Source organism: Orcinus orca, chromosome 2 (assembly GCF_937001465.1).
Source record: "Orcinus orca chromosome 2, mOrcOrc1.1, whole genome shotgun sequence".
In the NCBI taxonomy this organism is placed as follows: domain Eukaryota; kingdom Metazoa; phylum Chordata; class Mammalia; order Artiodactyla; family Delphinidae; genus Orcinus; species Orcinus orca.
In genome coordinates, this window is record NC_064560.1 from 71,906,858 (window position 1) to 71,978,946 (window position 72,089).

A 72,089-nucleotide genomic window follows, 5' to 3' on the forward strand; every position below is an offset into this window, starting at 1 on the left:
TTAAAGCTGTAATTTTTACAGATGCTCTTGATGTTCCTATGTTTGCATCAGTGTCTAAGACAGCCTAAAGGGAAGAAATAGCTGTTTGCCTATAGAAATACATGTTAATACATTAGTTACTTGAAGCAAGCAACTTTTGCAATATGTATGTCTGGGTGCCTATAGTTGTCTTTATTTGGGCCTGTCCAGCATTTTGTTGTGTTCTACTCTTGCCCGGCAGCTGGACCCTGACCTTCAAGTTCTTTTTTTTTTAAGAAAAAGAAAAAAAAGAATTCTTTTCAGATTCCAAGTTCCCCCCTTCTTACCCTCCCACTGACACCATCCTATTCAGAACTGGAGATAACTTTATTCATCTACACATCATTGTATCAAATTCAATAGGCAAACTGCTTCAACATGCCTCAGAGCTGGACAGGACAGTTATGTCTTCATTCCCCACCCCCCTACCCCCAGCCCCCAATGCAATGAGATTTTTACCACCGCCTTTTCAGGCATGAAATGAACACAGTTCCAAAAAATAATTTCAAACTAGTGTTTTACTACTCTGTTGGGTCACCATAGATAAATTTCCCTGCAAATTCCTCAGTTGGATGGAATACATTACCTCCAGACTGTGTTACTTAGAATCATCTCTAGATAATACATGCTGGAAAGGAAGAAGGGGATCCATTTATTCATTAAATCCCATAAACTGGTGATATAGATTTTGATGAATAATGTGCTTGCATCCCAAGTGTTTGCTTTAGTCTAAAATTAAGAGCATCAAATCAGATAAAGTGACACCATTGCACAGATGACACAAAGAACTGAAAGGGAGAATTCTGCTATCCCAGCAACCAAAAGCAAATATACTGTTCTCAGAAAACAAAATATTATGTCTGCCTTCTGATTGATCTCGGAAGAGAGAGGAATTAAAGCTTTATCCCCCCTAGGCTCTACAACACTTCGATTTCACTTTCGGGAGTTTGGAACTGTTAAAGAGAAAAATAGAACTTGCTTAGTGTCAGGAACATCAAATAACGGTTTGATGTTGGACACTCTTGCTACAAAATCAGTCTACTGTCTTTAGTCAGGAAGACTGGGTATCAGTTTAGTGTGTGGGGTGGGAACTGACTCTCATATGTGGATTCTCAATGAGGCAGCAGCGGGCTGTTATAGACAAAATAGTTTCTTCCAAAGTTGGGTTTCTTTCTGAAAACTTCCTAAAAAGTCCTTCTAAAACAACACCTTCTTGGATTCTGATATTTAAAAAGCAACAACAAAAATCTTGGTCAAAACAGTTCTGAGCTCAACCGTGCTTCCTTATTCATTCCTGGGACACCCATTCCCCCCCACCCCCCATAACAGAATGCAGAGCCTGAAAGAAAGTTGAATGGTTAAAATGAAATAGAGCATCTAAAGTCCTTAGCTGGCCATTATAAAGCATTCTAGACCCTACAGATAGAAAAGGAGAAAGATCTTTTTTAAAAAGCAGACTTGTACCCTTGACTAGGTGTTTTCTACTCTAGCTCCTATATGTTTATGTAAAGGGTGTTACAGACATTTGGAAGGATTTGGGAGTTTCAAAAGAGAGAAGTTTATACATTAGTGCTGCAAGTTGCAAAACACTGTTGATATTCAAATGTTTATTGTGCAAAATCTGGGATAAGCTTCAGCATGAGGGCCCCTTTAAGTGCCTACAACTCTTGCTAATTCCCCTCAGCATTGAGGCTTGCACAAAGGCCTTAATCCAATTCCACTTTTTTCAGAAAGCCTATGCTATTTTCTCTCGCATAAACTAACAACACTGCCCCATCACATTGCAGAGTGGGTCAAAGAAAAAGCACTCTCTGTTTATACTTTACCAACACTTTGTGCTTCTTGGGCAAGCATGGCAAGGAACTTTAAGTGGCTCCCTAGGCCCTACGACATCTTTAGGGGAAAAAAAATAACCTTCAGACTTGGAGGGGGTGTTCTTTAAGGATGAAAAGTGTACTGGGGTGTTAGGTATTCTCCACCTCTGTTTTCTGTGAAAAGAAATTGATCACCAGAGCCTCATTCTTGCAGTTCTGATTTAGATGAGAGAAGTCAGGCTGGCTTTGATTAGGTGGTATATACATTTTGATGAGGTGGTATTATTTTTCTCTAAGACTGTTGGTTCTGCCTCTCTTCCTCCTTCTCTCTCTCTGTACCTACCTTTCTATCCACCCCCAGCACAACTGACTTTCACTATTTCCTGGAGATTTCCCAAGGTCATATAGACAATTCTCATTATTTATGTTCTCTTGGTTACCAGTTCCCTTCAGCCAAATGAGACATTGATTCAGCCCCAATTTCCAGCATCTTATTTTTTACACCTGTAATTCTGGTGGTCATTTATAGTTTCAGGTAGAAATTCTGCTAACAAATAATTACACCTGCTGTTGGCAGTGGAAATCCGGCATTTGTGTCTGATTGTGAGTACACAAGTGACCAATTACTCTAGTAATTAAGCAACTGTGGGTATAATTAGAAATGACCATGATTTTGCCCCAGAAGTGAATTAGAGAGGTGGAATAGGAAGCCAAAATGAGAATGGATATCTGCCGATTTCAGAGCTGTACTTTAGCAATTGGTGTCACCAAAAATTAAACTACACAGAACTCTGTGTCTCAATTAGAGAAAACGATGCCTTATTTCTATTGATTTTTATTCATGATGTCAAACTGAGGACATTCACATTGGCTACCTTTGAATGTTTCTATATTTCCATAAACCCTATGAGAAGCAATTTTGGTGGATGGATTTGAAGTTCGTGTGTTTGGGACTGAGGCAGCAGATCTTAATGTATTTGTTTGGAAAGATGATTCTGTTCAGTAAGCTTCTACAATAGAAAACAAGATACATTTGATGCAGGACTTCATGCATCTTAAAGAAACTAATCTTTGCAAGAAGGGAACATTGCCACACAGTGCAAGATTACCTTATGGCAGTATTTGGTAATTTGTCTAATGAATCATGCCAAACATTTGAGATGGTGTCTCTCTTTAACTAGATCACAAGAGCTGGCATGAGCTGTCTACAAGGCACTCCAAACTAAACCCCAAGCTGTTGGAAGAAGACATTTTCTACGATGAGTTTGTGTAAGAACATAAGTCAATGGACTCCCACAGCCTAAATCAATCACATGTGAAAGCCAGTACAATAAATCCTCTGACTTCTGAGATTGTATATTTATCTAAGTATAAGAACCACGGTCTACTTTCTACTTTTAAGATTCTCTGATGATTCTTATCTTTGCAATTATTTTCAAATGCTTCCAGCTAGTAAAAAGAAAACAAAACCAAAAATGTCTGCCGTGAAACAGTGAAATGGTGAACAATTTGGAGAGCAAATCCTGTTTGAATCTGGTCTGTGATCTAATGGTCAGCTATTACACTATCAAAATTAAATCACTTATGTAATTAACATGGTTTTCATCCTTGCAGGCCTTCTCAGCAGACAGGCCAAAGACCTGAATGAACAGAGAAATGGATTTCCCCTTTTGCGTTATGAGGACAGTACTGGAGGCACAGCTGTGTTGCAGCAAGTGAGGCCAAATTGCCTCTGCTGCGAAGGGGTGACAGGGTCACGACTTCTCCTAAAAATGGTGGTGATGTAACTCAGAAACAGAGACTGTGAAATGATACTCTTTTAGCATAACAGAGAAGATTTTTGGTTTGTGACAAACTGTAATATGTAGCCTAATGGTGAATAGCTCAGACATGAGTGAATAATACAAATCCCATTTGAATCTGGCCTGCAGTGGTTAGTCACTTGGGTAGTTAGCAAGAGTATAGTTTTTTGAGATTTTTAATTAGTTGGGCCAAAGATCTGAATGAAGCATTCCTTTCTTCAGGGAAGAAAAGAAAGGAAGGGAGGAAGGAAGGAAAGAAGGAAGGAAAGAAAAACACATTTGAAGATAAAATTAAAGTCAAGCATTTACTCACCAAAATCTACTAGAGAGAATAAATGAAAGACAAATAGTGGTTTTGATCTACTTTGTTTCAAAAGACCATTTTTCTTTCAAGTAAACATCACCAGGTCCATGTACAATACCTAATGAGATGGAGTGGAGATGGAGTTAATTACAGGGAGTCGGGATATCCCATAGCATTGTCATGTTAGCCTCTACATCATAATCTGAAATTCAAATGCCTTCATGACAGGCATGTTACAAAAGAATGTGGAGCTTCTAGTTGGGCCCAGAAACTAGAGAATTCGTGTCTTACCTAAAGTATAACTGTATTATTTTATTATTTATATATTTTATTATTTTATTTATTTATTTTAATTCAATTATTTTATTTTTCTAGTCAAATAAAATAAAGCCACTGCTCAGTTGGGCCAGAGGGCAGCAGTTGTAGGCAGAGAGGACACCTAAAATGCCTAGTACTGAGGTTTTCATGTATAAAGCAGTCTTCAACACACACACTTAACACAGTGACATAATAACATTCTCCCACTGAAATGTAGCTCTTATTTTCTTTAATTTAGCATAAAATGTATCATATTAAAAAGACAGTGATGGAGTGAGCTACAATTTATTGTTGACAAACTGCATAAAATAATCCTCATATCTTTTATTTTCTTTTTGCTAATTTAGTCCAAGCCCAGCAGCCATCCTGTTGGGCTGGTGGTCAGGCAATCTCAGCCATTATGTTTTTTTTCACCACCTTCCACATGCCAGGGTCACCCGAGGTCTGGGTTGTGACATCCAGGCATTGGGACTGCCCTTTCAGCCACCTGTCACTGGTCATCGGGTCACACTTGAATGCCGACATACCCACTGGCCTCCTCATGGTCACTTCAGTCTAATGGCTCGGTGGCTTTTCTATCAGGTTTGGGACATGGGTGAATCATGGATGAGGCAGGAGGCCCTTGGTCAGGTCCCCTCTGAGTTTCTGCTGCCATCAGGCCAGGCAGTCTCCCCCATCAGACACAGTGCCCCCAACATTTGGTCTTTTTCAGCCTGAGGAAAATCTCTTCCTCATCTTTCCCTTAAAGCCCACTCCCCTATTCCTGTTCTCTCCAAGGATACACAGGATAATGTTTTCATGAGCTTCCAAGGATGCGACTCAAATTCCTTCAGGAGCAAGCAGGTAAAAAAAAAAGAAAGTGAAAAAAAAATTTAAAAAAAAATCGTATTGAGGACCCATAAAACCTTTTGTTTATTTAGGTTTTGTTTATCGTTATCTCCCATATTAATATTAAAACATAAATTTAAAATTAAAATAAATAAATAAATGAGAGGAGTTAGTGTGAAACAAAGGAGGGATGGGGATTTTAGTGAATTAGAGAGTAATTGAATGTCTAAAGCCTCTCAAATTCAATTTAAAACACACACACACACACACACACCCGTGTGAGAATCTCAGTTTGAAATCCTTTGTTTAATCTTTTACAAAATATAGTATGAGCTCTTGAACATCTACTTTCAATTCTGCAAAACTCCTTGAGGCAGAGAAATGCAAGAATAACTGAAGGGTTGGGATACTTACTCTGCCTGAGGTCACAGTGTTGGAAAAATTCAATGGGAAATGCACAAAATATTATTTCAGTAAATTATTAGGCAACAAAAACAGTAATGGCTACTTTCTGGCGTTATTTTTTTTCTTACCAACTATGGTGTGTTAACATAATTAGAAATTTTATTCAATACACCTTTGGGTGCCTACTATTTACCTTGGTCTGGTGAGCAGTGAGGACTATACAAGTATATATGATTCCCAGGGAGCCCTTATTAGGTACTGGGAACAGTCACAGCTAATAAGAAATCTTTGCAAAACAAGTAATTTGCATGCAACACTTAATTTTCAAAACAACTGAGGAAGGCATGATTATCATGCCCATTTTATAGATGAGAAAACTGAGGCACAAATAAGCTTATTAAGTAATTTGCTCAAGGTCACAGAGCTGGCAAGGGGCGGAGATGGGAGTAGATTGTTGGTTGGTCTGAGCTCATTTCCTGGGAATCTTCACTATCACTCTGACTCTAATATAATTATCTAGATCGAATTTTTTTATTTTTTTATTTTTATTTTTTTTCTGTACGCGGGCCTCTCACTGTTGTGGCCTCTCCCGTTGCGGAGCACAGGCTCTGGACGCGCAGGCTCAGCGGCCATGGCTCACGGGCCCAGCCGCTCCGGGGCATGTGGGATCTTCCCGAACCGGGGCACGAACCTGTGTCCCCCGCATCGGCAGGCAGACTCTCAACCACTGCACCACCAGGGAAGCCCCAAGATCGAAATATTTTTACAGGGATAAATTCTGTTTTTCAAAAATCAGAGTGACACTAGCATCAGAGTCTGGAAAAGAGTCACTTGCTCAAAGCTATGTTGGTGTGAAGGCGGGAATCCATCTGCCTGGACTCTGAGATGGCCTCAATCCGGAACCTTAGGTGGCTGCCAAGTCAGCCCCCCAGAGATGCTCCCCGGAGTGCTCTCAGTTCCCCCAGCCACTCCTCCTTTCTAATTGCAACACACCAGTTCTATTCACAGGTAGATCGACCAGCAAAGGCTCATTTAAACCCTCTCCACCACTTTCTCCCACCTTCTAAACTCGAAAGGGGGCAGAAAGGGACTCACAAAAGCCTCTTCTTCCCAAAGCCCTTGTAATAGGCTCATTAAGCACCCGCCTGAGCTTGTTATAAAATACTTTGGAAGCAGACCATAAGTAGCTGACTGTTTGTAACAGATAATATCAAATTGGAGAAACATGTAAAAGCACATACAAAAACAGTAAAATGAGATGTACTCTAATGATACCAGCCAAACAAGCAGGGAAGTAATTAGTCACTCCATGTACATAATTTAGGATGTGTAGCAGAGCTAATTTTATGTAAGGCCATGTCAGCCTCTAACTTTGGTGTTTTGTGTATGGGGTAAATAAAAGATGTTTTATGGAGAATTCTGTAGCATAGGAAACTAAACAAAGTAAACTGCTATCTCATTATGGTAGTCACACATAGTATTTATTAAACATGGTTCTTAAGCCTCGCTTAAGGGATGCTGTAGAGTGTTTTGGTTATTTATGTTTCTTCTTTCATCAGATATGAATTTATGTTATGTAAACTGGTCTAGTTCTAAATAAAAATTATTTATTTATAATACATAGAGTGATACTATTTCAATTTTGTGAGAATGCTAAAAATAGTTTTTTGATTCTAGAATTAATAGTCAAAGTATGTTATCTTTTGTGGAGGACAGTGAGATGAGTGATATACAAACAATTGATAACTGTCGATTACCTTTTGGAAGACTACATTCTGAAGAGAGTTATATTTTGAGGAAGAATTTTTAAATTTGGGGAGATAATTTTGTTTTTGATTGTTATCTGTAAAATAATCCTCAGCTTATTTTGAAGTGTTACTATATTCATTTCAATGACTTTTGCTAAGAAAAAGAAAATTTTATTCCTCAGAAAACTACAGGTATAACCTCTGTGGAAATGAAACATTTTCTATGTCTAAAAATATAGAAGAGACAAAAAAGTTTTTTTATATACCTCATCAGAGAAGAACCATTAGTGTTTATATTATTGATGTAACTTTTGATATCTTAAAAGCTTGTTGTTAAGCATAATTTATATAGGATTGTATTTATTTCATCAATTTGTCAGATAAATACAAAAACTGCACTTTCCCATTTTGCTACCCGTCCCCCCCATTACAAGCTGTTTAAAATTACTCTTATATGAGTTTAAACTTTGCTCCTTGGCCCCTGATTTGGGCCTCAGCGGGTAACAAGATTGGGGAAGAGGCAGTCTTCTCCTGACCCTGAATGAGGACCCTGGATAAGAGACACCTGACCCTGAATGAGGACCCTGGATAATTCTAGGCCTTCCTCTGCCACATATATCCATGAACATATCACCGTGCCTCCTTTGCATCCTTGTAGGTCAAATGAGAGGGTTGGAAAAATAATTCCTATGTTAACTTTCAGCCCCCTAATTCTATTTTTATATGTGGTCAGGACAAAGTGTACACACACATGACCTATCATAGTTATCCAGGCTGAGCAAATGTATTTAATTAATTAGTTCTATAACTTTGGAGGAGAGGGTGACTCAGTAAAAATAATTTTGAACAATTAAAAAATTATAGGACATTTTGCATCAGGTGATGCTGGATGGTGAACAGATTCCTCCCTTTGAAAATTGTGATATAACAGCATACCTTTATACCTTTTGTATGTGATATACTTTTTACTGGACAAGGTATATTCACATGTGAAGATCTTCTTTCGGACAATTGGACAAAGAATGGACATACCCTTTTACCCAAAAAATCCACTTGTAGTCATTTTTCCTACAGATATAAACATACATTTGTGCAAAGATGTCTAAGTGTAGACATTGAACCATTGTTTGTGACAGCAAAAGATTAGAAACAATCCTACATGAAATAGATAAACAACAAGTACCTACTATATAGCACAGGGAACTATATTCAATATCTTGTAATAACCTATGATGCAAAAGAATATGAAAAAGAATGTATATATTTATATAAACTATATATATAATTGAATCACTTTGCTGTACACCTGAAACTAACACAACACTGTAAATCAACTATATTTCAATTAAAAAAGATTGGAAACAATCCACACATGCATCAATAGAGATCTGCTTAATAAATCATGATACTTAAATTTAATGAAATATCTTGTATTGATACTGAAATAAGCAGGGCATCTCTATAAGGACAGATAAGGAACTATCTTCAGGATGGATTATTAGGTGAAAAAAGCAAAATGCAAAAAATGGTATGCAGAATACACTACCATTATTTTTTTTTAAAGTATAGACACACATATCACATATGTTACATGTTTATAATGTCTCTAAGAGCTTACCCAAAAATATGGTAACCGTGGTTGCCTTGGGAAGAGAACTGGGGGTCCAGAGATAGTGACAGAGGCCAACTTACTTCTTACTGTGTGCTGATTTATACCTTTTAAAATTTGCACCATGTACATCCAATATTTATATTTTAAAAGCAATAATAAAATCAAATATTAAATGTTTAGTATGTACCAGATATTGTGCTAATGCCTACATGTATTAATTCAGTGAATCTTTACAATAAAGATTCTTTTGAGATCTTATGAGAACTGTTACTATGATCCCATTTAGCAGATAAGAAAACTGAGACAGGAGCAAGGTTATCCAAGCTCACACAGAAAATGAGTGGCTTATAAGCCACTGGGCCCCCTTCCTAAAGCTCTTCTCTCTAAAGTTTTAGAAATACCTCCACAAATGCTCTCTCTCTCTCTCTCTCTTTATATATATATATCTCCTCAACAAGCCTGTATCTTATATATACAGGCTTATTGAAGTCTCCTGACTTTGATAGGACCATCCTTTCTCACCATAAATGTTGCCCAGTCAAATAAAATTATATGTGGTTTTGCCCAGCATCAAGGATTAGTGGTGGTCCTTTGGCCCATCCAAGAATAACCGAATCCTCATGGAGATGCCTCTGTCCCTGGTCCAATTCTTCTGTGCTTTGATTCTCAGTGTCCCCTCATTTACTCAAAAGTTCAACTTTTACTGCCTGTTCATTAGTATAATGCACATGTTTTTTTAAATGTTGCAAGTTCCTGTCTCACAAATTTGCACATCTTTTTAAAAAGTTGAACACATCTTTTTCTAAAATATTATCCCAAATGTATGTTAGTCTGAGCACGCAGGTAATTCTGTAGACTACCTGCTTTCTCTGAAACAAATACACTTTCAATTTAGTCATAAATACAATTATAATTAAAAGCCAGCCCCCTCCCACACCTAAATCAGTGACCATCATTAAAGAGAACATCTCGTTATTTACAGATACACTACTCACAGCCTTAATAGAAATTTAAAAAAATCAGTTCTGTTAACTGATGGATACAGAACTCTGTGCATTTAATAGTGATGAGCAAACTAGTCAAAGTGGAGGAAGGAACAGATAAATTGTTTAACAATTAGGTAGGTCATTTATCTTTTGTCCCTCACAATCTCTTATTTAGGAACTGACTTAACAATGTGAGACGGCTTCTAGGTTATTTAATTACTCGCCAGCCATTGCTTCAGCTTTGAGTTTTCTCTGCCGGTCAGCTTCTAAGTTCAGACATTTACTTCATGCTGCTTCCCTCCTCAACATGCAAGAACACTTTCACTCTTAGATTTCTCACCTTTGGTGACCTGTAGCTCAGTTTGTCATTAAGAACAAAACCAGGGCTTCCCTGGTGGTGCAGTGGTTGAGAGTCCGCCTGCCGATGCAGGGGACACGGGTTCGTGCCCCGGTTCGGGAAGATCCTACATGCCCCGGAGCGGCTAGGCCCGTGAGCCATGGCCGCTGAGCCTGCGCGTCCGGAGCCTGTGCTCTGCGGTGGAAGGGGCCACAGCAGTGAGAGGCCCGCGTACCGCAAAAAAAAAAAAAAAAAAAAAAAAAAGGAACAAAACCAAAAAAATACAACAAAACAGTCCAGAAAGTCAACATCCTTCAGGTATGAGTTTGGGACCTCTCAGGGGGTGGCAATGAGAGTTCAGCTGTGTCTTGAGGCTGAGAGAATGTAAAGGAGAAAGTTCATAGTCCTGAAGTTTGCCTCTCTTTCCAGAACTTAACTTTGAGTCTTTTGACACATCCCATTCAGTTGTTGGAACAAATCTGTCTGAGAATGTTTTGGAGGGTAGACCAGAGTTTATTTGTTTTAATAAGTCTTAATATATTTTTTTTGGAGAAAACTGGAAACTTCAGTTTCTTTCTGTTACCTCAGCTCCATTTAAAGTATTTCTTGAAATGTAGAGCTCTTGAAGGGATTTATTCTTTTACCAGGCTTGGTGTTTGGAAGTTCCTGCTATGAGCAGTGAGGTTTTGAATCTCATATCAAAGGGTTTAAAGTTAATGATTTTAAGTATGGTTGGATTTTATTGCTCCTCTGGTGGGCTAAAAACTTCAGCCACGCTTTGACCTCTGATCAGTCAATTCAATTCCATCTAATGCTCTGTGACTAATATGGTGGATATTTAATCTACTTTGCTGCTGAAATTACTTTTAGAGTCACTTTTTTTTTCCCTTGGAAAACTTCCTCCTGAGAGAAATTGCTTATCATAAGTTCTAAATATGTTGCATATTACAGAATACATTTTTAAAAGCTTTTCTTCCAGAGACAATTAAACCTTATCACTTATTTTGCTATCACATTACAAATGAGACAGGAAAAGTGATATTATTCTAGAAATAAAAGTAGAATCAAAAGGAAGAATGACCTGAAACCGCCCTGATCCTGGTATTAATATAGATGCCATAAGCAGTCATGTCTTAGCCAAATATTTCCTGCAATGTAATTAAATTGGAAGAGAAAAATTGATGAATCACAGAGTTATGCATCCAAGTGGGTTCCTTTCATATATTTCCTCGTTCAAAACACATGTGGTTGCTTTTCAAGGCTCATTTGGAGGTGAATGTGGCCTATGTGTTCAAAAGGCAAGACGGTGACTGCCTCAGGCACTTGGGAAGTTGTGGTTCATGTAAGGGCTGAATGGATAGAGACCTGATATTGCCCCCAGGGTGCAAAAAACACCATCTAATCTTTCCCTGGTCCCTAATTACTGGTGTGACCCCCTGGGCCAGCCTTTTAAACCTCTGTCCCTCTAGAGGGTCTACAAGGTCTTCTAGGGATCCCCATCTACAGTCAACTTAGACCAGTTCTGTGGTCACGTCTGTATCTCAGCTCTGATGAAGGCTCTTGGGTAGTCATTCAGGGGAACCAGGTTCGGCGTGAAGTAAGCAGAGCCCTTTCTTTCCTGTGGCCAATTTTCGTTCCATATGCACTTAAAATTCTTACCACCATCAAACATATTAAGCATAAAAGTCTCTTCCCAGGAAAATTTACATTTAAACAGGGATCAAACTAAACTAAGGAGTAGTGGCAAAGGTGGAAAATACCCTGGGGCTCCAGAAATAAGTTTCCAGTCCCAGTTTCACCCTTCACTCACTTGATACCATCACTCCTCTGAGCTTCCGTTGCTTACTGAATGAGGAGAGGGAGTTGTAATGATCTCTAATCTTCCTTCTAACTCTATAAATGTAGCCATTTAGAAATAAAGACCTTCCTCATGTATCAGAAGTCAAGGCCAGTTGTTTCCTCAAGGCCAGTCCTAGCCTTAAGCTTCCTCCCCAGTTATATAGGCTATAAATGGCCAAGCATCATCCAGTAGTGGGAGGGTGTGGTGAGAAGAGATTCAGGGAAGCCACAGGCAAAGCTTCCTGCCTCAGTTTCTTGAAATATAAACTGAGGATAGTAGTACATATCTCATTAAGGAGATATGATGACACAATGAATATGGGCAGTATTTGGCATAGAAGACACTTGATCAATGTTAATTTCCCTCTGACCATCACTCAGAGGATAGTGGTATCCTCCACCACTATGTTATTACTTCTACTAGCCTCTTCCCAAAAAGTCAGATGAGTAGCTATAGAAAGTTGGATTCTTGGCCCCTATTTTTACATCTACCCATCCATATTCCACTCACTAAAGCCATGTAATTTTCAGTTTCTCCAACAAAAAGCAGAGTATGCACTTTTGCCAAACAGGCTAAATGCTGTAACAAGCAACCCCAAAGTCTCAGTGTCTTAAAACAAAATAAAGTTACTTCTTGCTCACCTTACAATCTGATGCAGTTAGCAGGGTAGCTCTATTCTGTTCAGTCAGTCCCAGTCCTTTTTTGTCTGGAGCTTCCTCCCCACTCTGCATACTTGGGGTCTTTCACATCCAGCCAATGAGTGACAGAGAGCATGGATGATTCTACAGGAGGTTTTTCTGGGTCAAGGCTACTCGGAGTGAACATCACTCCTGACCTCAGTCTATTGTCCACGATTTAGTCACGTGTCGCTCCCTCCAAAACTGCAAAGGGACCTGGGAATATGTAGCTTAGTTTTGTGTCCAGGAAGGAAAGGAAAATGGTTTAGTGAACACGTAGCAGCATCTGCCATGGCAAGTATAGACTGGGGTCACCAGCATGCATGTCTGTGAGAGATGCAGGTCAGGGCAATGCAAAAGGGTGTAATGATGACTGGGAGAACCAGAGCGGGTACACTCATTCTACAAGGGCATTCCCATGTAGACTGGTTTACCAGATCCTTCCAGTTTCTATAAGCAAATGGGAATCTGGATTTTTATGTGGAAACCGCAGATTTTAGGATGTGAAGTTCCTTCTTTAAAAAAAGTGTGCCAACCAAAAGCATATACCTGTAGGTCCTGTTTGGTGTGTAGAAGCCAACTAGTGTTCTCTGGTCTGGATACATTGAAGGAATGAATATCTGAGAGGTAGAGGCGTGGATGCTTGGTCCTTTCAGAGGTAAGTGGTGGGCAGGGAGTAGCCTATGATGGTATTTGGGTTCCCGAAAGACAAAGAGAAAATTTGTGGGTTCTGAGAGCAGTAGAGACTGTAGTACGCAGAGGTGGAAGGACATTTAATAGGCATGGAACTTGATGTGGAGCTAGGCATTAAATACCTGCCTTGGTCTGAAGCTGACTCCTTTTCTACTCAGCCACAGCAGTGGACAGATGGCTGGCCAGGACCAGGTCATCATATTCCCCATTCATTTCAGCCTCTGTTACAGTGTCTGACACATTGGTTAAGTACTTGACAAGTGTTTTTTGCATTAATGAATGATTGACTTGAACTAAGTGAATAAATGAATGCAGCCCCCAATGCAAAAAGGGGTGTCAAAGCAGTGACACACAAACATATGTGTGGCTATTTGGGACTTTACATAACCTCCCTAGGGCACCTGTAAGATCCCGGAAGAAGAAAGGTAGGACTTCTTGTTAATATTGGATGTGTGGGTATGAACCATATTGCACTTGATTTAAAGAATAAAGAAATGCAGACTTTTTTTCATTCTGACCTTTGGAATACAATTCAGAGCTGTTTGTTATTAACATAGGCTTTTTGGATATGGCAGAATATCCCACACATTTAAAAATTTTGTGTTTCAAAAGACACCATCAAGAAAGTAAAAAGATAAGCCGCAGAGCAGGAGAAAATATTTGCAAATCATATATCTGACAAGAGTCTTGTATCCATAACATACAGAGAACTCGAAACAATAAAGACAGTAAAAAGACAACTCAATAATAAAAAGACAATAAAAGAGACAATAGCTCAGTTAAAAATGGGTAAAGGGTTTGAATAAGCATTCCTCCAGAGAAGATATACAAATGCCCAGTAAGCACATGAAAATATGCTCAATACCATTAATCATTAAGGAAATGCAGACCAAAACCTCAACAGAATACTATACTTTCACTCACTAAGATGGCTATAATAATAATAAGCAGCGCTGGTGGGAATGTAAAATGGTGCAGACACTTCGGAAAAGAGACCAACTGTCCCTCAAAACTGTCACTAAGGAGAATTGAAAACTTAAGTCACACAAAACTTGTACATGAATGGTCACAGCAGCATTATTCACAATAGCCTAAAAGTGGAACCAATCCAGACATCCATGAACTGATGAATGGATAAACAAAAGGTGGTATATCCATACAATGGAATATTATTCACCCGTAAAAAGGAATAAAGAACTGAAATTTGCTTCAACATGGATAAATCTTGAAAACATTATACTAAGTGAAAATGCCCAACAGTTGTCATATATTGTATGGTTCCATTTATATGAAATATCTAGAATAGGTAAACCCTTAGATATAGAAAGTAGATTAATGGTTGCCAGGGGCCAGAAGATGGGGAAATAGGGACTGACTGCTAGTGGGTATGGGGACTGTTTTGGGGCTGCTGAAAATATTGTGGAATTAGATAGTGGTTATGATTGCACAACTTTGTGAATATACTAAAACAATTAAATGTTATACTTTAAAGGATTGAGTGTATGGTACATAAATTATATCTTATTTTTTAAAAGTTAGTGGTTACCATTGTAATTGGCAGTTTGAAAGTCCAGCTTTGAAGCAGGGAAGAAAATAAGGAGACTGTCAGAAGTCCAGGGACTGTTAATGAACAAAATGATGAGTTAAATATTTGTTTCCTGCCCCACCTAAGTCCCCCTATATAGTTTGTAAATCTTATTAAGATACTTCAAATGGCTTGGAAACAAATAAAGCTTGACATCTGGTTTTCTGGTGACTGTGTTGTTTCAAAAGGCCAGAAGACAATCATATTTTGCCTCCAGAAATGCTATTTCATGTTTCAGTCATGAAAGTACAATTGTTTCATCAATCAAAGATGTCTACTGATGTCCTGTCCAGACAAGGGTCCTATAATGGGGAACACATGAGTTCTGAAGTGGGAAAATCTGAATTCAAGTTCTGCTTTTATTATTTGTGTAATATTGGTAGAAAAATTTTTCTAAGCCTCAGTTTCTTCTTTTAAAAATAATACATGGATTATTTACTCCTACTGTCCAATGAGACAGTGTAGTAGTCTGGACTCTTGATTGCAAGTGCTAGAAATCCTGATCAAACTGGACTGAGTACAAAAGGGAATTTCTTGCCTGACCTAAAAATTCCAGGGATAGGTAGGTAAGTTATTGGTATGACTGGGTGAGGGAGTTTAATGATATCACCTGGACTCATACTTGCTTTGTCCATCCCTCCTGGTACTTTGCATTGGCCCTACCCACAGGCAGGGCCTTCTTCTTGGTGGTGTGGTGGTGCCAAGAGCCGCCACTCTTTTCACCATTCTAACCTCTCAGCAGCCGCTGGGAAGGGGGAGGGTATGCGCAGGAAGAGACTTCATTTTCCTTGTCTCACAACTTGTGGAAAGAAGAGCATCACTTTCCCTAGCAAAGCCTGAGTTGATTGGAAATTACTGAGACTCTTCCTTCTTGAACCAATTCTGTGGCTAAAAGGATGTAACATGCTACTTGGCCAGGTCTAAGCAGGGGCCCACCTCTCTCTATGAAGTGTGAATGAGGGAGGATGGTTCCCACTGAAAGTTAGGGTGCCATTAACTGAAAATATATAATACATAACAAATAGGGGAAAATAGTAGATGTTCTCTATAGCACTGTTTTTTAGACTTTTTGATTATCACCTAAATTAAAAATCACGTTTTACAAGAAGACCTGGTATACACATACATATTTATATATATAAATGAAACTATACTTTCACAATGGAAAACCAACCTCCCTACATACAATGGACTCAGATGTTTTCTAGTCCATTCCATTCTAATCTGTTTTGTTCAATCTTCTCCTGTTTCATAAAATATAGTTTACTCCAGTAATTTGGTTTTATAACTCACAAATAAATTTTAACTCCAGAATAAAAATGCTTTTTTATAGGAACACATATAGAAGTGAACCATAAATTATAAAGCACTATTCAAATGTTAACATAATACCATATATTGGTATTAATATAGGGTCAATGCCACATTTTTTTAACATCTTTATTGGAGTATAATTGCTTTACAATGTTGTGTTAGTTTCTGCTGTATAACAAAGTGAATCAGCTATACGTATACATATATCCCCATATCCCCTCCCTCTTATACCACCTTCCCACCCTCTCTATCCCATCCCTCTAGGTGGTCACAAAGCGCCGAGCTGATCTCCCTGTGCTACGCAGCTGCCTCCCGCTAGCTATCTATTTCACATTTGGTAGTGTATATATGTTAATACTTCTCTCTTACTTCGTCCCAGCTCACCCTTCCCCCTCTCTGTGTCCTCACGTCCATGCGTCTTTATTCCTGTCCTGCCCCTAGGTTCATCAGAACGATTTTTTTTTTTTTAGATTCCATGTTATATGTGTTAGCACATGGTATTTGTTTTTCTCTTTCTCACTCTGTATGATGACAGACTCTAGGTCCATCCACCTCACTACAAAGAACTCAATTTTGTTTCTTTTTATGGCTGAGTAATATTCCATTGTATATATGTGCCACATCTTTTTTATCCATTCATCTGTCAATGGACACTTAGGCTGCTTCCATGCCCTGAATGCCACCTTAATTTTGTAAACAGACTATAAGAAGAAGCAAGTGCTACTGATTTGAAACTGAATATTGTTGTTGCATCAGTGAGTGTCCAAGGGCGGGCTCTGTGGGTTGACCAAAGTACTGTTGGCATACTGAGTGAGGGGCAGTTCAACCACAAGCAAGAGCTAATTGGACCAGCTATGGATCTTCCCAGATAGTCAGACGACTGCTATGATTTTGAAAAATCCAGACCAAGTAGTTAAGTGGCTTATTGAAATGACTTGCAACATAAAGACAAAAGTGAGTGGTTTAGAAAACTCAGGGTCAAGCAAAGACCAATGACAACAGTACAGTCTTACTTGGTATGTCTAGCACTTTGACAATGGCTCTAACTCTTAGGCTTAAGTTTCACCAGTAAGTAAAATAAGTTCAAAATAACAGTGGCTTAAATAAAACAGAAGTTAAATTTTTCTCCCACACATAAATGTATGGAGGCAAGCAGTCCAAAGCTAGTATGCAGTTCTTCCCCATGAAGTCTTCAGGGACCTGGGTTTCTTCGCATTTATGATGCTACATGCCCTGTTCTTGTGGTTCAGGATGATGGCTAGAGCTTCAGTCATCACAGCTGCAGTTCAGGTGGCAGATAAAGGAGGTGAGGGAGGAGAGAAGGTAAAGCAGATGGTCATACCAACTAACTTTTAAGAAAATGTTCCAGAACCTGCCATGCTTCTTTATATTTCCTTGGCCAGAATGTGATCAGAAGGCCATATCTAGCTGCAAGGGAGTCTGAAAAAAGTGTCTAGCTAAAAACAAGAGTAACTAATATTCTATGCATTAGTTAGCGTTTACTGCCTAACAAATCATCTCCAAACTTTCCAGCCTAAGTAACAACCATTTTATTTAGCACACAATTCTCTGGGTCAACTGAGCTGTTCTTTTGTTCTGGCCCAGTGTGAATGACTTCAGTTTGCAGGACAGTGTCATACACGTATGTGGTGGTTGGCAGGGTATGGGCTTTGATCACCTTCACATGGGTTCTTGCCCTCCAGCAGGCTACCTAGGACTCATCACATGGTGGTATCAGGGTTGCACATACAGCAAAAGGGGGCAAAACCTAATGCAAGCCTTTTCAAACCCCTGCTGGAGTCATAGTTACTAATGCTCCATTGTCCAAAGTGGCTAAGCCTGATTCAGAGGATGGACAAATACACTCTACCTCTTGATGAGAAGAGAAGAATTTGTGGCTATTTATTGTGATCTACCACACAATAGAACAGGAGGAGAATGGATAACGTGGGACATTTTACCATCAAAAATACTATACTACCCCCACCAAGGTCTGTTGTTACAGGCTGATTATCACTAACTTCCTGCATTCCATCTTCACCTGGGTGTGTCCTGAGACATCTAAAATGTAAAACATTCAAAACATAACTTAAAATCCATCTCCCACATGTAACAAAACTAAACAAAGCTTGTCCTCCTACATCATATGATACCATAACCCTTCTAGTTAGTTACTCAATCTAAATAGCTGGAAGCCATCCTTGACAACTCCTTCTCTCTCGCTTTCTCATATTCAAGCTATAACCAAGTTTTGTTGATTTCATCTCTTATATATCTCTGGAATCCACCCACATGTCTTCATCTCCATTGCCACTGCCTTAGTCCAAGAGACCAGGCATTCTTGCCTCCTCCAGTCTAATTTTCATATGACAGCTAAAGTGATGAACAAGTAAATTTCATCATGTCACTCTCTGGTTTAAAAGCTTTCTCTGGTGTCCTCTTACTCTTGGTATGGAAATAAGCACTTGACATATGGCCTGCAAGATTCTGGATGATCTGGCCCCTACTTCTCTCTCTCTCTCTCTCTCCCTTCACTGAAACACATGGATTCAGAGTAAGGCACAAAAATGTAGTTTTAAAACAATAATTTCAATAATTCATGACCCAAGAGGACCACCTGCTCCTTAGGCCACCAACACCATCACTCTCAAAGGTTTCAGTCCACGTGCCACAAGATCACCGTTGGCCCTCTCTTATGGGCAACTGGAATGACGTTTCTTAGTCTTTTAGATGTTCTTCTTCATCCTCTGGGCAGGGAAGTAAGGGAGACTTCCTTTGGGGGGTTATGGTAATGTTAGAAGGTATTTCCGGGGTCCCTATGTGTGATTGTAAGTAATAGCTAATAAAAAGGCTGATATTTATTTTATTTTTTGTTTTGTTTTATTATTTTTTTTTTTTAGTATTTTTTTAACATCTTTATTGGGGTACAGTTGCTTTACAATGGTGTGTTAGTTTCTGCTTTATAACAAAGTGAATCAGTTATACATATACATATGTTCCCATATCTCTTCCCTCTTGGGTCTCCCTCCCTCCCACCCTCCCTAAGGCTGATATTTATTGAACATATATTTTATATTCACAGTTTAATTGAAGCCACAGAACAATGCCATGAGGTTGGAATCTCACCATTCCCATTTTACAGATAACAAATTGAGAGGTAGAGATATTAGTAATCTGTCCAAGGACAAAGGTAACTATTCTCAGATTCAGATTTCAAATCGGAGAGATTTCAAATCAGAGTCTAACTCCAAGCCAGAATTTTTAGCAGCATGCTCTACTGCCTCCCTTGACTTTTATTATAGTGCCAGGGAGCTGGTTCAGTGTCAAGGGGGCCAGCTACATGGGTCTGAGCTTAAATGGAGGCATTGAAAGGTAGAGGGTGTTCCACCTGGGAGGTTCAGCATGGGATCACCTAGGCAGGCTCGTCTGAGCTGAAGCTGAAGTGAGGGAAACCACAATTTGTCCCAAAGATAGGGCAGGGATGGAAGATAAGGGAAAGAACCAAAGCTGGGCCAAAACAGAGGAGAATGGGGATGATCCAGGTGGGTAACTTGGTGAAAGGACAGATTGTTTAGCGAGTAAGGGACTTTTCTTGTGCTACCAGACTACTTTGGGGGTTTCCTTCCTTGATGGCTTGGTTGTCAGATATTTTGGAAACTAATATTAAATGCGGTCAGGTATTTTTTCCCAGTTCTCGTCTACTCCACCTTGCCTGGGACAGTCTATAAGGCCTAACAGTGGGTCTAACCAGCAACTCTGTTTCCTCAGGTATTAGCTGGCACAGCCACCACAGGCATGTCCCTTACTTGCTCTAAGGGGGAGCGGCACTCCTGACCTTCTCTCTGCAGTGACTCCCTTATTTGAGCAGGATACCAGGACAATGGGATGGACTCGTAAATGAAATTCCTACTGTTCTAATGCTTCTCTACCCAAAGGTGCTAGGACCTGAACAAGAGACCCAATCCCATTTAATAGCAAATTTGACAATATCTTGGATGAAATTAGTGGAAAATCATAAAACTACAGTAACAGTAGATGGTAAAATAAGGAGGAACTAAAGGCAGCTGAGTTTGTACCAAGGACTGAAATTCTGAGGCTGAAATTTGGCAAGGATGGTACCTTGCTGAAATCAAATACACAGGAACACAGGACTTCCCTGGTGGCGCAGTGGTTAAGAATCCGGCTGCCAGTGCAGGGGACATGGGTTTGATCCCTGGTCCGTGAAGATCCGACATGCCGCGAAGCAACTAAGCCTGTGCGCCGCTACTACTGAGCCTGCTCTCTAGAGCCCACAAGCACAACGACTGAGCCTTCGTGCCACAACTACTGAGGCCCGCGTGCCTAGAGCCCGTGCTCTGCAACAGGAGAAACCACCACAATGAGAAGCAGGCACACTGCCATGAAGAGTAACCCCTGTTCACCACAACTAGAGAAAGCCCAGGTGCAGCAATGAAGACCCAATGCAGCCAAAAATAAATACATAAAATAAATACATTTATTAAAAACAAAAGTGTGAGCTGTGCAGCCTCTCATTTTACAGAAATCTCACCATCGGGCAGCATTGCAATGCTCTCCCCAAAAGAACAGAGTATGTTACCAGGCATGCATCCTCCAAATTGAGGAACATAGGACGCTTTTTCCATCTTAAAGGAGTCTGAAAATGGAAAACCTGTGGGCTTTATTTTTTTAAGGAGATTGATCTAGCGTTCCTGATTGCAGGGGAATGGAGGAGATAAAATTGTGCTGTTCATTCATATGTCTACTTTGAGGAGCAAAGGGGCTCTGCAAGTAGGACAATTAAAACTGTATGATTCACCAAAGGGGAGAGAGAGGGGAAGAGGCAAAAATTAGGAGTATTGGTTTAACAAAGTACTATACCTAAAATAGGTAAGCAACAAGGACTCATGGTATAGCACAGGGGACTACACTCAATATCTACAATGGAATATAATCTGAAAAAAAGAGAATCACTTTGCTGTACACCTGAAATTAACACAATATTGCAAACCAACTATACTTTAATTAAAAGAAAACCTATATGATTCAAGGGATCTAGGCCTATCCTTTATGTGCCATTTTCCTTTACCCACTGGACTTGTGAAGGGCAAAAGACCATTATTTTCTTCAGTTCCCAACTTGTGGATTTTTACCTCCTTTATTGTAGAGTCTCTGTCCTGTCAGTGATAGTCACAGGACATTTGACCATGTCATGCCTGCACTATTGTTCTGTTATCGTTACTCTCCCTGTAACTTTGCTCCCTTTTCTCATATGCCCCCAGCAGTGTAACGGCCAGACAATGCAAGAGCTCAGACAACAAATGATGCATCATGTGGAGGTCTAGGTTGCAAAGGAAATAAACCACCTCTGAGTAACTTCAGCAGGAAGGGAATGCATTGGATGGTATCAGGCAGTTCACAAACTAATGTGAAGCTTGGAGAGCCAGGCCTGGGAGACCGAGGCAGGAGCAATGTGCTCTTTGTGTCTCCTGCCTGGACCTTTGACACTGATGGCACTGAGGGTCAACTCCAACTACATTCCTGTTGCTCCTGTGTGAATACAGTCCCCTAAGCTTCTGAATCCCAGGTGAGAGCATCGGCTTGGTCAAGTCTTGTTGGGTTCTTACTCTCCAGTTGCCAGCAGATAGGGAGAGGGCATATCAGTCCTGTTTGCCTTTAGAGAGGGTGGCTGAATATGCTTTCTGCCAACCAGACATACACAGCGCGGACTGATTCTGAATAGGGAGGGAGCACAGGCTTCTGACAGACAGATCTGCCTTTTCTTTGCATTGATTTTCTTTCTTTGTGTCTCACCTCAGGTCTTGTTGACAATTGGGATTTGTCTTTAGATGGCTTAGGAATCAAAGTTACCCCAGAGTCTGAGATAGGATTAGACTATAGGTAAGTGTTAAGTGGGTCTAACTACAAAGGATAGTAAGATTCTAGGGTATATCACTCCAGGCCCTTCTGAGAAAATTGTTTTGCTTTGTCCAACAAAATCTCTTTGTATTCCTTTGCCATTCTCTATTACTGGGGCTACAAAAATTGGACTTCAGCTCACTTTCTCTCTTACTGGTGGGATGGAGTGCTGGAAACCCATAATGTCATGCTCTCACAAAGTCTAGATACCATAAACTGTATTTGTAAGTCATCTTATAGTTAAGGTCTCATTGACAGTTGTATATCCCTAAGGAAGCTTTCTCCGGATTTATTATTGTTGCTATCATGCCTAATTTATTATATATACTTATTGTAGACTACCTCAATCCTCTGTAAAAATGTGGAATGATAAATAAATGAGTATAGTAACAACCAACTAGTGGCTTATTAGCAGTCTAGCTTGCCAAATAATCATATAAATAAATGAATGAAAAGACCAAAATATATCTAAAAATGTAAGTTCCAGCTTATCACAAAGCAAGTCTGACCATATCCAGCTAAGATCTTGTCCTTTTTCTAACAATAATTGGCCAGTTGTAAATGACCAGTCATTCTTGCCTTCTCTTTCTCTGAGATTCAGGTAGATGGTCTGACTACCATCACCCTGTCCCACCCTCAAGTCTTGCCATGCCTAGGTGTGACTTCCCAGTTTAGAGGAAAACAGTGCTCTATTATCTATACAGCCAGGCTCTGTGGTAGGCAGAATGACCCCCCCGCCAAGATTCCATGGTTTAGTCCCTGGAGCCTATGAATATGTTCTACTACATGGCAAATGATACTTTGCAGATGTAATTAAGGTTACAGACTTTATTATTTTATTTATTTTTTTTTATTGAAGTACAGTTGACTTACAATATTGTATTAGCTTCAGGTGTACAACATAGTTATTCAATATTTTTTATAGATTATACTCCACTTAAAGTTATTATAAAATAATGACTGTACTTTTCTGTGCTTTTACAGACTTTAAAGTAGGGAGACTACCCTGGATTATCTGGATGGACCCAATCTCTTCACATGAGCCCTTAAAAGCAGAGAACTTTCTCCAATTGCAGACAGAGAGATGCTGCAGAAAGAAAAGTCAGAAAGAGTCCAAGTGTGAGGTCATTGCTGACTCTGAGAAAGAGGGGCTGAGGGGCATGGACTAGACAGAGAGCTCAGCCCCCAGCTGACAGCCAGCAAGGAAATGGAGACCTCAGTCCTACAACTGCAGGGAGCTGGGTGCTTCCAACAACTTGAATGAGCTTAGAAGCTGATTTTCAGAGCCTCCTGATAAGAGCTCAGCCAGTGACACCTTGATTTTGTCCTGTGAAACCCAGAGCAGAGAAACCAGCCAAATTCATGTGGACTATGAGATAATAAATTTGCATTCTTTTAAGTCTCTGAATTTGTGGTAATTTGTTATGGTACCAATAAAAAATGAATACAGACCCTTTCCTTGGACCTTCTTTTCGACACGGTTTAGAAAACCCACCAGGCCTTCAGGGATAGAAGTTTCTAAGCACACCCTTCCCTGCTAAAAAATGAGTTGAAATGACTTCTCAGAGTCTCCTTGGGTAGAGTCTGTCAGGAAGCAGACAAAGGGAGTCTGAGGTGACCCTAAGCCAGCTGGAACATCTTCGTTTTATTTGTCACCATCAGCTGGACCGTGTCAAGCTTTCAGTAGTTCACCAGGAGGATAGCAGATATATGTTAGCTGTTGGACAATGTGCAAAGGTGTCGCTCAGGTAGGGAGTAAATGCCAGTCCTTGGAAAAGAGTGGAAGGAAATCTTCTTCATGAATAAAAATCTGTGCAGACAGCATTCCCAAGGTAATGAAGAGTTTTCTCCAAAATTAAGAGAGACAAGTTTAGAGGTGGGACACATTATAAAAAGATAAAGGTGTGAATAGTAATAATGACCATGCTGGTTGCTAAGAAGGTTAAGACATTTTTTCACCTGAGTCTCAGCAGCAGTTACATTACCTGGCATTAAGGCAGCTCCCACATTCAAGTATGAACTTCCTGCCTTAAAAGCAGTAACCTAGACTATCACCTTTATGAAGCACCTGGATTAAAATTACTTGGAAGTCGCAAAGTTACTCTTTACAAAGCATCAAATGGATTTCCCTTAATTTTTAATAAGGATAATCTGTGGACTGCATAGTAGCCATTTCCATTAAATAGTCAGCTTAAGAAAAAAATTTAAAAAGAAAGAAAAGCTTTGAAAACTTTATTTGCAATATCTTTTCATTCTTTCTTTGATGTATTTGGAGTAGGGGAATACATTAGTGCCTTTTAGTTTAGCAGCCAACTCTCTCAAATATAAGTAAATGGAAAAGAACTGACTAGATTGTTTACTTCATTTTCAGAATTCTAATGTCAAGGATGTTTCCTCAAAAGGCAAAAAAATAAAAACGGTGTTGAAACTTTAAACAATGCCTTTACTTCTCATCAATAGTCAACTTCAATTAATTGGATGCTGTCATGCAGGAGATTGTCTTAGGAAGTTGTCAGTCCTTGGACCGTATGACCTATGGACAAGGTGATAGCTACACTGGTACCTGGCAGCCCTGGGGAAGATGGACCTCAGAGAAAAATGACCAAAAAGAGTTTTTACTCTACAGCAAAGACCACATAGACATTCAGAGCCTGTCCCTCAACCTGTCAGACTAGTATGTACCCACCTCTGGCCACTCTCCTCTTCTCCACCAGAGATAGAGTTTTTGCTGGCACATGACCTCCCACTTGAGCACTTGAAATGGGATCTCTCAGTCTCTCTGAAGGTTGGATGTAGTCAACAGGGTGTAAGTAAAAGTCATGTGTGCCACTTCTGGGTCTGGACCTTAAAACATGGAAATGGGCTCCTCTTTTCTCTCTCTCTCCTCTCCCTCAGGGTAAGATACAGACTGTGTTCCTAGCAGTGACCCAGGTCCTTCCACCCAGAGGAAGGTGACACCTGGGGAGATAAGTGATACAACCAATAGAAGTGACCTGAGGCCACAAATGGTTTTTGAGGCAGACGGCTGCTCCACCCTGTCAACTTCCAACCTACAGAGTTATGCAATAGGGAAATAAATTTCCATGTTATTTAAGTCACTGTGTTTTAGCATCTCTTTGTTTTCACAGCTCAGCTATTACCCAGCCCCCGACCCCTTCCCTTGTACCCAGAGCCTTTGGTTGTTTCGACGTCCAACCCTGAAGTGCCCTTACCTAGATCTATGTGTTTTTGTGAAGCCATTAATTTAAAAATGATGAAACTTCTGTTATGTACCAGGTACCATATTCTGCTCTGGGAATAGTCATGCCAACCCCTCCTGGATGCTCCTGTGTTCTATGAGTCGTTCTCTTAGGGCCTCCAAGTCAAATCTTCTGATGATCCCCTGCTCATGTGCATCTGCCTCTTGTGGGCAACTGGTGGATCCTGACATTGACCTTCCAGACACCATCTTCACTTTCAATAGCAACTCTTATGGTGGGGGGTTCAGGACAGGTGGAGAAAAGCATGGGTCCCAATGGGCCCTTATGGCATCTCTCAGCATGCTGTGTCCAAAGCTATTGTTTCCTATACCTCCATGATTGGAATATTACTCTCCCTTCCACTCCCAGTGTTTTTTAAAGAAGACATATATAGATTTTGAATAAATCTTAAAATTTTGATGGTCTTCATCTTTATTAATTGTAAGCAAGATTTCACTTTTTATTAAACAACTAAGATTTGACTTAAAAGTAATTTTTAAAAAGGAAGTAATTTCACAGATACAGAGAATAGATTTGTGGTTGCCAGAGGCAGGAGGTGAGAGGGTAAAATGGGTGAGGTCAAAAGGTAGACTCCAGTTTTAAAATAAATGTCATAATGTACAGCATAGTGACTATATTTAATAATACTGTATTGTATATTTGAGAGTTGCCAAGAGAATAAGTCTTAAAGTTCTCATTACAAGGAAAATAATTCTGTAACTATATGTGGTGATGGATGTTAACTAGACTTATTGTGGTGATCATTTCACAATATACACAAATATCAAATCACTATGTTGTACTCCTGAAACTAATAAAATGTTGTATGTCAAGTATACCTTAACATAAAAGTAATTATTAAAGTTAACGAAAATGTGAGTGAATGCTTTCCTTAGTCTCCTCAAGCCCAGCAAAGTTTAGAAATATAATGCAGGGTTCAAAATAGATACAAATTCTTAGGCTACATGATGCCTAACTCTCAATAAAGCTGTTTCATGATTTTAAAGTGGTGTTATATGGCAGGATGTATAAATAATGCTCATTTATGATAAAAATAAATGTTTTAAAATCTAGTTATACAAATGTTTTAAACCTTTAAGAATGTATTATATTAAAAAATTCAGTCTTAGAAGTAAAGGTGGCTATTATTAACATTCCAAAAACATTCAGAACGAGGTTTCTTTTATAGGGAACTTATGTTGTGTTTCAGTATCACTTGCTTTATAAAACTTAACTTATTGACAACTTCTGGGAACAGACACAGAATGCCCCCTAGAATCGAGGGTGAAAAATCTTCCCTCTATAAATAACTGCTTAACACTTTACAGGGACACACACCCACACACAATTTTATAGATATGCAATTTGTTCACACAAAATTCTACAGGGAAGTGGAAGCATTTTCTATCAAGCTGGTGTAAACAGTGGCCAAACAGGAGGAAAGGTAGACATTGTTACACTGTCTACTTACCGAGTAGAAAGAGAATTCATGTACTTATTAGAAGTTCTTGCATATTAATTTAAATTACTTTAAAGATTATATACTTAAAATACATAAACCATTAGTCAATCAATCAACAAATATTTAACTGGGTGCTACTAAATGCTAGGTGCTATTCTAGACAATGGACCTTCAGAAGCAAACCTGACTTACCTTGGGCCCAAATCTGTAGGATTTTATTTTCTTGTAAGTCAGTTGTAGCCCTCAACAAATGCCAACAATAACGAAAAGGAGTTGACCAGTATTGCTTGTGCACAGAAAATATAGTTTCAAGACAGCTGGGTGTGTGTACTTTTCCATTCTAATTACTGAATGTACCCACACCTTCCATCTTTTTTCATCAGCCAATTCCTGTTATTTCTCTTCTGGTTCATCCTTCTTTCTTTTCTGTCTGTCTCTCTCTCTCCATTGCAGTAGTAATTCAAAAGAGAAGACAAAGGTTAGTACCAATAGTTAGATGACCAACTGGGATACTGGATTTCAGTTCTGTGCTCTTCATTTTTAAGAGTTTCCTTTTGGTGCATGGTGGAACATATGGATATTCATCTGAGCTTGGAGGAGGAGGGAGTCTTACAGAGCATGAGCTGACTGGGAGGGTCACTCTGGCCTGGTAGATGTGTGGTGGTCTTGGGATCAGTTGTGAGGGGCCTGAAAAGCACAAGCGACTCATTTCCTACTCGGGCATCTTTGAGATCAAACCCATTCATTCAGACGATTGAAGAAAAAGAGAGCCAGAAGCCCAGCCATTTCAGAACACACCCCAGGGAGGCAAAGGTAGCAGAGCAGAATTCTCTTTATGAAGGTCATATATACAGTAGGAGGGAAGGAAGCAACAGACCTCCAAATTGCGGTGAGTCACCATCCTCTGCTCCCAATTCCAAGCACAGAGTCAACCCCATACCTGGTGCTAAAATCTTCTACTTATGTGGGTGGGCTTTAACCCAACCTACATTGTGATTTTAAAACAGGCTACTTGTTAGAATATGGATGTTTCTTACGTTGAATTTGTAAAAACTGCTAAAAGCAAAACTAATGTCAGATGAGCTATTATCTTGGTGATTATAACATGTCGTCAGGTGAGGTTTTATGGATGGGAGTTTCTAGGAAACAGCAGGTAATGTGGAGAAAAAAGAGCTGCTACAGGCATAGCCTGTGATTTATCTTTGCATTGACCCAGAGAGAGGGTGTTTCTAATTCTACACAATTGGTATTTCTTTTGAAGATGGGGACTGAGGGCAAGGTTAGCACTACATCACGCTAAGGCAAGAAGTTTCTTTCCTTGGCTGGGATGTTAGGAAGCATATGGGATAAGATAGTACCTCTTCTTGTTTTGTTGCTGCTGGTGAAATTGTGGGGTGGTTGTGATTTTGTTTATGCTGCTTATCTCACTAGGTGGAGAGAGAGAAGGGTGAGAGACAGAGAGAGATAGAGAGACAGAGATAGGAAGAGAGGTCCATGACCGCTCTCCGACCATATCTCAGAGGAAGTCTCTGCTCATATTCAAAGTGAGATAAATCTGCTTATAAGGCAGGCTGAAGGCTGGTTGGAGGAATAGAAATGCCTCTTGTCCTCCTCTATGGCAGAAGCTGGCAGCTTTATTTCCATCCAGCAGCGCATCAGGCTCTGTCACGTCAGACGTGGTTATCATACATATTATGTATCCCGGAACTTGGTGAGCACGAATTCCACTCAATTTAACTGTGTTACTGTGGAACACAGTTTCTCCTGACCTAGAGCAAAAAGTGTATTCGTGAATCTGTTGATTTGAATCTTTTACAGGAATAACATAAACCAAATATTCCTCATGTTAAGTCAAGAATTTAATGAATCCCATAACCACGCCAATGGGAAAGAGTCCAAGTCAACCCATGTGGTTTTCTTTTTAAGCTGATTCTTATCTTTATCACTATGGTGGAGAGAAAGTAGTGTACACACACACATACATATGTACATATATGTGCCTGTCATTAGGCAAATGTGAAAAAATTACATCTTATTCTATTCTGTATTCCCCATAGCAGTCAATATATATCATTCTCTATTGCTGCATCACAACCTATCCCAAAACATAGGGGCTTAAAACAATGGCAATTATTAGTTCTTGTGATTTGCTGAGCTGACCAGGCATTTCTCCTTCTGTGCTTGGTTTCATTCAGGTGGTCAGATGGCTGAAAGGTCCAAAATGGCCTCATCCACATGGCTGGCTGTTAGTTAGTGCTAGCTGGGATCTTATCTGGGGCTGTTGTCTGGGACCCCATCCCTCCCCCAGGCATATAGATAGGCTGCTTGGGCTTCCTCACAGCATGGTAGTCTGAGGGTATTCAACTTCTAACCTGGCAGCTGGCTTCTAAGAGTGCAAAATCTGCTTATAGGACTTATCAAGGATTTGGTATAAAACACCACTTCAGGCAGCGTCACTTCTGTCATAGTTTATTGGTTAAAGTAGATCTCAGGGCCAGCCCAGGCTTAAAATAAGGAATGGATATTGGGAAGTGGGGTCTCCCATGCAGGCTCTGAAACAAATATATACGTACATCTCCACCTCTATCTATCTTTGTATCTATCTCTGTATCTATCTATCATCTATGTATCTCTGTATCTATCTATCTGTCTGCCTGTCTGTCTGTCTGTCTATATATATCTCCAAACACTTCACATGTTTAAATGTGGTCTTTATTTTTTAAGACAAGCCTATTCAGTGTGCTCGATGTCTGATCTGAGAGTGAAGGATTGAAGTATCCACAGATAGCATTTCAGAGGAAGAAGAGAACTTAGACATCATCTAGTTAAACTTCTTTCTTTTCAGATGAAAGAACTAACATTATTCAACGCTCTCTTCACTAGACTAAATGTCATTGATCCTGTTTTTGTTACAATACTGAGCAACCCTTTCGCACTGATTCAGTTGTTTTGACATCAAAGGTATTGAACAATAAATGATTGTAATGTCCAATCACATAGCACATTCAGAATCTGATCATTACTCTGGAAGTTTGCTAACGATCTAGCATCTAAATTGGAGTTATTACAAATGAAAACTCTGATTCTAGAGGCAAATAATCAAGATAAACTTGATTTCTTGGGAGAATGGAAGGCAGCTTATGTTAAAGAGACCTCAACTATATGTAGGAGAGAGAATTCTTCCTGGAAATATAACTTTGCTTAACTGAACAAGAACAAAAATAGTGTATTTTGAAAACCCCCAACAAACTTTAATTGACTTAGAAATTTTGTTTCCATTTACAAGTTGGATGTGAATATAAATGTTGTCTTTAGGTAAGTTGATATTTAAACTACTTATTTAATTTACATTAGCCTATTTCAACCTGTGTTCTGTTCAATGATCCCCAATAAACTAGATAGTTTACAGAGACGAAGAAAAAAGATATTTATGTTCAACCATAGGCAATTAGTTAAATTAATTATGATACATCCACAGGATTTACAATTATTATAACAGAAGTTATAAAAGTATATTTTTAAGAGTTTTATGGAAGTTTAATTGATATATAGAAAATTGTGCATCTTTTATGTATACAATTTGATGAATTTTGATATATGCATATACTCATGAAGCCATTACCACAATCAAGGTAATTAACATCTATAGAAAAATATTTAATATAGAGAGAAATGTCCAGGATAAGTATCAAAGTGAAAAAGAGTGCTAAAAGCAGTATGATGAGGACAAATGCCTAGCATAGTCGAATGTTTTGAAAAACAGTCTTTGTGCATAGCAAAGAATAAAAAAATGTTAATGGATTATTTCTGGTTCCTAGGCCTGAGGTAATTTTTTCCTGTATTTTTCAAATTTTCCACAGTCAACAGGTATTATATGTTTGTCAATATAAGAAGGAAATAAAAAATATTTAAAAGTACAGAAGGCTATTTATTACCTATCTATCTATCTATCTATCATCTATCTATCTATCTATTTTGGTTTCTTGTCTGTTTAACTATCTATTTATTTTTCAACCTTTAATTTTTCTCTACAATGTTCCAAAAGGCAGAAGTAGTCATATGAAAATTTTAAGTTCCCAAAGAAATACATAATAAGCCTTGAAAATTCTAGCACCACCATGCATTTCATTAAAATCACCCTGAAGGACAAAAGCTGATGTATCTGAGTTCACTGGCAGCTTTGCCACAATGAGAGTAGGGGCATATGCAGGACACCTAATCCTGACCCTTGCCTTTTGCACTTGAATATCATCTTAGCATAATGCCATTTGATCCCAACACATCTTTGATCAATGTTTAATGATCAGAGTTTATGTAGCAATCAAAGACATTATGAAACAGCAGATATTTATAGCTTATGTCAATGGAGGCTCTGCAAAAACAGCTTTTCTGTGGTGCAATACAGTTCAATTGATGCCATTGGCATTCCACAGCACACAGAAACATATCAAAGAAATTTGTTATGCTTTGAGCATGAAAGTGAAGTAAAACACAGATAATTTGAGAAGCTAGAAAACTTATCAGGGATGGGATCCACAGGCTGCCTGTCAGTTGGCAGACACAGTGCCACGGAGCGCTTGGCAGGACAGTGCATGCATGCAAATGCGGGCCCTGCAAGGCAACAGCAGGTTTTCCTCCAACTGGAGGATGTTACTATTCAAGGGGGCCGACGAATGAAACCAGAATTGCATCAACCACAGTGGAAAGGCGGACAGGAACAGGAGACAGCTGCGCGGGTGACCGCTTTACAAGTAGAAGCTATCAATCAGAAGGCGTGAAAGGCCCAAATCCAGGGAAACCAGGATCCCACCCCCTTGATACCAATCCTAATAGAGTGCCAGTCACTGATGCTAATATGCGGCCGAAGAGCATGATGATAGCCCCCGCCTTCCCTGTGGAATGATCTCGGCCAAGGTTGGCCTTGTCCTCATTTAGGGACAATGCCACATTGCAGCTGAGAGTATTTTTATATGCCAGAGATTGTTCCTGTCCTTCCTTGGAGTTGTTTAGGCCTGTTTGGAACCTTTCTTCAGGTCCTGGAGTATTGATGGCTCTAGCCGTCTCCCATCAGCCACCGAGCTCAGGGTATCCACAAGGAAGAGGCCAAACTGCAGAGCCTCAGCAGCTCGTTTCTAAGCGAATGTGGCACACGGGCTAAGAATACAGCTTCTAAAGCCAAGCTGCTGGCTGAATTCAGATCTCCAATATGATCTCTGTGAACTCAACTTTCTCATCTGGAAAACGGGTTGATGACAAGTTACAAAGATTGAACTCAAGAGCAGGGCTACCCGATAGAAACTTTATGTGGGCCACGTGTGTAATTTCCTTGCACTTGAATTTAAAAAGTAAAGAAAAAAAGTGTGACATGTAAATAATATTTTATTTAGCCCAATCTGTCCAAAATATTGTCATTTAAACATATTATCAATAAAGAGATATTACTAATGAGCTCTGGGCTTTTTGGACTAAGCCTTCAAAACCCAGGGAGTATTTTACCTTTATGGCACATCTCAATTCAGACCAGCCTCATTTCAAGCTCTTAGTTAGCCACATTTGGCTAGGGGCTACCGTGTTGAATAGCAGAGCTTTAAACCATGAGATACATTATATTTATGGTCAGCCTAGAATTTCGGGGAAACTAAACTATTTTAAAGTGTTCCATAAATTTAACAGAAGATCTCCTTGGGATCTAGGGCTGAGAAGGTGATGGCTTATAATTCCCTCTGCCAGTAAAAGCAACATTCTCTTTTAAAAAAAGTCTAAAAATAAGTGCTCTGACATTTATAATTTCTATAATTTTATTCCTCTCAATCTAAACTATCTGTGTGAGATAATAGGGCAATTAGTTTTAGAGCTCTTTAAAATAATTTAGTAGACATAAATATACATGTGGATACACAACTGGGATACACAAAAAAGTTGGCTCCAGCCACAGATAAATTATTAATCAATATGGAATGTTAAATTCCAGGGACCCAAGTGGAATCATCAGAACAAACCACCTCCTTACCTCATAATGACTCTCATATTCATCACCATTAGTAGCATTAATAACATTAAAAAATAAATACATGGATCCTAGAACATTAATAATGGTAATCTTGTCATCTTTGAAAATTACGAGATGCAGTTACTCTGCAGAGTGGGATGCAGATATTATGGAGAAAAATAATTAAAATATTACTTACACATTGGATAGAGCATTGCCTATCATTATTATGTTATCATTATTGTTGTTATGTTGCCAAATATTGCTTTATGCAGATTTTGCTTTATAAAGCCTCTATGAGACATAAAACCTTTTATGATTTTCCTATTTACTCTGTTAGCAACTTAAGCTCCCGGGACATTAATGCATGATATATCAGATGGAGACGATCAGATTCAACAACCAGGAAATATATTAACCTGGCTGTGCTGTGGGCCTATGCTCATTAATCTGAAATGTTGAGCATATAATGTGTGTCCTTGAGTCAAATGGATGCCGGGATGGAAGAATAAGTGGAACATCTATTTTAGGCATGCACTTTGTTGAGTTAATCATCGGTAGACATTTACACATAGGTGGAAAGTTCTGTAGACCCAGGTTTCACATGTCTCTGGTACTCACTTCTAGGGACTCACTTATTTGTGCCATTATAAATTCCTCTGCGTTCGAGGCTGTAATGACCAAAGGGAAAATTGTAGTGGACAGTATTATGAGCAATATGGGTTAGTTCAATAAAGATCACACCATGATGCTTAGTTCTCCACTTCCCATGTAGTAAAACGCAACATCGGCTTGTTATGACTTCAAGATTAGACACCAGGAAGCAGAGTGGCAGTGAGAAAGAAAAGCTGAGTCTGTCACCGTCACCAACATCTCCTGTCCAGGGAGGGGCAAGACCTTTCCCTTGATCTGCCATTTCCTGGCTCCTCCCAGCCTTGAGGTTCACTTGTATATAATAGGGGGTGGTGGTGGTGATAACACCTACTAAACAATTTTGTGGAAGGACCAGAGTCCAATGCCCTTCAATGTATATGTACCTTATACGTACAGCAGAAATGGCCAATATTATTCTTCTGTGAATATTTAGCTGCATAAAACTTGTCCACATTCATTTCAATCTCTCTTTTAGTAAACATTTCATAGGGGTCCATTTATACGCTGGACGTCAGAGCTGGTTAAATTAGGAGGAGGATAAGGTCCTGTCTCCAGGGCTGTCAGTCTGAGGGGAAGACAGACATACAAGCAAACCGAGCTCAGGCCATGGCAGAAGAGGTGGGCAGTGGTGACTATGCATGGCTGGCATTCTACCAGCCTCCTACTGGGCGAGGAACTCTGCTTTTTAATTTTCTTGTGTGGAATACAGACAACAACGGGATTAGAAATCTTAAGAATAGTGATTTAGTCGCAGTTACTAGATCCAACTACCTTTAGCTGTATGCACTGGAACTGTATGTAGGTATATATCGTATACACAGGGCAAGCCGTGATGTTTAATTTGCTTTTGTGTAGTATTAATATTTCTTTTTGAGGATCTCTACTTTAATGGCTTCTTCAACTGACTATTAATTTCTTAGGTGCACATGGGGAAGGAATTGGCACTGGTGATTTATTTCCTTCAGGTCTCTGCTTAAATGGTCTTCAAACAAAGAGTACCCGACCACCCACCAGAAATAGCCCTTCCTCCACCCCCGTTGGCTTTAGACTTGTGTTCTGCTCAATTTTTCTTCGTAGCTGCTATTGTTACCTGAGAATTAATATGTTGTTTGCTTCTCCCACTAGAAAATAAACTCAGGCAGGGTGGGACTTTGTTTTATTTGCTGGTGTATTCTTAGAGCCTAATATAATGCCTGCTATATAGGTGGCTCCTGATAAATATTTTTTGAATGAATGAAGAAATAAAACAATCCTTGAGGAAGGAATCACACGAGTGTAGGGAAAAGCACTTAGACTTCAGAAAGAGATGCTCATGTTTTAATCCTGACCCTCTGGCTTTCTAAATGTGCAGCCATGGGCATATTACTTCTTTTTGAACCTCAGTACTATTATCTGTACAATGGGAGTCTTAATTGTCATAAATGATAGTAAGAGCTCTTTCAAAATTTCACTATTTGTAGCTAATTATCTCATCTGGAAAGTCAACTCATTTAGTTATCTGAATGGATATTACATAATTGGTTAATTTGGGAAGCCGTTGTGAGAACTGAGATAACTTAAGCAAGACCATGGAGCAAGGTAAATGTTTCTTCAACATTAGTTTTAATTCCCAGGTGTTATATTTAAAGGGATTTATTTCACATATATTTTTTATGTTTTCTAAATCATCTTAATCAATATAAACTAATCAAATAAACATTAATTTCAATCAAGGAAACTTAGAAATATCTTTTCAAACAAGATACCTAGGGAAAATTTTATACATTTAAAGATTTCTTTCAGGATCCCATTGACAGCACTTGATCTTCAAAAAATATTTTCTCTATGTTTCATCATCATTTAAGTTTTCATTTGTTTTTCTGTTTACCTAGAGCTTATACCTCTAATGTCTTCTTTCTCAGTATTTGGCTATTGTGGAACTTAATATAAATTGCAAAAGAAAAAAATAACAGGAAAGGGATTAAAATTCAAAGTAAATTCCACTCATTTTTAGGTCAGATATAATGTTCATGGAGCAGAATAGTTAGACACATTTGTAATAATCTTTGGGTTTAAATTTTGTGTGCTTTTGTCTGAATTTCAGATACTAGACAATTTTCAACAAATCCCATAATGGTGTCATCTAAATTCTAAAGGTATGGAGCCTTCTACAAAGCAATCAGTCCATTTCAGCAATTTAGACAACTGCGCATTCATTGGGAATATAGTCCCATGTATATCAAATCTTTGACTTGATAGGTCTGGCAAATGAATCTCTTTCTGTAATGACTGTTTTATAAATGGGAAAGAAAGTCAGGGCTTTCCCATTCAGTATCAGCCTTGGTTAGGATGGGCAAAGGCACAACCTGAGTCTGTCTGAAATCCCTGAGAATAAAGCCAGGGAGTTAGGAGAGCTGGTTCTGATTAGCCTATACGGAGAGTCCAATGTAAATACTATTAAAAACTTATTGAATGGTATAGGAACTGATTACTTACCCAGGGAGTTCTAAGTAAATCGAAGCAAATTGCCTGAGATTTAATTTAACAAACATTTACCAAGCTTATTCTCTGCTCACAGCGCTGTGCTCAGAGCTATGGGAGATGCAAAGATGAAATAGAGGCAGGCTGCCCTCCAGGAGCTCACGCTCTCGTTCTGTCTGACCCAGCCCCAGAAAGAGGCATCTTCAGCTGTAGCTGCAGAACATTTTACTCACTGATCAAAATTTGGGGCAAATTGTTAAGGGTTCAGAGCATACAGCTAGAGAACTGCTGACCTGCATAGGCGACTGTAATCAATGGCAGAATATGTTAAATGCTAGAAGGAACATATAGGAGAGAATGAGTTCTAATTCTGAGTGAGAATACCAAAGGGGGTTTCTTGGAGACATGGGTCTTAAATGACCACTGGGTCTTCGACAGGCATACACTAGAGGGAAGAATTTTCCAGGTAAGGGAAGAGTGGCTGAGTAATACTAAAAAATAGCTATAATGAAGTACTTCCATGGTGCCAGGCATTGTTCTAAGCCCTTTTCATGTACTAACCCACTTATTTTTCACATCAACTCCATGAGTAGGTACAGATACAATCCTTAGTTTACAGATGAGGAAAGTGAGGCACAGAGAAGTTAACTAACTTGCCCATGGTAACTCAGCTAGGATGTAGGGGAGTGAAATGCTAATCTGTTCTTTATAATGTTTCTGTGCTGCTTTTCAAAGCTTTGAGGTTGGGAAATTCAGGTGTATTCAAGTTTCTGTGCATATATATGCAGGATTGGAAGATAGCTTCATGCAGATTTATAAGAGATGTGGTTTGAGGGCTTTCCTGGTGGCGCAGTGGTTGAGAGTCCGCCTGCCGATGCAGGGGACACGGCTTCGTGCCCCGGTCCGGGAAGATCCCACATGCCGCGGAGCGGCTGGGCCCGTGAGCCATGGCCACTGAGCCTGCGCGTCCGGAGCCTGTGCTCTGCAACGGGAGAGGACACAACAGTGAGAGGCCCGCGTACCGCAAAAAAAAAAAAAAAGAGATGTGGTTTGAAAAGTAGGTAGGGGACAAATGTGAAGATATTCTATAGGAAATGGAAGCCATAATAGGTTATGGACAAAGTCTCTCTTTTAGGAAGAAAATATTGTCAGTTTAATATCGAATGTAATACAGGAGAAAGATTAAAATAAGAGAGGCCAGTGATTAGTCTCTAGCACTAATCCAGGTGACATATGGGTAATGAGGGACATAGACCTGTGGTTGTGGGGATAGAAAAGAGGGGACCAAGAAAAGAAACATTGGGAAGACAGAGTTACAGCATCACAGCAACCTTCTCTTTCTGTGCAGAGTGTTCTTGTGTTTCCTGCCTAGATAGGGCAAAGCTACTGTTGACCAAAGTTGTGTGGACTTGACAGCTCCATGCCTGAAGTCTCAGACAAAATGCTTGGTTTAAGACTCAGCCCTTTGTAGCAGTGTCTAAAAGGACTTCTGGTACATTTTTGTAAACTGAACATAACTCTGTTAATGCCGTGGTCCCAGGGCACAAGCTGACTATTGAGAGTCTAGCTATTTTGGGGTATTTCTGAGTTCTGGGGCTTATGAGCAAAAATAAAAGAGAGGAATAAGAAATTACTTTAGTCACTTAAAATTCTGGATTTCATGATCCCTAAAGCTCTTTTTAAGTCTAAGCTTCCAAACTTTTCAAATCTTGTGTTTGCATTGGTATCAAGTGAGTTAAAATCTTAAGCACATTTTCGTATATTTTATTCAAAATGTTTTGCCTTAAATGTAAAATGGATTGTCAAATGAGAGCACATTCTCTCTTGATGTCATTTTCTTATTTATTTTATTTTATTATTATTATTTTTTTTGCAGTATGCGGGCCTGTCACTGCCCTGGCCTCTCCCGTTGCAGAGCACAGGCTCCGGACGCGCAGGCTCAGTGGCCATGGCTCACGGGCCCAGCCACTCTGCGGCATGTGGGATCTTCCCGGACCGGGGCACGAAGCCGTGTCCCCTGCATCGGCAGGCGGACTCTCAACCACTGCGCCACCAGGGAAGCCCAATGTCATTTTCTCTACTTAAAATGGCAAATACACTTAGGAAAAAAAAAAAAAAAGAAACATGAGAAGGTGTTTTAACTTCTACCCAGTAGCTAGGATGTTTTAGGTCTGAGTGCTGCTTCTGGGTTAAGGAGTAGTTCTGCTACAAGTACTTAAAATGGGAACTTATTTGGATAATTTCTGATATTGTTCTTACTCCAACAAGACATTAGAACAATAGTTTTGAAGCAATGGCTGTTTGAAACCACCATTGGGAGAATAATAAAAAGGCCATGGAAAGAAAACTAGCCTTATGAATTCTAGAATCCCAAAGTTGCCCAAGTAATTTCATAAGGGCAAAACTGCCTTTACAGATCCTGAATTATTCAGACATGTACTTTGGAAGAACACGGCTTTAGTATGCTGAAGAGGTTGTTTAAGGCGTCTGGGGTCACTGCAGATATTAAAAATTGGTACCAAGACTCTAGACTACTAATCAGACAATGGCAGAAGGACTCAGACACGCTGCGGAATTCCTAATAATTCGAACAGGATCTGATCAATTGCATTTTTAAGTACAGAAGCAACACATCCACGTATAATTAATGATACATTTGTGCGAAAATTTGTGCATCCATCTCAACATTCTATAAGCCATGAGGAAACAGAGCTTTGGTGTGTAAGTAAAAGCATTCTAATGGCTAGCCTGATGGTAAAGTAACCCCTATGGTGAAGTTATAATTACAATTTTGTCAAGAGAATAAGGAAGTCAAAGTTTCACAGGGGAAAAAAAAAACTATTTACGAAAAAAATATTATGCTTTTCATTTGATAGAAAAGTAATTATTGCAAAGGAACTCCTGGAAGATCTTGGAGACAGTCACCCCCTCTTTAATAAGTCCTTGTGGCAGTTAAGTGGAGATCAGGAGTATTCTTTATCAGGTTTGCATTCAAGTAGCACTAAATCTATGCAGGTAGGAATTAAATAGTATCTGAGTTTAATTAAAATTATAAAAAAAGAGAAGAATCGTTGGTAGACTGCTCGACTGCATTTTAACCAGTAACCTCAGACCCTAATTAGAAATGCTTTTCATATCTTCTCTGTGCAAGGGCTTAATCTGACGTGAGTCTGTGAGCGAGGGCTTGGGGACTGGTGTTAATTCTGCATTCGATCTTGGTTTGTATGGAGGCGGGCGGCGCTGATTGACCGCACCGAAGCACAGATCCCATGACCTTGCGGGGATTTTCATGTGAGGTGTTAATTGAGAGGGTGGGTTAATCTTTGAGAATCATTGTCCCCAAGCTCTGGGCAAAGTTTGTGCTTCGTTTCCTTACTCAACAGTACATTTGATCTCTACCTTGTCCCTCTATGACAGTTTCATAAGCCCACCACAAACTCTCTCTTGATAAATTTGTTGGGGGAAGATAAGCTCTTGCCCTCTTGTTTGATTTCATGAGCTTGTTTTCGTGCCCAGCTCAAAAGAGAGAGGAGTGTCTCCCTGAATTATATTCAAGTCCTACTTAGAGGCAGATAAATGAACACACAGTAAAGATCTCGGCTTCTCCTTCCTGCCCCTCTGCCTGCCTCTGCCCCTCCCCTTCCTTGGTTGCTTCAATCTCTCAGGAAAGAAAAGAAAAGATTCATCCATTGGGAGATGAACAACATCAAACACGAGAAGTAAGCAGGAGGCAAATTCGAAGAAGAGGTTTCAATGGTATTCCATCTGAGTGCTGTGAAAATGTTATTTATTTATTTTTTTATATTTCTCTGGTGCTGAAATCCCAGAATAATTAGAAAATCAGGGAGACATAATAGGGGATAGTACTTTCGTAACAATACACACAAACATACACACACGAGTTGTCATCTAGCACTTGTGTAATGTACAAAAAGACAGACCATCACTTTTGCTATTTTTAAAATAAATAATGAATGACTTTTTTCATGTGTTATTGTACAGCCCTGTCATTACTATCGTGAGGAGTAAATTTTTACTCGAGGCAGGATTAATGTATACTGGCTGACCTTAAAAATGACTCCCAAGTGAACAGGGTGGGAGATAAAAGAAGCAGAAGTAATGTTGTTCACATAGAAAATACAGGGTAATAATGATTTTTTTAAAAAAGAATTATAAAAAAGCACAAACGTTAGCTGTCCTTGACATGCAATGCCTTTCTCTTATTTGTTTCATTACACCAGCTGTAGATGAGTTTAATTACACTGCTTCAAGACCCTTTCTAGCACCATTACTGAAATGCTGAGAGAACTCAGTGGTGCAGTGTTTGGCCATGGGCAGACACAGAACCCACCCCAAGGGCTGAAGGGAAGAGGGGGGCTGTTGCCATATCTGATCATACAATGGGTCACTGTGCCTTGCAGGTGGCAGGCTTCTCTTCCTTCTCTTTTTCTGACACCGTGAAGCAAGGGTGAAGAAAGAGGAGGAGGGAGGTCGAGGTGACTGGTCCGTTAAGAGTTGTCACTTTCTCTGGCCATCACCAGAATAAGCTGTAGCCACTGCTCCAGTCAGGATGAATGGCTTTCCCCCAACAATCCCCCCTCTCCAACTCCTGCCTGTACCTTACTCCCTTTTCCAGACTGGCTTTTAATGATTTTGAATGGTATAGTTAATTGACATAAGAAAAAAACCTCTGTTATTTGAATTGAGTTCATTTCAAAGAATATGGATAAAGTAATATTCATTCTCATAATAATAAGTTAATGACTTTAACATTTAAAAGCGTTTCATGGTTCTGATAATAAAACTAACCTTTGGCCGACACAGTTCCAGAATCCTTTCACCCACACTAACGGATTTAATACACTGAAATCGAATCATTTCCTTAACAAATTACTGGATATTCAGATTCCCCCAAACCACACAGTTATCGTGGCTGGAGAAATAGAAATTGTTACTTACTTGCCAAACACATTATCAAATTTTCTGCGTCCTTGTGCTCTTGAGGGATGAATCCTTTTCCCTTTAAAACCTGTTGGTTCTTCAAAGACATTATCCTTCCCCTTTATTAGACTTTTGACTCCTTTGCAAACTCAGGACCTAGATTTAATGTGCGGAGATGCAGGTATCACTCTAGCCAGGTTTAAAATGCAGCAGACCTGTCTAAGGGCACTTCCATTTTAGCCATTTGTCCTGCATTTGCCTTAAATGAAACCCAAACCCTACAGTCTCATCAGCATTGCAATCAGCTCCCTCACCTCCAGGCCTAGAGTCTGTGTGAGTTAGGGCAGTGCCACGGGGAAAATCAATCTTACAGCAACCTGTTCTGTCACTAACTCCAAGTTCAAGAAGGCAGCCGTGGAAGGCAGTCTACCCTCCAATATCCTGTCACTGCTGATGCTGAATTCTGAGCCCCGCTTTCAAACTAAAGTTTTACTTTGGCTTCTTGAAGGAAAAGATTTCAGAAACTGGGTAAACGGTCTGGGCCTGCATGAGAGGAATAAAGACAGAGAGCCAAGAGTGGAGGGAAATTGAGGATATGACAGAGGTCACAGTGAGTTCAAGCAAAATTTGGCCCGCAGAAGGCAGGAAAAATCCTCCGGTGACAGGTGCCATCTTGTGGGTCATTCTGCCACTTCTTATAACAAGAACAGATAAAGGAGGAATAGATTCTTGGAGGCTTAGAATTGGGAAAGTAATTTAAAGAGATGTGAGTGGAGTTGGCTCTGTGTTTTGCATGATACCATAAGCATCAATATTTTGCTCCTCAGCTTGGAGTATTATTAAGAAATTGAAAGGAGTGTATAGAAGGAGAAAGCAATACTTGTATAAGGAAAAATTACTAATTTAAGTACAAGAAGGTCAGGACATAGAATTTATTTTTTTCTTTCAGTTTTATTGAGATGTATTTGACATACAGCACTGTATAAGTTTAAGGTGTGTAGCATAATGACTTGACTTACATGCATCGTGAAATGATGACCATGATAAGCTTAGTGAACATCCATACAGATACAAAATTAAAGAAATAGAACATATATTTTTTCCTTGTGAACACAACTCTTAGGATTTACTCTTTTAACAACTTTCATACATATTGTACAACAGTGTTAATTATATTTATCACATTGTACATTACATCCCTAGTACTTATTTATCTTGTAACTGGGAGTTTTTAAGGAAATAATCATTTTAAAAAATCTTGAAATGTTTACTGCTTTACTGGCATATGCAAAATAAGTTCTTGCTCAGGCAAGACCCAGACCCCAAAACTATGTCAATTAAAATGTGTCAATTCCAAGGAACACATTACTAACATCTGTACACACATTTAGTTTATGCAGATACTCTGTTCAGCAAATTTCTTTGAGATAATTACTTTTGAATTGGTTCGCTTGTAATACACAGGTCCACAAAAATAAGATCTCATCCCTTTATCTTGAATTGGAGTGTCTAATGGTAAAGAAACAAGCTACCCTAAATAGCTAAGAGGTTAGCATTAACAATTGAGGTTATGATTCTTTTTTTTTTTTTTCTTCCATTCATGAAGTTCCTGTTTGGCTTTTTAGCTCTTTTAGAGGCTCTCATACTCCAGAAACAGTCAGTAAGAAATGTATTTTGTCAGGGCGGTGGGGAGGGAGTGTGGTTGAATAAGCATTCCAGAGCTAGCCCCAATGTCCGCGCTACAATACACAAAAAAATGAACTATTCTGCTTTTTATAACAAAGTATTTTCCTCATGATAAAATGACTTAAGAAATAGGAGCCCCAGTCTCTACGTTGTATCAGTCAATACAATTTTATTACATGCAATGCAACTTTATCTTTACACATTTATATATAAAATATCTCATTATTTTGTAGACAATTGCGTTTGGACTGTAAATTTCATTGTCCTGTACGTAAGTCTTCGGATAGGATCTATATTTCTTGTTTCTTGTGTTTCAAAGGACAATTCACTTAATAGTGAGCTGCTGTGAGCCTTTCTATTAGCTTAGCTCGGAGGGAAATTGCTAAGTATCTAGTCTTCCCTTTGGTTATTTCCAGACCTTCAGGGGTACACTCCTGACAATGGGATTATATGGAATAATTGTAGGATTCCTCAGCAAAATATTTGGGTACTTTTCTGGGACCCCAGATTTTCTTCCGGTATGTTATTTTCAAAATAGAACATGGATCTTATTTTCAAATTCTTCATGGGAAGTTCTGACATTTTAATAAGGGACCATGACAACTTTATGCAAGGTCATAAAAACAGGCTGATTTTAAATATGGCCTTTCCTTTGCATCTGGTTTTTCTGGCTCCATCCCCCCACCTTTGGGAGAAATATCTAACGGAGCAAGAGATACTGTATTCCATTATGAACCAGCTTTGTGATCCCAGCCCAAGGTTTTATCCGAGCATGAACCATCTGGCTTTTCTCGGGGTGAAAGTATGTCAGCTCTCCCCCAGAATTTCAGCATCAGGCAAAGGGGCGCGGGCTGGGGGCCTCCGCTAGAGAGCTAGCCTCTGCCCTTTGAACTTCTCCACCTTCCCACCACTTCCCCCAAAACAACGCTGCAAAAGACAGGAGTCAGCCCCTGAAAAGCATACCAGACATTTTTAAACACAACCCTGACATTTCCTCAGCATTTCCATAGCTAAGACTCTTCCCGCGCACAATCTCCCCTCCGTCCCCCCTTCAATCAAATAAGGCACCCGCTCTCTCCTGCTACTGCAAAGAAGGAAGGAAAAAAAAAAGTTGGCAATTTAATTCAAACAAAAGAAGCTTGAAATCTATAAGCACAGCAACTCCGAGGCTTCTGGCAAATAGAATTCTAATTAGTATGCTGCTATTTTTCTTTTAGACAGATGAGCGATGCCCCCTATTGACTCTAGCAGGCAGGCTGGTAAGGGGAAAAAAAAAGGAGGGGGGCAGGTGGGGGCTAGCCAGCAAACACTGCAGATTGCAAATTATATTGCAAACCTTGCCAAGTCCCAGCTCTTGGCATCAGATTTTTAATGACACCCTGGAAAAGGGAAAAAGAAGCCCTCAGCTAAGGGATAAAAATGAAGGGTTTTACACTGTGATAAGTCTTCACTTAAAACCCAAATGGCCAAGTGCACATTAGGGTTTTAAAATATTCATAGATAGAAGTGAAAATGAGGATACAAGGAAGTACATTTGTTGCTTGGTCAATTGACAACTCATTCTGCATATTAATACAGAGTGATGATCTAATTTTAAAGGGATAGCCTATCCTTTCTTTCTTTCTTTTTTTTAATATGACTTTTGATTACTCTGAGACTAAGGGCAAAACATCACAGAAAAGTCTAGCAACGACACAGAATGACGCTTTCTTTTGATGTAGACCTGGGACTAACTACTTCTTTGGTCAAGAATTCTGGGCGCTCGAAAACTAGGCTTCCCTTCTTGTGTAATCTCTCTGATGTGTCTCGACTGAGCACTTTGATTTTTTTTTCCCTTTTTTCCCCCCCTCTTTTCCCTTTTGCAGTACATGAGGCCTTTCACAGTTGTAGGATTTTATACACAGATAGACAGAGCATCACAGGCAGGAAGTCCATTCTTTTAATAATTAGGCCACCCTCTATTCCACGGAACCACTTTTGGCGTATATGCTCCTGTGTTGAAGGTCTGAGCGCTAAGGAAAAGCAAAAAAATGTGAAAGAGGAAAACATTAGCCTCTATGTAGGTCCAGATACCATCATGAGTGGAACATTCAGGGTCTCATGGATTGCTTTTAATTGAAAATCCTAAAATATATATTCTAATATATCCATCCACAGAGTATAGGTGAGGATGATGATGAATCTATTCTGATTATTTCTTTGAACAAATTTAAATTGGATTTTATCTTTGCAGAACATCAGAGGTGCAGAAAAAGCATTTTCAAAGTTCTAAGAACCATTTTGACTTTTCTAGCTGAATATCATGTTTTTCCTGACTTATTTACATGCTTTTGTCCTAAGTGGGCACAAGGACATGCGTTGATGCTGTGAAGCAAGGGAATTTTCCAATGCAAAGGAGTGTAAAGCCTTCAAAAAACAAAGTGATGAGTATAGAAGCAAAGTGCTAAGCTATGTGGTCATACTAACCTAGAAGTGGAGATGCGGTGCCTAGAAAGCCAGGTACCAGCTACCTAAGGAAACAAAGTTACATTCAGTTCCCCCAAGAATGAATGGGATAGTTTAAAAATATATTTTTCAAAAAGGAATCCTACCCCAGATTTTCCAGAATGCTTTTGCCATTGTTAGGAGAAGGAGACATATCTTGGTTGGGCCCTCGGTGATGTCCTTAGAATCAAAATTTTTTTGTGGAAAAATCAGAAAGAATGGCACTGGGTCCTACAAAGCAATTGGAACTTGATTTAGACAAAATAAACCCAAAAGCTATTTAGTTTAAAATGTGGATTTTTCTTTATATGTAAACTTACTTAGAAGATTTTATTGAAAGCAACCCCTTCTCAGGTCACTTAGGAACAGCTCAGAAAGGCACACACACACATTTTTGTTTTTGTATTTTTCAGAGGTTACCTGCAAATCTTGTTTTGGGTCATAGGAAGTTCACAACCACCATTGTTAGAAGCTGCTGGGAAACACGGGACTGTTTAAGTTTTAAAGAATTACCTTTAAATGCCATCCTGAAAAGTCACTATATCTGATCCCTTAGTGACGAAGTCAGTATTTTAAGAAGAGTGTTTCATATATTTGAATAGGGAGAGAAAAGACTGGTCAAGTCTTTAGCATATGAGACCAGACACAAAATTCAGGGGCTTTTCATAAGGGTGGTGATGGGGAGAGTCAAGTGTTGCTTTTGAGAGGGATCCAGCCATTGACAAAAGGGGCAGTTTCCTATCAATTATCAAAACTTGCAATTACTCCTGACAGAGCTGCATTTCTGTGAAAAACTTTCTCCCTTCCCCTCCTCCCCCTTCAACCTTACATACTGGTTGAATTCCGTTTCAGGTGAAGGGAGGTGACAAGCAATTTTAGCACCCGATGGCTTAAAGGAGTTCAAATGACCACTGAAGTCATATTAACTTGTCAAATTGACCAGTATTTTCTGTCATTGAAACATTAGAATGAATAGCTCCAGACAATAAAATTGTTTCAATTATACTGCATTAGGCCTGGGCACAAGTAAGTAAAGATGCAGAAGGCAAAATAGGGAGCAGCGGTCCAGCAGTTCTAGAATACTGACAGTAGAATTCCACTGGAAACCATTTAAATTCATACTTGTTAGGGGGATATAGGCAGTAGTGAGGTATGAATTGCCATTAGGAGAAGTGGGCAAATAATTCCACACCAGTCCAAAAAAGAATGTAACTGTTTATTGCTGTAATATTGGCTATGGATATGAAAAAAAATAAATGAAATTACCCCAGTAGTAAATTGGTGCTAATTATATTGAGTATTAATTGAGATTTCTTTTATAAATAGCAAAGGAGGAGAGGTAAAAGGGAGCAATTTTCGTAGTCCAAAATGAATACAGTTCTGTTCAGCCTTCTGTTTGCACCAGAAGAGGTATTGATCCTTTTCAATCTCCCCTACTTTGTTTCTCTGAAGATGGAAGCTGCCTGCAGGAGAGAAGATGGGAAACTGATGTGGATTTGTGCACTGTTGCAGGCTGCTGCAGAGGGGGAGGGCCAATTCAAAGTTTCCCAGTGGGATGGCATGTGTGTGTGTGTGTGTGTGTATGTGTGTGTGTGTGTGTGTGTGTGTGTGTGTGTGGCATTGCCCAGACTTCAGCTCTCTGACTGCCAGACCACTCAGCCTTACTCATATTATGCCAAAACTCTGGCTCTAGTACTCAGGCAATGCTTAAGATGATGGGTTATTCCCCAGCCAAGAATCTTAGGATTGGGTGGCCGGGCAAATGGCAGACAGCATAACTGAACAATGTGGGTGAGGGGCAAGATGTGGGGGGTAGATTGACATCATCTCTTCTTTCTATAGCAAAGATCCATCATGTGTTCGAGAGATCTATATATCTTTATATATCTTTATAATGACACTTTCTTCTACATCAAGGAAGAAGAGGGCCACTGATCGAAAACTATTATTATAAGGAAATACATTCTTACTATATACTTAATTTTATTCCTCTAGAGTTGGAGTTACTGTATTTTTTTTCTTTTTTTTTTTTTTTAAGCCAGGCAACCTGGATTCTGGCCTATTCTGGTGTGGCCAAAGTTCATAATCCTTAATATTGTAAGCAAAGATGTTTTTGTAATGCTGTTCCATCTAGCTTAGCCATTGAATCTGACAATGTTTATTGAACAGCTATTATGTTTATTGCACTGTGCTGAGAACTGCAGGGGAGGGAAAGACAAAGCCTTGACTCCATGGAGTTCACAGTTGCCTGTGTGTGTGCACATTTGTGTGGGAGGGTGTGAACCTGGACAAGTGTACATTTAGTCCTGAGAGAGGGTAGGTTATGATTTGTCCCTGTAGCTTACCATACCATTTAGAAATCTCCTGTTAATTGTTGCCTTTCCTTGTTTTTCTTTTACTCAGGTGTAGTGACAGGCATTCTAACTGCCATGAAATTCTTCCTTTTGGAAGTTAAACCAAGAAGTCACGTTGGGCACCAGTGGCAGCTGTTCACCTCGGTGGTTGTATCTCTATTTTGCAGTAATCATGATTTGAGGTAAATGGCATTTATGTGTGCTTTACAGTAACCTGTTTAAAAACCCATTTAAAATTTCACATTTCACACTGAAAGTCATAGAAATGTCTTAAAATATATCGGTTTCTTTGTGACTCCAGTCATTTCTTAGTTCTTTTCCAAACATGTCCTGTGTATATACATTATGCATGATGTAAAGAAACCCACACATATAATGATTTACTGCATATTTATGCTACAGTCATATCCCAAGGTAATTCTGTAGTCAGGACAGAGCACATCTTACTCTTCTGTAACTACTGGCTTGATACAGTACATTCAAAAGAGAGCATTGTGGGTGAGCAGTTGCAGCTGAAAGGGAAAATCAAGAAACAGCAGTAGCATTGCTTTTGTCTTCAGCCTGCTCTTCAAGATGTGAGTCTCCAGTGGGTGGGAGACCTACATTCCACCTCCCAATTCTGGTGATAACCCTGCTGGTTACACTTTGCAATTACCTTTTTAAAATGCCAATTGGGCTTCCCTGGTGGCTCAGTGGTTGAGAGTCCGCCTGCCGATGCAGGGGACATGGGTTCGTGCCCCGGTCCGGGAATATCCCACATGCCGCGGAGCGGCTGCGCCCGTGAGCCATGGCCGCTGGGCCTACGCGTCCGGAGCCTGTGCTCCGCAACGGCAGAAGCCACAACAGTGAGAGGCCCGCGTACCGCAAAAAAAAAAAAAAAAAAAAAAAAAGCAACAAAACAAAACAAATAAAATGCCAATTAACCCATTCAGTGCTGTTTGGCAACCTGTGAGTAGTCAGTAACAACCATTTTGCACACACTAGCTGGAGAGTAAGAGATTCACGTGCAGGCACACACACGCACACACACCCCTGTGTACACACACATAGAGAAGTGAAGGAAAGGCAGGAGGAGGGAGGAGGACGACCCCAGAGTCTGGGGATGCTGCAGCAGCCCTGGTAGGTATTATCATGGTACTTCGTGTTGTGTGGGAGTTTAATATTTTTTTTCCATTGATAAAAATCAAGAATAAGCAGATGCAATGGGATTCCTATGCCACTGAGAAGTCTTACAAAGACCTGAATGTACAGATATTATTCACAAGAAAGAAAGTGGTAAATGAGATTTGGCAATATCCCCCCGCTTGTAATTCTCTCTCCTCAGCTTGAAAAGCAACTGCAAGTTAATTTTAACCATATCGCTTTGGCTGTTATATTTAGTGTTTACTCTGAAGAAAGTAGCATTGATTTAAACTCCACATTTTCTATTTCGAGGCAATTAATAAAATTACTGTTTACTTCCATGGCATCTTCTGCCTCCAGCTTCAAAACACTTCTCCAGCACTTTCTCATTTCTTCTCCCTAAGGGGTACACTGAGCAGGAGATGGGTATGTTTATTTTATTTTGTGAGTGAAGAAACAGAAGCACAGAGTCCTCCCTGCCTGGGTCCATAGGACACTTGGGGGTGGAGCCTTCCTAGGAGACCTTCTTGTCAAGGTGAAGTGTGCGTAATGCTGGCTTGGAGTTCATGGTGTCGTAGTCTGGAATTCTGGCCTTCGGTTGGAACACAGTCAAAACTCACAGGGATTTTGACTGACTTGCCAATGAGAGATGGAATGGAGAAACGAAAATACTACTCTGGTGGTAAGAGGCACTTTCACAAGCAGTAGGTGTTCCTCCTTCCCCAGGTGCGCACAGCTATATTCCCCAGATGTACCTTGATGAACTCATTGTTGAAGATCATTTCTTGGGCTTCCCTGGTGGCGCAGAGGTTGAGAGTCCGCCTGCCGATGCGGGGGACATGGGTTCGTGCCCCGGTCCGGGAAGATCCCACATGCCGCGGAGCGGCTGGGCCCGTGGGCCATGGCCGCTGAGCCTGCGCTTCCGGAGCCTGTGCTCCGCAACGGGAGAGGTCACAACAGTGAGAGGCCTGCGGACCGCAAAAAAAAAAAAAAAAAAAAAATCGTTTCCCAAACCCAGAGCTTGTTCCTACGGAATAAAATGACTTAGGCCAATAGTATGAATGAAATGGCAATATGCATCCCAGTTTCTCTGGCCCCAAAGCTGACCTGGAATTCCAACTCGATGGGTATAACCAGACGACTGTTAGGGAGGAGAAGACAAGTAATTTCAATCCTCTGATCAAATACAAACACCAAGGAGCAAGTGGGTTTGTCACACTCAAGCTTTTATCTATTAAAGGCTGTTTTTTATTCTAGTCTGTATTTGAGAAGTTTTAAGTAACTGTCCATTAAAATATTGATTTGAAGAATTACCCAAGCTGAACACAAATAGAGTTGTACATTTTACATGGTGAATTCATGCACATTTTGTTTTCTGGACTGCTATAATTTTACACCAGTAAATGGCAATGTTTCTCTGCATTTGAAATGTTTTCAAAGCTTCAGAAGTGAATTCCCAGGTGGTAGACAATGACTTTTCTCAACAAGTAGAAAAAGTTGAGTTGCTGACACACTGTTGCACTTTTCTGTACACATAAATACAGATGTGATTGGTCTGTGTTTCAAGTAAACTGTTTTTTTCTTTAGCTTTTGTCAGAGTGTAATTTTTCCATCTTTTGTGCTTCCAGAAATAAGAATTAAAATGGACACTCTAATTTTTCTCAATACTGAAAAGGGGTAACAACCCAAGAGTGGAATTAGATAGGCTGTGAATTACAGCCAGCCAGGCATTGCTAGTCACGTTTGCCTATTTAGCTCTTAAACTTGGGCATTTATCCCTAAAATGAAGAAAAACAGTTTATAAACAGGGTCTAATAAGGCATATTAAGTCTTAGAGGGGACCGAGGGGTATGGACATTCTAATTCTTTCTTTGAGCCACAAGAAATAGAACAACTAAAATCTAGTACACACTAACCCACTGGATCCTTATACTTCGTATTTAAAAAATGCCACAAAATAATAAAATAAAGTCTTAGGCAATGTTAGTGGCTTCTGCAGTTTTAGAAAGAACAATATCTATTGTTCCAGACAGTTTAGAATGCTCTACAGTGTTTAATTTTAAAGTTCTCCCCAAGCCTCAGGGTGTGTGTGTATATGAGTGTATAGTTAATATGTGATTTAATCTGAATCAAGACAAAAGGGTATACATTTTGTGTATGTGGGAAAAAAATGTAAAAAATGGAGGCATCTAGTACTCATAGAGGAAAAAAAGAAGAAAGAAGAAATAATTAATTATAAGGACATAGTCAAGCCAGTCTATGGTCTAAATCAATCAGATCCAAAATGGAGATTAACACTGAGACCACCCTGGGTTTGGAATTTATTGTAACATTTCCGTATATTATACAAAGAATGGGCAAGAAAAGGAAGCTGTAACTCGCGATTCTTTCTCTCTCTCTCCCATTTTCTTTCTCCCTCCTTTATATGGTAGATCACAATTGATTTTTAAGGCTAGTTCACTGTTTTCTAGTAGTACATACAGAGAGAATAAAACACATCATGGAAACAACTGGAGAAATTGTATTTTAATATTATTGGTATTTTTCCCAAATAGTCCTTTTAACCACATACAAAAACAACCAGGCTGGGAGTGGAGAAATTGTTTTATATGCAATGGTCTGTTGCATTCTATCAACTGGGAAAAAAGATTACAACTAATGTGTGGACCCTGAAGCACCAGGAGTTATAACAGATGTTCTTTGGACAGTTAAAGTACAGGCAGTTGACATATTTAGGGTGATGTGTCGCAGAGTGGAAGCAGACAATGTGGATTGGAGGCTCTTAGGTTTTAAGTAATACGAATATGATTGTAGAGTTGTCAGCGTTGCAAGGATACTGTAACATATTTTAAATATTGCTTGTTAGCTCTTTATGAAGGTTAAATAATAAAACAAGGGTTAACTGGGGTTCAGCTTGTTACAAAGCAATAAATTCAACTTTATTATATCTATATTTATAGATAAAGAATGTATCTATGTATCTACGTATGTAGGTATGTATCTATCTATCCATCCATCTATCTTTCTAAATGAACTGAGAACACGAAACATCCTCTAGATAAACATGAGACGGGGTAAAAAAATTCATTGCGGAACTTCTGGGGAAATTGCCTTTTCATGTGAATTAACACAATTATTCTAGCATATACTATAAAATATACTAAGAAATAAAGTTTAGTGGGCAATCACATGAATGCTTTCCTTCTGGAAGTTTTCTCAATTATTTTCCCCTAAAGAGAAGACAGGTGTTGAATAGTGTATGACACTCAATATAAGTATCTCAAAAACGTGAACACTGTTGAAAGAACAGAACGAAAATAATAATTTGTATGATGCTCTGCAGAGGATATATCTACAACATGCCTGCTTTCTGATCAAAAAGTAGAGAGTAACAATGCTATTTTCTTCATTTTATGGCAAAAGGTGCACATGAGGTTTTTGAAAGACAATTTCACGGACACACGAAAAGTAAAAAAATATCATGTTAATGGGAATTTCTCTCTTCTCGATCAACCCAGCACACATTAGAAATGTATGTGTAACACTGTAGGTGCAAACTACACTAGGTGGATGGATATTTACCCAAGGAAATTTGAGCCACGGCCTTTCATTTTCAGAGAGCTGCTACCTAATCTCAGTGTGGCATCCAGACAAAGGACACCTCATTCCACTTGTGTCTGAACTGCGAACCAACGCTTTGTGAACCACCTAAGCGATTAGAATAATGGGCTGGGGGAAAAAAAAAAAAGATAAAATACAAATTTCACTCAGATCTGCGTTGGATTACTTCCTCGTGCCCCTGCCTTTATTGAGCGATTTGGAGTTTCATTAGAATTCAGAATTCCTGTGGAAAGAGAAACCACGGTGGCAGGGACATCTCTTTCAAGGGGATTGCAGGCTGACCCATCAAAATGAAAAGGCTCAATGTTGTGGTGACAGGTCCCCAAGCAGCCCTGAGTGACAGCTTCATTTCAGGAGTTCTCCGATGAGGTTTGAAGTGAGGGGGGAGAGGTAGTGCTGGGGACACTTTGTTCCCTAAAAGTGTCAGAGTCCACTCCGCGGTTCACAGACCAGGGGTGGAGGCACCAAAGCAAGCAAAAACGAGCCTCTGCTTACACATCTCCAAACTTATTAATATCTCACCAATGTTCACTCCACGCAAGGTTTCACTTGACTTAAGAGTTCTTACCAAGAGATTCCTTTTTATTACAGATGTGGTGAGAAATAAAAAAGAGATAAGAAAGAAAGCTCTGTGAAGAGATTACAGCCAAAAGGTACAGTGCTCTGCCTGGACACTTTTGCCAAAGGAATCATGATTTAAGTAGGGCGTTCTCCCACAACTACTCCAGTGGAAATCTTATCAGACCATGAACTGAAGTCTAGCTTTGAAAAGTGTAAGCTATTTCTGTTTGATATGATCTAATTTGAACCACAGTAATAATGAAAAATAATAATGTATAATGATTCCTCATAATTGTGCATTTGCTATCCTAGGATACATTTTGTACATCTTCTCTAGAAATAGCACACCTGATAATGTGAAGTGGCTATCTACAACTCTGTGGATAGAAAGTGATCAGATTTTTGTATTTCTGAGGCAGTAAATATTCAGAGTCACTTTTCCCACCTTCCAGTGTCCCAGTCACTAATGAAAGGCAGCTTAGAAGAAGCACACAATAGACAAATTTCAGCTGCCCCATACAGCATTTTTCTCATCACGCTATCCCATTTGTATTTTTCATCTCAAGAACAATAGTCTCATGGATAAGGGAAGATTACAAATGTATGCATACTTTCTTAAAATAATAGTCATAATTTTGAAAAGTCTTTTTAAAAAAGTATAATAAATAATTTATATGGAATGCAGATACAAAGAACTCTTTTCCCAACTACACCAAAATTCATGCACTATATTTCTTATTATATTCCAAGAAAAGTATTTCCCTTGTCTCTGAGTGTCGCATAATAAAACCACAGCACAGCACTGTTCTTAAGATGCATATATTGTTATTATTTATCATTATAATTGTTTTTAATGGAGCGAAGGAGCCTAGAGTGGCATAAATCTATTGAATTGCCAAAGTATGAGTTGGGGATAATCTTAGAAAACTTTATCCTGCATATTTTTGTTTTACCCATTTTCTTATGTTTTACGTTTTCCTTCAATAAATGTGTATATGCTATACATTAGAAATGTCTTCAAAATATCTTTTCATCTGATCCTATCTTTCCAACAATTTACCATATTCTGTGTCCTACAAAATTAAGAGGACAAAGAAATTTATCTTTTCTATGGGAAAAAGGAGATCTTTTAAAAACCACATACATTTTTAATCAATCAGAATATTAGACTTCTTTGATTTCAAGGAACTTCATTTGTGTATAATGTATGGCAATAAAATGCAAACTATTTTTCAAGCATTAATAATGTTAGACTTTTTATTCCATGTTTCTAGTGAGAGTAGATTCCTGTTAGTTTTCTTTGGATTCTTTTATTTTGGGGTCCTAAAATTTTGTGGTCTCTGAGGAAGTATCAAATATCCATGTGAAATAGTGAACAAAGAAATTATTTAAGTAAATCCAGCAAAACACAAATTATTTGTAAAATATATTTGCTTCAAATATCTAGGCATATCTGTGTAAATGGTTGAGTAAAAGTATGCTGACTTATCCAGAAACATAGATAAGGTTTCACCCTCACTTTGCCAGTGAGAGGTAACTACTAGTTTAATTTGTAAAGGTTACCTGTATCTCTATGTAGGTCAGCAGGAAGAAAGTAATGTAAGCTGGGAAGTTTCCTGCTTGACTCTGATGCTTTTATTTTCATCCCATCCATTACACAACTATTTATTCAGCACTTACTATAACCATGCTGGAAGCCTGAGAGTAAATAGGCTTTGATACTCAGTAGGATGAAGGTAGAATCCAACTTTCATGAAAGGTCATTGTTCTTTGGACTTATCTCCTTTCTCTTCACACAGGAAGCCCTCCCTTAGGAAATAAACATCTCTTATTTTTCCTTATTCCTCAGTTAATATCAGGAACTCTGGCAGGAAAGTACCAAGTTAGATTTTAGATCCTTATAGTATTATGTTATCCTTTCTAGATAAACTCCTAATATATTAAGTTCTATTAAAATGACAATTTAGGTAGTGTAGGTATACCAGAAAAGGAGGCAACTGCAGATTAGATATGAGGTGTGGGAAGAGGGCAGGAAAGTAACTAATGGTTCTAGGAAAAAAAAAAAAACCAGAAAATTAAACTGCAATGCTGGGAAAATTTCAATACATGTTGTTCTAAAAAAATAAAACGCTGCTTACTGAAAGTCTACTCATGACTGTATCTTTACCCTGAAAATTGTGCTCGTAGTGAACTAGAACATCACATAGAAATCCACACCCAACTCACTGCAGTATCATTCCTAATAGATTGTGGAAGACCCTTTTATTGTGTGAATAGAAAAATATATTCTATATATGTTTGCATAAATAGAATAATATATTACATATATGTACGCATGTATTGATAGATGGATAGATAGATATTCATGGAAAACAGATCTATATCAACTTTTTTATGGTTGCATGATATTCCACCATAGGGGTGTTGTATGACTTATTTAATGTATATTTAGCTTGTTTCAAAAATTGGGGCAAATAGCATACAAAAACACCGTTGTATGTGTTCATTCATTTCTTCTCTGAGTTTTTCATTGGAATAAATGTTAGAAGTGGAATTCTTGGGTCAAATATCAGGGCCGTTTAAAATTTCACTGCACATTGCCAGTTGTCCTCTGGAAAAGGAGTAACAATCCACATGTTGACGGGCTGTATGTTAAAGTGCCTGTTACTTCATATCCTTGCCAAAATGATGTTATCACTATCTAATTTTTACATTCTAATATGTGAAAACTTAGATCGCGTGTTTTCTAAAACTTGCATTTCTTTCTTTATTGGTGAGGGTTAGCATTTTTCATATACTTATTGGCACTTTAATGTCTTTTTTTATGAATTGTTGTTCATGTCTCTTATCTCCTCTTTGTGAGTTTGTCATATATCTTGTAACTTTATTCATGACCTAGTTTTTATAATTTTCCAAAGGAATTTGACTTTTTGTCCTGTATAATCAATGCTTTGGCTTTAATTTCATCATTGCTTTCCGAAGTGACTCCTTTACTTTTTAATTTTGTCGTTTTAGCAAATTTAATGTAATTCACTTGTGGATGTTTGACTAAAAACTCAGATACAGAATTAATCTAGATAAACTATTTCAAGATGTTATTGTAATTACTATCCGCTCTGAAGCATAGAGGCAGACACTTGGCTGTGTGATTAGTTATATCTATTTGACGATCCTGGCCCTAAATTGCCTATATGATCACTATTTATTCAGTAAATGGTGAATAAAAATGGAGTGCCAACTGCCTTTTAAAAGATTCTCAGAGAAAGAAATAGGTCACAATTTTAGTGCTCTGAATAATAGTTTTAAAGCTAGGACAATTTAGAAGAAATTAAGTTCAGATTCAATGCTCATTCTATAAAGTAAAGGTCTCTAATGGCACAAACTCTAAGAAAAGGCTGAAAAAAAACCCTACAGCCTAATTGGTGGCTTAAAATATTGCTTAAAAAGGAATTTGTTAAAAATTTTGTCTTAGATTCTATGCAGCATATAAGAATAAAATTAAAATATCTTAATAATTAGAATTAAAGTCACCAGAAAAAAATGATGACAATAAATCACTGAAATGATTTCCAACCATGTTTTGACCTTTTACACTAGACACTAATTTTTGAAGACCTTTTGAAAACCGAAACAGAGTATGATTTAAACCATCCACATTCTTCCTGACTTGAGCTTTCACAGACCTGAATGCTGATTGGAAAATCCTGTCATGGTTTCTGCAAAGAAAAAGGGTAATAATGATTATATTAATATGATGTTTCAACATGCAACACGATGCAAAACAAGGTTAAAAAAAAGAAAAGAAGAAGAAAAAGAAACAGAAAACTACCCTCAAACACCAACTGCTCTGGATGCAGTTTTAGCCTAGTGTGGATTTTATTTGCACCCCATTACTCATAAACACCCAAATGTAACTCTTTCACTAGAACTCCTTTTGAGTTCAATGTGATAATGAATGTGAAGGGTCTATGCGGGGGGGAGTCGAGGAGGGGGGGACTTTGTGATTTTGCAGGTTCACACCAGATAGGCATTTTTTATAGCCTGAAAGGGGATGTTTTCTTTTGTTAATGGCTTACAATCCGATGAAAGGACTCATCACTCTATTTTAGTGCTCCACCACATGGCGCGTATCTTTTATAAATTACAGGCTGGCGTTGTGTGCACTTGGGGAGAGAAAGGTTGGTTTTTCTCGCTGTGAGCCATCCTGCCTAATTGTCGTATGCAAATAAAAGCAATTATAAGGCTTTTAGGGTGAAGGGATGACAGCTGAGTTTGGCAGTTGAGACGGCCTCACCCACCTTGTTGGCATAGCAACAGGGAGGAAAAGGACAAAATGGTGTGTATACACAGGAAATACATATGTTTTGGTTCAAGAATTTTAAAATATATATCAATGTTGAAATGTAAATGTCAATATGTGTAATGAATGCCTTTGTTTGAAATATTAAATTAAACTCTATTTCTCGGCCCTTTGAATGATCCTTGTCATCTAACTACCATTTATCTGCTATCATTTGTGATTTTAGTTACTACTTCTAAAGTTCTGTGCAAATCATAACAACACATTCAATAATTAGGAGATTATAAGTTCTTGATTTTAACAACCTTTGGAAATACCACTGGGTGGAAGTTTTGTGAAAGGAAATCCCAGTAAAGGAGATGATGTAAAGTGGGAAAATGGTGCAAAGTATGCAGCTATCAGTGCATAAAGTTCAATATTAAAAAAAAAAAAATGTTTGTGCTAAAATGTTAAACAAGTAGAATAAATAGCATGCTACTAGCATACAAAATTAAAATGAGTCACAAATGGATATCTTCTATGGCAATTTATTTCACAATTACTCTTGTGGAAGCTTTCATGAATTAAATATGAGTTCTGTCTTGAAATTAGGTGTTATAAGGCTAAATTACAAGAGGCAGGCAGTAATTGAGGTGGCAGCAACACGGGGTCTGGTGAACTAATCTCTTGCCATGTCACGTGGCTCGCCTTCAGCCAATGAGAAGCCTCCCATCACAAAAACAGAGGCAGCTGAGAAAAATTGATTTCTCATCTGAGCCATATTTGATAGCTTTTGAAATCGAAAATTGAAATTAACTAACCTAAGCCCCGTTGTAACAAAAGAGCAAATTAAATATGCAACATCGTTTCCTATTGGCAGTAAGAGGGCCTGCCAAGGTAAATTTGTAAATAGAGTTTAAGATGCAATTCTGTTCTCTCTCTTTCAGTATAAAAGTATAAGTGCATAGGGGCTTTATAAATTATTTATAAAAAAAAATCATCAGCTGCAAATGGCCACTGTGGTTAAAGACTTCCATGGAGAAAATCATTGTATTAGGAGAGCTCACTGAATGAATCAAAATTAAAAATCATCCTCAATGATTCACAGCCATTACTTAAAATGAAAAGTAGCAATATTTTAAACTTCTTTTTCCAAACTTTTTTTCCCTCTTCCCCAAAACTCAAAGAACAAATTATCATGATTTCCTGAAAAAAACAAAAAAAAAAAACAAAAAAAACCCCTGTGCTATAAATTTAACCAACCAATTGTTTTGTAAATAACAATAAGAATTAATTTTGGCTTGAAAACTGCTTAAAGCAAACCGATGGCCCCATCATGTTATACAGGATGCTTTCAAGTACAGCTCTTTTAAAATAATTTCCCAAATGAATCCCAGTGATTCAGCAGGTATGGCTATTAACTTTTAATTTATAAATTTACTAGATCAGATGAAGGAAATAGATGTCTCAGAGGCTGTATCCTAGATTATCCAGGAATGACAGTTTTTAATTTATTTCACTCCTGTCCGTGCAATAGGCTGCCTGCAATAGTGTTTGTTTTACCACAGAGAGGGTGTTTTTTTGCTTCTACCTTTCACTGAATTTGTAAGTAGGCAAATTAATTTTATATGTTTAAGAGATAGATGATTGAAGATAAAAATCGTGAAATCATAGTAAGTCCTGTCGTCCTTGTTCAGAGCTGAACCATATAGAATTCAATGACAAGTGTAATGGAGGATATTACACTTAGCCTGCCTGTCAGCCCACAGACCCTGTAAAATCATTTTCTGTTCTAATTTATTATTTTTAGTGTCAATCAGGCTCCAACAAGATGAGTTACATCATTAGGTACCAGGATCAACTACTCAGCACTTTTTAAATGCAGTTTAAGTAGTTGTCATTATCTGTAGTAGAAGATGTAGTCAAGGTTCAAAACTTTTTTCTTGTTTTTTTGGCCATGCCATGCGGCTTGCAGAATCTTTATTTCTCCCACGAGGGATCGAACCCAGGCCTTGGCAGGGAAAGCACTGAGTCCTAACCAGTGGACCTCCAGGGAGGTCCCATAAAAGTTTTTTGTTGCATAGAAATCTTGTTGGAAAAAAAGCCTTAGGAAAATAAAACCTAGAAGCTTTTAGAAAAATCATTTCCTTTGTAAGAATCAAATGGCAATGAGGCACCAGGATGCCACACATCATTTCCAAACTGTAAGTAATATACAGGTCTCATTTCCCCAGTGAGCCTCTACAGAACTCCTATCACATAGCCATGAAGACAGTGGGCTCTGCTCTCATTAACTTCGCTCCCTCTCTGTTGAAGTTGCCGCGGGAGAGGAATGCACCCTGGATGAGCAGCCCCACTGGAAGGAGAAGAAACCAAAGATGAACTCAATCTAGATGCAGGACACTAACTGCTTGAGCAGTTTTCCTTCATCCCCATACTCAACTATCTAAGACACGTTTTTATAAATAACACTTCTATTTGTAATAAAATCCACTCTGGAAAACCATTTGTTCCAGATTGATAAATTGCATTATACAGTGGTGATAAACTCAAAATCCTTTTACCCAAATGATCTGATTGAGTTTCAGAACTAGTGCTAACTAGATAGGAGGATGTGGTATTGTCTCCATTTGGTGGATGATGAATAAAAACAGTCTAGAGAAATTTATGGATTTCAAGGTAAATTATGAAATTTAATTCATTATCTCTCCTGGAGTTGGGAATTTAAATTTCTAACTTCAGATCATGTGACATGGATTTGAATCTTTTTTATTTCCTGAAATGAGAAATTTAAAATTTTAAATGCAAATTTTATGCTCAGAAGGAACTATGTATACAGCTATTCTTTTATGTAACTGGTATGATATTCAAAATATTTAATAATTAATTCCTTGCATATTGATCAATAAGGAAGGATCCAAGCTGTTGATAAATGGCATACCTCTGACATTGTGTGTAGATTAGCAGTTCTGGATTCAACCAGTTTTCTTTTCTTTTTTTATTAATTGGAGTGTAGGTGATTTACATCATATTAGTTTCAACATGGTGACTCAATATTTTTATAGATTATACTCCATTTAAAGTCACCACAAAATAATACCAAATTTCCCTGTGCTGTATGGTACATCCCTGTAGCCCACCCATTTTATACGCAGTAGTTTTTGCCTCTCAATGCCCTACCCCAATCTGCCTCTCCTACTCCCTCTACCCGCTGGTAAACACCAATCTCTTCTCTATGCCTGTAAACTCAACCCATTTTCTTTTTCCTTTTTAAAAATTATTTTAAAAATTATTTCTTATTGAAGTATAGTTGATGTACAATATTATATGTTGCAGTTGTACAAGGTAGTTCAACCAGTTTTCTTAAGCATCTACTGTGTGCTGGGATCTATGCTTTCTGTTCATTGTCTTTGTCATATTCTCTTTCCTGCTTATGTCCTTAACTTTGCAAAATGCTTTGCGTGTATCTAGACATAAACTACATTCCCCACTTTTCCCATGTCCTTCAAAATAGTAGCTTTATCAGAAAGGTGAAGCACTTCACAAACCTTTCCTAGTGGTGAGATTTTGGTGTTCTTAGTGCTTACAAAACATCCACCTGAAAATTTGGTCTATCATCCATTTCACAGCATCTCCTCTCATCTCCTTGCACCAGACTCTCCACCTCTGTAAATGGGGAGTCTAATACATTTGACCTTGTGGGCTTGTTTTAATGCCCCAAAGCACTGGTAGTGTTTGATCCCTAATAAGCTCTCAATAAACGGTTGCAGTTATCATTTCAGAAATGCAGATTCCAGCTCAAGATGAGGACCCAAGCAGACAATGGATGATAGTGGTGTTTTTAGAGGAATTCTTACATCAGAAGGAATGAATGGTAATATTTATTCAGGGCCTAGTGTGTGCACTCTTTAAGGGCATTTCACATCGATTTCATGTCTTACTTAATCCTCACAGTAACACTGAGGCACAGGTACTAGTCTTAAAATGCCCATTTTACAGATTGTTAGGTTAAACTCTCAGAGGTTAAGTAACCAGGATTCTAACCAACATCTGTCCAAGTCACATTTTCTTTATGCTGAAAAACTATGTTACCTAACAGATTGTGCTAGCATCAAGCTATTCTAAACATATTCATCAAATGATTAGGAGTTCTGTATAACAGAGAGTAGAGAATAATTCTTATCTTATTTTTATAAGTTATCTTTTTAAGACTATGTGACTTTTTAATACTATATATATTCACGTTATCATTGATGTTTGGTTGTGTAAACAAACAGTATAGGAGAGACAGAAGTTTCAGTTAAGTTCTGAAAAAGAAAAGATATTTAAGGAAAAAATGCTTTATGTGCATATTCTAATATGACTCCTTTAGTTTCCTTTCTGAGCAAGGTCAGATTCCTTCATGTTAAGCTACCTTGAGATTTGATAAGCACGTAATCCAGAGAGTCCTATATAGTTAGGATCTGACCCTCACCACTCAAATTGTTTTTTTTTTTTTTTGAGGGGATTGGGTAAGATCTTGAGTTTGCACAATAAGTATCTTTTTGAAAAGTTTTCTGTATGTTGATTTTTTTTTTTTTTCCTAAGTGGATTGAACTTGGAGCAAGTCATCATGAGATCTATCTTCTCAGTTTGGACTGCTGACAATGGAATCTCTTTCTATGTTATCAGTCACCACTTCTCTAAGCCAAGCATCCCCTTAGGTGCTGAGGTTACCTCTGAAAAGAAGACTGACGTGGTCCCTGTTCTCTCTGTGCTTCTCTCTATTGGTAGATACAGACAAAGAGACAGCTATTAGGATATAATGTAACATGTGCAACAGTGGAAATAAACAAAAGGTGTCATGGGAGCCTCAAGAAGAAATAACTCACCTGGAACTAGGAAATTAGAAAAAGTGGTGTATTCTTAGCTGATATCTGAAGACGGAGAGGGAATTATTAAGGTGAGATTGGTGGTGGTGATGGGGCAGCCTTGATGCAAGGGTTCCAAGCAGAAAACAGCATATGCAATGGCCAAGAGGTAGGCAGAGAGCAGGACCCACTACAAGAACCAAAAGTCGGCAAGTACAACTGGAGCGTAGGGTGTGTGAATTAGAGGAGAGAAACTAAAATGGGACTGAAGAGAAAAGCAAAGGCCTTATTATAAATGTCCTTCAGGTCATAAGAAAGAGGAGAACTTTAAGGTTCTTTGAATGGAAGAATGGTGTCATGGGACTGTTCCTTGGTTGCCATATAGGTTAGAGACTGCAAGACCAAAGGCAAGGAAAATGATTAAGTGGTAATTCAGAGAAGACATGGCAAATCTCCACTGGGATGGTGCTGGCTTTGGAGATGGTGAAAAGTGGAGAGATTTCTTGATATTTAGCACTTGGTGATAAATTGACACATCGGGAACAGACTGAAAGATAAACACTAACTCCTACACTCCAATAATAGGAAGCAACCAAAATGAAAAAAATGGGAAAGAAAAATGAATTAAGGATCTCAGAGGAGTGGAAACACAAGAGGCTAATAAGCATATGAAAACATATTCAACCTCACTTTCAACCAGAGAAATCTCACACAAAAGTGAGATTCCATTTTACACCCATCATATTGGCAAACACTGGAAGATGTGACAATACCATGTACTGGCAAAAGGGAGAGAGAATATTACATAATTTCAAGCAGTTTTTTTTTTTTTTTTTTTTTTTTTTTTTTTGTGGTACGCAGGCCTCTCACTGTTGTGGCCTCTCCCGTTGCGGAGCGCAGGCTCCGGACGTGCAGGCTCAGTGGCCATGGCTCACGGGGCCCAGCCGCTCTGCAGCATGTGGGATCTTCCCGGACTGGGGCATGAACCCTTGTCCCCTGCATCGGCAGGCGGACTCTCAACCATTGCGCCACCAGGGAAGCCCCTCAAGCAGTCTTTGATATCACTTTGGAGACCAATTTTGCATCATCTAGTCAAGTTGAAAATGTGCATGTGCTTTATCCAGAAAGCCTACTTCTAGGTGTGTATCCTGGAGAAAATCTTGTATGAAAAGAAAAGTATAAAAATATGCTCATTCTAGTATTTGTATTTATTTGTATAGTTTGTAAGAATGAGAAATGGTGAAACTAATAGGTGTTGCTGCAGGGGGCTCCAAGGAGCCCGGTCCTTTATGTCTCAGGGCAGAAAGAATTCAACGAGAGGCAAATTGATAGATAAAAAGTGATTTATTAGAATAGTACGCTTGTGAGGCTTACAAGCGGGCAGGCAAGCATTGCCCGGGTACTTAGTGGGTTACATTTTTATACTCAAAGGAAGAGAGGGGAAGGGGAGAAGACCTTCTCAATATGATAAGATATTGAGATATTGCTATTGATAAGATATTGAGATATTAGTTTGCTGGCACTGTTGGGAGAGAAGCCTGATTGGTGAAAGTTGCAGGGTGAGGAGAAAGGAATGAGGAAAGAGGAATTTAGCACTTTTTCCAAAGATGTTCCATTACAATGGGACAAAAGAGACACTGATATAGTACAAAGTTGTTGTTGCTGTTGTTGTTTTTAGAATAAAGAAATGGTATATATTTAAATGCTGATGGGTTGGAGCTAGTTCTTGAAGAGGGAAGAGGGGAGGAGATCCAGAGAACATGTGGAGGGCTAAGGCTTAAGCCGGAGGAAGGAAATGTCTAATGGAAAAGGAGAGGAAGGAAGGGGTGAGGACAAAAGCACATTTGAGGGGTGGCAGGAAGTTGTGTGAGGCCCTTCACAGTGGTGGTTGAATCTATGGCTCTGTGAAATGAGAGGCAGCTGAATTAAAGAATTTAGGAGAAAGTTGGGAATTGCTACTGGGGAGAACGGGAGGAAAATAGACAGAGAAGGAAATGAAGACTGGCAGGCAAAGTGGAGGGCCTGGATGCAATTGGAGATCTTCACTTTCTCATGGCCTCAATCTCTAAATTTGGGTGACCTGCTTCAGCGTTGCTTACTCCCCAGGAATAGACATTGAGCAGGTGAACATTCAGGTGGATCCAAGGCCCAGTTTTTCTAGGCAGGTGGGACAGAAGAAGCCAAAGGACAGAGTAGTTGAAGAAATGACAAAAGTTGCCTGACGTCATGGTTACTGAGTCTCAGCTTGGTAGGGAAGGAAGTAAAGACAGGAGGAGTCGACCGATTGGGGGATAGAATGAAGTCAGGAGAACGGAGGTCTCACTGAAGCTGAAAAAGTAGTGGAACAATTGAATGGTGGTCACCTAACAGATGTCTAAACTTTTATGAGTTTCAAATTGTGATTTTAGTGATGGGTAATGGGAACGGGTGACAGAGGTGGATGCAGAATCATTGGAGGTGAGTAGACCAAAGTGCTGAGAGGCCAGCCAGGTGGTCCATGAAGATGCTGAGAGCACCTCAGTTGGTGGCATCACTTGGGAGGGGAGGAACTATGACCCAGATGTTTAGACTTTTGATTAGTGATAGAGAAATTTATGATGAGAGCAGGAGATGATTTAGCTGAATCACCTGCTCAACTTGTTGGAAGAGAAAGTGTCTATATGTGGAAGTGGTGATGAGGTTCGGCAAGTACATCTTAATTCTGAGGTCCATAGGGAATGGAAGACAGATCAGCCTCTACTTCAGAAGCTGATACAGGAACAGCAGCCTTGGGAGGAGCCAACTGTAACTGGAGGCAATATGAAGGAAGCCTCACTGAGTTGGGGGATGGCTTGCAGACCCTTGAACAGAGTCCCAGGAGGCACAGTGAAAATATTTGGCCAGACGGTGGAGTGGGACTTTGGGCCAGGGGACAGGCAGCTTGGAGCAGCACTGAGCAGAGAGGCTGTCATTGTGAGCAGGGCACAAGGAAGGCAGGGCTGTGAGGCACAAGAACGAACGTGGCTTCAAGACTTCCATGAGGATTATTCCAAGCAGTCTTCCTGGTGGTAGGTAAAAGGAGGGAGGGACCCTCAGGACTTGAAGGAGTCAGCCAGGCCTGAATGGATTGCATTTCTGAGGAAGTCCTGGTCCATTGCTCTGGAAGAGACTCTGGAAGGAGTTGGTCTGCTGGGCCCTGGACAGACTGGGATGGCTCCAAGGAAAGGCTGCTGACCTATGTGCTCTCAAAGCAGAGTGGGAGGGCCAGGCTCTGAGGCTGAGACCAGGGCATAACCAAATTCAGACTTGAAAGTCCACATTAATTTTTTTTTTTTTTTTTTTTGCGGTACGTGGGCCTCTCACCACTGTGGCCCCTCCCGTTGCGGAGCACAGGCTCCGGACGCGCAGGCTCAGTGGCCATGGCCCACGGACCCAGCTGCTCTGCGGCACGTGGGATCCTCCCGGACTGGGGCATGAACCCGAGTCCCCCGCATCGGCAGGCGGACTCCCAACCACTGCGCCACCAGGGAAGCCCCACATTAATTATTAACCATAGCCTGCATCAGCCCCGGAAGACCCATCAGGTAAGTTTAGCTTCACATCCACCCTCATCATTTTTATGTGCAACACATACACACATGTACAGCAAGCAGTAAAAAAGTTTAGATTTGACAGCATTATTCGGAAGTTTTTAATCAGAACCTAGGGATATATTTCAGCAAAAAAAACATGATTTTTGAAATCATTTTTTGTTTATCAATTATATATTTGGTGCATTTGGAGGAGGATGCCATCATAATGCATTAGAGCCTCGGCCATCAGAGGGATGTACTCAGCCCAGGTAGTGGTATGGGGCAGAGCTATGCAAATCAGCTTCTTAGCTGATAATTTTGTGACCTTGTATGTTTGCATATCAGATTTTCCAAAAACAAGTCCCTCTTGAAGGACATTAACAGACAACAACGGAGATGGTTACCCAGGTTCTTTCTGAGAAAGGCAGGAAGGGTGGTGGCCACTTGAGCGACCCACCCAGTCTTCATCCATGACATCCCACGTAAATGTGGCTCTTTTCCCCGACATGAGGGCTCATCAGGTGAGCCAGCATGGATTGACTCCCAGTTGGCTCTAGTGAATTTTAGCCCTCTAGGTCAGTCTTAAGCATCATAAGCTAGTTTTCTTTTCATAAAGATTCAATCCACTGGTAGCATCTGCCTTTAGTTGGAGGGACAGAGAAAACTAGTTGCTTCTTGTTACAGTGCTGTCTCCTGCAAACGACATAATGATGTGAAATAAAAATGCATGCAATGGTTAGTTCCTAAACTTTACAGACTCACTAACCCTGTCATCCAGAGCTCAAGTCTATAAAAACTACTTCAGCCTGATTGGCTCAGAGACCTCATGAGCATAGAATGCTTACCTAAGCTTCATACTTTCATGGTCTTCCTCCAAAAGGAGAAAATAAGCAGGATACCAGTAATTCCAGGAGACTTCCAAAATGTTCACTGACATAAAAATCAGAATGGAGACAGATCTAGCCTGAGAAAATTTCTGTAAAACAAATTCTGAGGAGAATATTCAGCCACTGGACAAGGTTGATAATTCTGGGAAGCCTAAAGAGGCATTTAATCTTAAAACTGCCAGTGCAGAGAAGAAAGTATCCTTCTGTCCGTGCTTCAGATCTTTGAAACAGGGTTTTTCTTTTTTTATTTCCCCTTTCTCTTCTTTTTCATTTAATGCTCCTCATAGAGATTGGAGCAAAAGAGAGTTTTAAAATAAGTGGGGCAGGCTCTCCCAAATAAAAACACATGACTTGATTATCAGAAACTTTTCTGTGCCTACAAAGATTAGAACACCGAAAAGTTTCTTAGAAGAACGCTAGTTTTGTTGAAATGTATTTTGAGGTACATGCTTTTAAAAACGATATAGGTTTCATCAGAAGGAACCGCTAAATGAGACTGCAAATGCCTTAAGAATTGACTTTTTCTTCAACATTTATTATTTAGACTCTGAAACCAGTGTTAGAAGAATCACATACCCGCACATTGCAATAATCACTAACTTATTCTCCATGAAGGGAAAATACAGGGAATTGTTCTCTGAAAAAGAGTAGATTGATGAAAATATAAAGGAACCTGTTTATGGAGGGAATTTAAAATGTCTTTTAAGAATTTTGAGGTGTTTTAGTCCCTCATCTGCAGCGGAGGAAAGATTTGCTCTCTTCTGAATTTTTCCAATCTCCCAAGTTTCACTCAACGACCCTTATGTCTCTAACCTCACCACCACCCTCTCACAGGATTGCAAAGACCTCACCCCAGCCCAGCACCTACAGTGGAAGTTGGCTGCAGGCTATAGTTATCTAATATTATACAGAAAGATGAAGAATTACATTATTGTAGTTGCTGGAAGGCCATATTACAGCTATTTCAGAAGAGAGATTTATAGCAGTATTTAATGAATGCAACTAGTTTCGTTATCAGTAAGTAACCATCCCCATATTGTGCGTCTGGTAAGATTAAATTAAGCCATTATAATAACCTTACAAAAGGTGCCTATTTGGTGGTGGCAAGTCAGGCTAAAGGAAATCGCATTAGCTTGATGAGATGGTTTTATTTATTTTGACACAGGTTTGTTGGTCTAGTCTTCCCAAAATATGCCTTATAATTTTTAGGCATTTCCCTTATTAAGGAACATGATAAGGTCTAGCTTTAGGCTGTAGGTATTATTGGAGTTATCAATCTCAGCCTGCTTAAATATATCACAGGCTAAAACTTTGGAGCACGATTCTTTTGCAAAATTAAGATTTTCCATCTTGGAGTGATTTTCACACATTGACTTTTACTGGGTTTTATTTTTCAGGGATCATTATATAAAGGGCCATTATATAAATAGGTTAGAATACTGATACAGAACAGGTTAGATACAGCACGTTAATTCAGATTTTTATAGAGTTGCTAAAGGAAACAATCACTCTGGAGCTAATGAAAAATTATCAACAGACAACCACAGGTTATTTTAAAGTCTATTTGATCCTGGCTACCTGGTAATTTATACACATATGTAATTCTGAGGGGCTTTTGTCTCACTATTACTAAATTTCAGAATTAAAAATTCAAATTGCTATTTTCCTCTCTACTGATTATTTTTTCCTTTTTCTGCTGTTTAAACTTGAAGTAATCTAGGCTAAAGAGAAAAGGTAGTTTGTTTCGTGACAATTTTTCAATGAATATTTGGGAAGGTCAGCAGTACACTGTTAGCATTTTTATTTTGGCAACCTAATTACACATAAGGTATTGCAGTTATGTTTAAAAAAATCATGATTCTTAGATTTTCTACAGAGAAAAAAAGATCGGAAACCATATAAATTATATGGCAGTGTTTCCTAATCTCAAGCATGAATATTTGCTATTAGATTCTTATCTCGTGTGGCTTAAAAATTTAAGAATTCTCATCTTACAGCTTGATTTGGCCACCCCATATTTAGACACTTACTCTCCCAAAAGACACGTGATCCACAGAACTGTTCCTGCAGCCATCAAGGTCAAAAGCTTAGCTGAGCACTTTTCAAACATTCTAGTTCTCCCTGTTGACTCAGTGTGTGTAGCCTGTTCATAAAAATAGTTATAAGCAATTTAGTGCAAGTTAGGAACCACCTGATTGTATGGGGTATTGGCAGAGTTTGTTAATATCTCCCAATTTCACTTCCCAGGTTCAAATATCACTTCCCTGACACACAGACTAAAGTTTTTCTTATACAGTGTCATAGCCCCCCTTCTTCATGATCTTCATAAGGTTTGTAATTATATATCTGCCTGATAACATTATAAAAGTTTCTCTCTCCCACTCTATACTATGTTGCTCACCTCAGCATCCTCAGCACCCGCCTTAGTACTTGCCATGTATTAGATGATCTATAAATGATTGTTTTGTGAATGAAAGGGTCCATTATACAGACATCAGACTAGGGGGGTGTTTAAGATGGAAGACTGCCTCAATGGTTAGCTAGTCTTAGTCTAATGATGGCATCTCAAGTTTTTTGAACATATTTTCAAAGTGTATTTTTGTTTGTTTGTTTTTTGCAGTACGCGGGCCTCTCACTGCTGTGTCCTCTCCCGCTGCAGAGCACAGACTCCAGACGCGCAGGCCCAGCGGCCATGGGTCACGGGCCCAGCCGATCCGCGGCATGTGGGAAGAGCATGTGGGATCTTCCTGGACCGGGGCACGAACCCGCGTCCCCTGCATCGGCAGGCGGACCCCCAACCACTGCGCCACAAGGGAAGCCCCAAAGTGTTTTTTTTTTTTTTTCCCCCAAAGTGTTTTTTAACTTACTTTACCTATGACATTGACCTAGGTAAAAGAAGAAGGAGGCTTCCGGAAAACCCTAAATGTCTTGGAGCAGAATTTGTTAATGTCACTGAACTATTTCCATCAGGCAACTTTTTGAAATTTATTTATGTACATAAAGGAACTCAGTCCAAGATCTGAGAATTATTCCTGAGCTGGACAGATAATATGGGCGAAATAAAAGGCAGAAGGCTCTTATGTAAATAAAATGGCTCGTTATTCATTCCTTATTAGATATTCCTATAAAAATCGGAATAACAAAACAGCATGTCTCACTGTAAAAAAAATTCACAGGTAAATTAATTTGAAAAACACTTACTCTGTTGATCATTTCTCTTCTTTCCTTAAACACCAATGAAGTTCTGATTGAAAATAACCAATTTGCTTGTAAAACAAATGTTATACACCATTTAGAAAGTGACTTCCTTATAATACCTCTGAGTTTTTCTGTATTCTGGATATTTAAGTATTTACATATACATTACTAACCCCTATTAATTTTACCTTGCAATCAGCGGAGGACTTCAATTTTATTTTTAGCTAGAGAATTGCTCCTGCCTAGGATCCATTTCAAGATAAAATTAATTTTAACCTACTGATAGAAAGGTAGAATTTTAAATCATGTTCAAATTTTACATTTTAGCTAATGCTTTCTTTATATATTTTCTTCAAACTATATATTTAACATGGGATTTTTATGTCTTTTCTCTTTACAGAATCTTTTAAACCTCAGCTTAAAGTTTTAATGTATTTGTCTAATCAAAACTTAATAGTTAAACATTTATAGATTTTTATCATAATCCCACGATATTAGAGGACCCTAATTATTTCCTAAAAATCATCTAATATTGTGGACCATATTTTCACATGGTGGTTAGTTTTCAGAAACATTTATTAGCAGCGTTGACAGTAAGCTTTGCTCTTAAGTTTCTTACATAACACACACAAAAAATCGTATCTCTCACTGTGTTAAAACTAAAATAAATCTTTAGAATTTTTTCAAAGATTTAAGACTTAAAGAGTCAGATGTAAATAACCTAGGAATATTCTGCTTGGCCATTGTTGGAATGGTATTCCACAGGGGATATTGTTAATGTGACTGACAAGTCAATTATATCCCATTCACAAATGTTTTGATGTCTGCAATATTAATAATACTGCATTGCCCATGAGAAGTGCTACCCTAACTACTGGCATGGAATACTCACAATAAATGGCAGCCAACATAATTCTAACCTCTGACTCTGTGACAAACAGCATGGGTACTCTCTACCGCTCTGCCTTTAATTTCAGTGGCATCAAAGGAAAACTCAAGCACCTCGGAAAATAACTCTAGCCCCATGTCTTGATAAAATAAAATGCTTACCCACAGACATAAATTACCATGGAAATAAAAAGAGGACCAAAAAATTACACAGTTTCCTAATGCTCTTAAATCAAAGTAGCAGAGGGAGCGGAGGGCTGTGAGCAGAGCACGTGTATTATGCAGGCTCGCTGCTTGGTAAACAATCTTTGATGGCTTTAATCCAACAGGTTTGCTCAGTTGATGATGGGAGGGAGCGTTATTCATAATTCTCAAGAACAGAGTACTTTATAATAATCATTTCTGTGGATGTCTGCTTGGAAATTTTTGCTATGGGGACATTATAAATTAGAATTCAGTCAATAGATGCCATAACTGTGAGTTTAATAGTCACAAAACTATTGACTCAGTGGGGTTCCAGGCAGCAAACCCAATGACAGGCAACCTCCCTCCCCACTTTGTAAATGTGACTCGCCTGCCTGAAAGCTCTCCTTCCTCCTTCTTTCATTCTTTCCTAATTTCCTTCCAAACTTTTTTCTGATTTATACAAGAGGAACAATTCTCATTATAAATAAAAACAAGCAGCATACATAAAATTAAAGCCCTCCTCGACACCCACTCCCTTCTCAGAGCCCACTATTGCAAACAATGGGTTTTGGGTCTTTGTGGGTCCTTTTCTGCACAAGTGCAGACATATGCATGCAAATGTACAAAAATATAATTGGTGTCTTAAATCACAAGTGGAGGCAAACTGTACCCATTATTTGCAATTTTTAGAAACTTGATATGACTTAAAGGATTGTACATGTGAGTACATAGAGATTTGCCTGATTCTTTTAGTAGGCTGCATAATATTCCATAGTACAGATACACCACAGTTTATTTAAATAGTCCTTCCTTGATAAAAATATAAATTATTTACAGTAGTGTGCTATTTATGATAATGATGTAATGAATATAGGTGGGTAGGACTTGGGCACCTGTACGGCCTTCTCTAGGGTTTAAACCAGAAGTAGGATTTCTGAGACAATGAATTCATGTATTTGCAGTTTTCCTGTTGCCATGTTGTCCCCCAGAGGAGCTGTACTGATTCAAGTACCACCAGTCTCTACAGGGTTTCTTATTACATTACATCCTCTTTAGGTCTGGGGATTGTCAGATGTGTTGACTTTTGCAAATCTGGTGGATATGAAATGGTATATCGTGATTTTAATTGTATTTCCCTGATTGCCAATAAAGTTGAGTATATCTTCATGTGTGTATTGACCTTCTGTGGATTTTCTGTTCAATCCTTACCCTTTAATAAAAGCTTATTTGACATATAACTCACAAACTTTAAAATTCACCCAATTCAATGGTTTTTGTATATTTACAGAGTTGTACATTGATCATCCCCCAAAGAAATCTCATACCCATTTGCAGTTACTGCCTATTACCCTTCCCTGGCAACCACCAATCTTCTGTCTGTCTCTAAGGATTTGCCCATTCTGAACATTGCATATAGATGAAATTATTCAATATGTGACATTTTGTGCCTGGCTGTTTTCACTTACTGTAATGTTTGCAA